Source organism: Arctopsyche grandis, chromosome 13, assembly GCF_051622035.1.
Source record: "Arctopsyche grandis isolate Sample6627 chromosome 13, ASM5162203v2, whole genome shotgun sequence".
Taxonomy (NCBI): Eukaryota; Metazoa; Arthropoda; class Insecta; order Trichoptera; family Hydropsychidae; genus Arctopsyche; species Arctopsyche grandis.
In genome coordinates, this window is record NC_135367.1 from 19,841,239 (window position 1) to 19,913,327 (window position 72,089).

At 34.1% G+C, this 72,089-nt stretch overlaps 1 protein-coding gene across 1 annotated transcript; it reads left to right on the forward strand.

Moving 5' to 3' along the window:
• Positions 1-256: 256 nt before the first annotated feature.
• On the forward strand, positions 257-50,405 carry Cog4 (conserved oligomeric Golgi complex subunit 4). Its single transcript, XM_077443853.1, has 13 exons — positions 257-429; positions 538-735; positions 811-1,106; positions 1,173-1,293; positions 1,372-1,797; positions 1,868-2,001; positions 3,796-3,909; positions 3,984-4,206; positions 4,275-4,407; positions 4,476-4,609; positions 4,691-4,876; positions 4,958-5,166; positions 50,047-50,405. The coding sequence occupies exons 1-13, from the start codon at positions 268-270 to the stop codon at positions 50,087-50,089; spliced, it is 2,379 nt and encodes a 792-aa protein (XP_077299979.1). The 5' UTR covers positions 257-267; the 3' UTR covers positions 50,090-50,405.
• The last annotated feature ends 21,684 nt before the right edge of the window (positions 50,406-72,089 follow it).

Consider the following 72,089-nt stretch of genomic DNA (forward strand, 5'->3'; position numbering starts at 1 on the left):
TATAAATACGGATCTTGATACGCGTGAAACTGTTAATAATATTGATAGTGTAGAATGCCCCATTCGCTTGTGTAATTATAAAGATTTGACAAAACTGCGATTGTACAATTTGATGTTAATTTCTTGCATGAATACAATTATAGTTTAAGATTTTGTACACTCAGTTTACATTACAATCTGGTGATGTAAATTTACATAAATTCGGGTACTTAAAATTTATTACGGTAATTGTATAAATGTGAAATAGGTTGCACAAAATACTCGCTTATGGCCAAAAGAAGCGGCTCGATTCGTTGGCCGTGTGACAGTGATGTGACGTTTGACGTTTTGTCGCCGGTGGAAATGTCAGATTTGATGTACGAGAGTCAAATAGATGTATCCAACGATGAGGGAATACGACAAGCTTGCGAAGAAATCGAAAAGGAAGAGGTAATTAATAATTGCACCGTCGTAGTTCATAATCGTACAATTTTATTCATAAATAGTTAGTTTGTGATTCCCATAGTGGTGACGTATTCATACTAATGTTTCTTTCAGGAGGAAGTGAATGCCGCGCTCGAGGCATTGCTATTGAGACAATGCCATTTAGGTGGGAAATTACGTTCCATCAGTCAGGCTTTACCAAACCTTCAAAATTTAAAGGGCGATGCTGTGCGCTTGGCTGATATGATTAAGTTCACTTCAGATCTTGCCGAAAACGTTAGTGCCAAAGTACGCCAATTGGATGAAGCTAGGGTATGTATATGTCTAAGATTACAACAATTCAACTTACGATGAAGCATTCTAAACTGATTTTCACAAAATCTTTAGAGTCGGGTGTCCGAGTGTCAGCAAAGGGTTCATGATCTCATTGATCTTCAACTGTGCAGTGAAGGAGTACAGACTGCATTAAAGAATGAAGATTATGAAAAAGGCGCAGCTCATGTTCATCGATTTCTTTCAATGGATCCTTCCATTCTGAGGCAGACCGCGGCTGATGTCTCCGATACGTCTGATAGTGAAGGAGGCAAAATTGAGAATAAAACAGTCAGTAGTAGTGCTGTGAATCAATCGTGTGTCACATTACACAATGCAGCAGATAAATTACGAACTGCTGTTACTAACAGGTATGTAATAAATGTTACGGGTATAAAATTGTTGCTAAGCAACATATTAATGAAAGTTCATTTTAGATTCAACGAAGCTGTAAAAAAAGAAGATTTGGCATCTGTTGAGAGATTTTTCAAAATATTTCCACTTTTAGGAATGCACGATGAAGGTTTACAAAAGTTTTCCGTTTATTTGTGCTCCAAGGTAAAGCATAATTTTATCATTAGTTACATTTCTCATTATTTTTTTAAAGCTTAATTATTTGTATTCATTCAATTCAAGATTCAAGAATCGTCTCACAAGATTATTCATACGGCGCTAGCAACTAGTTCCACTGATAAACGTGCGTCTATTATATTCGCCGACACATTCACACAATTGTTTGAAACAATCGCTCACACCATTGAAGTTCATCAACCTCTAATTGAGACGTATTACGGTCCTGGAAGGTTGCTTTCTGCCGTAGTTGTATTACAAAAGGAATGCGATCGGCAAGCAGCTAAAGTCATGACGGAATTCACGAAAGTCCGTCAATTCCACAAAATTTTATTCCAAATTAACGAGTACAACAAAAACGGAACTAGCAGTTCCGGATCATCATTGAAGGATAAACTAGACCCGAAAGCATTAGATGTTTTGATCGGTGAAATATCTGTTATGCATTCCAGAGTTGAATTGTTTTTTAAATTCATAAGACGGCGGATATTAGTGAGTAATCGTTAACATATATTTGGTATAGCTTATGAATTTATTAACTAATTTTTTAAATAATTTCTAGGGTGACATTGATGTTGGAGTAACCGATGCCGAGAAGAAGGCAGCTTTAAAAAATGAACTAGCTCTTTTTATTAGTAAATCCGATCTTAGTAGGACTGCCCAAAATTTATTAGGAGACTATTTACTATTGGAAAGGTATTTGCATTTAGATTTTTATTATAATTGTAACATATGGTACAAGGTGACCACAAGGAGCATTGTCATTTTTAAAAAAGCAAAACAACTGGGCAGAAGGAATGAAATGCACGTCGTTAAGAGGGCTGGACACCAGCGCCTTGTCCATACAAACGTATTAGACTTCTCCCTTCCTCAATTATGGATATCCACCATTGGGTTGCATCTATCGTTTTATTTTTTTGATTAGTTATTTTTTATAGGAGCTAGGAGCCGCCAAACATCAATAAAATCGCCTCTTTTTTACACCCACGAAAAGAGTCCAGCGTGCTTATTTAACGGTCGATTTAAAAAAAAATACCCACATAGTTGCACAGGAAATATCTTTCTCATACCGATGATGAAATTTTTTTAAAAATTGGTCCAGTTTCTGAGGAGAAAATAGGAGAATACGAAACCTCGATTTTATCAATTTAAAATACGTTTTATCTGGTCGAAGCGCAACTGTCGCATTCACTCAATATATATATATTGATATATATTGTCGCAATCACTCAATATATACATTCACTCAATATATATATCGAAGAAAGGAACGGCAACAAAATTAAGGTTTCGGGTGTACAGCCCTTTTAAATACGACGGCCGGGAGGCACAAACATGTTAGAATCGGTCTCAACTCGCAGGATGGTGAGCCAAACTCGACCATGTCGTAAAGCCCCTACAGTACTCACCCCCAAGTGATAACGATGCAAAAAATGTTACAATTTATAAATAAGAAGAAACAAAATGATATTATGTGGTTGTGGGCCATCCGCTGTGTGACGCTGCCCCAAATCTGGTGCCAAGTTCTGCTCGAGGTGGCCAGCAGTTTTGAAGGCGATGATGTTGCGCAACTCATGGACGTATGTTGCGGCCTGTGTAGCCTGTCCCAGTGAGACTAGGCTTGTGGGCGCGGGCTTTGGCATGAGTTGATGGTTGATGAGGGTGGTTCGTGATATGTAGCTGAATGGCCGTTCGGTATGTGGTGATGTCATGCATAACTTTGGTATGTGGTGATGTCATGCACTCGCGCCCCTACATTTTTTTCCTTTTTACAATGGTACTAGTTGTGATTGGCATCAGCATAGGTATAGGCAGATCGGTAGGTCTGTAGGTTGCTCGTTTTGTTATTGTAGCCCCTCGCGTCACGGGTCGGAAGTATGCCGCTTGATTGCTTGATCCCTCGATAAGGGCTATGACGTGGTGTATGCCGGAAAATTTTGTAGGCTATATACCTCAATTATCGTAGTCACCAGGTATGGGAGCGAAAGGAATGAATTGACAGTGTGGTTTAATGCACGCTGTTTGATACGACGGATAGGAAGGAAGTAAAGTGGATCCACCAACATGGTAGAATCGGTCTCAACGTTGAAGACCCAAACTCAAGCATGTTGTAGATTAATTTCTTAAATAATTTATTTAACTAATGTAACACATTTGAGGGGATATGCCATTTACGTCTGAAAAGTGACGCCCATCTTCCCCGATGCAGTTTTCAATCCTGGCCATCTATTCGCACCGTTTGTCGAGTGGCTGGTGATTTTTTCTTCATTATGTTACCCGTGGTTCGCAATTTTTCAACCCATTTTATAATGAACCACTGTTCCATTGCTACTGAATACAAAATGGCGATTCATTAGTGATTAGAAGGTCAATGGCTACACCCTCACCACTCCATGACTCTCCCTTCCAGAAGTAGCAACTCATCAAACATGACAATGTTCTTTGTGGTCACTCTGTATATGCAATTATTACGGTTCGATTTTTTTACAGGTATTTCATGGAAGAAAGTGCACAGAAGGCCATCTCAATTGATTCTTTGGAAGAAGGACAACTGACGACAAGTTTAATTGATGATGTATTTTTCATCATACGTAAATGTATTAGGTATTCAATTTTTTATTGCAATGACTATTATGTTATTGAATTCGAAATTTTTTAATGAAATTTCATAATTGTAGGAGAGCTTCTTCTACTGGTAGTATCGACGGAGTGTGCGCTGTTGTAAATATGTCAAGTGGCGTTTTAGAAGGAGCTGTGTGCGGAGCTTTGAAGAAGGCTCTGCGTCAGGGTTATCCTTGCGGCTATTTGGATTTAGCTCAAGCATATTCTGCAATTCATACAACAATACAACAGGGTCGGCTGCAACCTGGCGATACTGAAACACAAAAAGCAATGTTTTTGGTAGGTATTCAACATGTAACATTGAATATGTATAGGATTTTGAATTATATTTGTAAATATACTTTCAGGCTCATTTGAACAATAGTGATGTAAGTGTGGAATATGTGGAAACGTTATGTCAATCGATGATGGCGGAAATTGTTCAGCAGCATTCTTCAATGAGTGAAACGGAAAGAGCGAAAGTTGAAAGTTGTTTATCAGGTATGTATATTTTTTAAATAAAGAAATGTTTTTGAAACTCATTGTTTATTTGATTCATTGATTTTTAGGATTATCTGGTGTTACGGTAAATCTTAAAAGCGTCACTGAGTACGGTCTACGGTTATTACTTTCGAGTGCTGTAAAACCGAGATTGAATCCTTGGATTGATGCATTCAATCAATACAATCACCATCCTAATGAGGTTTTGATTTTAAAATTAGCATGAAGATAGTTTCAATATTTTAAAAATGCATTCATACAAGCATATTTTCTATTATTTTAGGACGATTTTGCAGCATATGAATCTGATGAAAATTTTGCACAAACTTTGGTAATGAACTTAGATAGTTTGCTAAGTTCGTTCAAAGATTCTTTGACACCGGCCAATTTCGACGCTCTATTGACTTCCATAACTGTTGATTGCAACCAGAGATGGGAGAAGTTGATATTGAAATCTACTTTCAATAGGGTAATGATTGATTGCATTTAATTGTAATATTATACATATATTTATGCAAATTCAAATCTTGTGAAAATATTTTTTATTTAGCTTGGTGGGTTGATCGTCGAACGAGAAGTGAGAACGCTTTGTTCGTATTTGGGTAACCTGTCTTCGTTTTCGGCTCGAGACCGCTTCGGACGATTGACACAAGCGGCAGCTCTTTTAGCCGTAGAAAGGCCAGCTGAGGCTGCCGAGTGGGCTGCTGGAGCTGCTTGGAGATTATCACCTCAAGAAGTTCGGCAAATACTTGCTTTACGGTATGTGAAATTTTAATCATTTGGTCACCACTGTGAGAAATCACTTGAATTTACAGATTTTATCCACTTAAAAGAAAAAAACATTAGTGAGAAAATTTGTGAGCTGATTTTGAAACACTCCGCTCTTTCGATTCCTTTGATATTTTACCGGCATACGGAAATTAGCTTTCGTTTAAGTAAGCAAATGTCTCCGACATAACCCTAGACGAATTTAATCATCAGAATCGTCTGTCAGATCAACGTGATGACAATCAGATATGCCTTCTCGCCTCCTCTATTTAATTTCACAGGTTATGTACGTACATAGTTGAACAGTTATAACTGCTACTTTTTATTAAATTCACACGGTTAGTTACATGAAATTCCTGCCCATCAGAAATTTGTGATCTGATTTGAAACCACTTCCACTCTTCAGATCGCTTCGGGGTAATTTACCGACATACGGCGGCTAGCTAACATTGAAGTAAGCTAATGTCTCCGATATGAAGCTAGAGGAGCTTAATCATTAAAAATTACATCGGAATCTTGTATCAGATCAAAATGATGACAGCTAACTATCCAAACGTGGCTTTTTACCGCTCCTTCGTAACTCACAGATCAAAAACAGTGGTAACAGCTACTTTTTTCACTTTCATCTCATAAATTTATTTTACACTATCCCATTAAAATATAACATAATGTATGTACGTATGCTGCGGCTTTTAACATTTTCCCCTATTTCATTCAGTATGAAAATAATATCTAACCACTGATTTTGAATGTGATTGTAACATGGCCCACGTACCTCTTGCTTATATATATGTGGGATTTAGTTTTATAACCTAAAATAATGCATGTATGAATGATTAAGTTGGCATGCCTGATTAATGATGAGTTTGGTAACGTGTAATGTGACAGACATTTCGTTGTGGCTCTCCCAGTTATAAACAATGTTTTAAACCGCCCAACGAGTCTCATGTCGTCTGACAATCAGATACTACATATATATTTTATATATCAGTATTGATATAGTATTTTTAAATATAGTAACACAATGTACATATTATATTGTATGTTCCCACTTTTATAATATGAAATAAATTGACCTTAGCACCGTTCTGGTCGGCTACATTTTTAATTGGGTCAGCCAATTGACTCAATAGTGTCTTTAGTCGCTTTCGTATGTTTTCATTGCGGTTAACTGGATCGCTTTTACTGCGCCCGAGAGCTTTTCGAATTGCGGTTGCGATATTACTTTAGTTTAGTGCTCGGTCAAGTGTCATTTTCCTCCCTTTTATAGTGTCGTTAATGACGCCAATAATGTCGACGACGTGAAACGTCTATGGAAATGGTCTTCGCTTCGATTTCCTTTCATTTCTTTTTTTTCCACCACCACCGCCGCCCCCACTTCCACCACCCTTATCTCATTTTCCAACTTCCACTTGCGATCCGTCCAACGGGAAAATCGCCGTATAAATTTAACTCACACACACACACATTATATTTAACTTATTCAAACACGGGACACTTTTATGGTTAATTAAATCGACACGTTTGTGATGAAGTGTCGATAAATTATCGTAATTGCTCACCCCTTTCCCAACCGGAAGCTGTATTTCAGCCTGTGTAGTTGGAAAATTCGCCACGGCCGACTTTGTACTAGGATGTATGTATGTGTTCACATTAGCGAATATACATATAGCGATCATTTTTGACCCGTCGCTCGTTAAATGCGTGATCGGAGCCTCTTAATGAGTAAACCGATTAGCGACAGAACTCCGTTATGAGTCGCCGATACCGTTCTAAACTGTCAATAATAAATTTATCGCGCGGAAGACGTGCACGTCGAAGAGTTTCTCTCGTGTAATTAATGCCGGTGAATTTCCCCTTCGCCTCCTTTTCGGATTTTATCTCACGGTGTGGCTTAGGTAGGTGTAAAGTTTCGTACGTATAATAAAGTTTTAATAAAACCGAATGGTGGACTTCTTTTAAAGAGACCGTGGAAATATCTTCGCATATTATGCATGTAAATCCGAGTCTGCATACATTTGCATGATGTTGTGCAGCGCGCCGGTCGAGTTCGTGCATAATATAGTGCCTCTCCTACTGCAATTTCATACGTTGGGAAAATGCCCGCTAAAATGTTTGTCGTTCGAAATCAGCTATCCACTGCTCGATAATTACTATACGTTTGCTTGGCGTAGTACTTATCGAAACTGCTTGTTTCGTTCAGTTCTGACTTTCAACTTTTAATTGAATTGATATCGGGGCATATGTTTGACTGCTTCTATCATTTATTTATTTATTTAACGTTTTTGACCATTGTGGCATTACAGGAAGAACCTAATGCGCCACAATGGCCTACATAATAAAATAAAATTAGAGAGGGAGAAAACAAAAAATAAAATAAAAAAATAATATGTAGATACAACAAAAAAAAGCAAAAAATTATAAAAAAAGAAAAGTAAAAAATAATACAGCATTTAACACAATCATAAAAAACTTTATAGTAATTAAAATTTAAAATAAGAAAAAATACAAACAAGGGAATGTCTTGCACCTGCAGCCTGTTCCGATAAATAAGAACAAGCTACAAATACAAAACATCCATGCGAGGCCCAAATGGAAGAGAGTAGATTAAGATTCCACACATACATCACATTAAAATTAAGAGAATAATGATGAGCGTAGGTTACCAGATAAATATGTTAAAATAATATCCGATAATGTACGCTCACTTAGGTGGAAAATATCGCATTCAGGCATGGTAGCAACGATTTAATTGAGAAGTCGAATAGTTCTTGGAATAGGAGCCATTCGAAAAAGAACTGTGCGAGCAGGCGGTACAACCATAAAATACGTTCTTTTTTTTCATATTAAACAATTAAATATAAATATATTTATATAGCCAGCAGTTTGGCTTAGTGATAGCGTATACATATATTTAGCATCACTGAGGTCATAGGTTCGTGTCCTCGCCACTGCTGGTTAGATTTGGGGGTTTTGTGACTCCAAATCGATCGTTTCTCTATCAGAGTTTGCCAATTTTATCTGATCATTGCTGAAACGGTTCCTGAAAATTGGTATTAAATCTAATTCTGTTGTCACAAAAATCTGCCTGTGTATAATTTGTATTAATTATACACAGTAATCTGAAATCCATAGATGTCACTATGATTATTATTTCTGATTAATTGTTATATTCTATATATTCTGATTGTATATGTATGTATTACTGTATTTCTGATTGTTTATGTATTTCATTAACGTACACCCGTCGCATTGGAGCAAATCTGTAATGGCGAGTGTGTATTGATTTGTGACAATAAAATAAAATAAAATATTTAAAAGGTGTTTGAAGAAAATTCGACCGCGTGTGGATCGAACCGACACATTTATTTTATTTATTTTTTATTTAATAACTTAATATACCAACACCCATGCGATGATATGTTATCAGGTACAATACTAGTTACATATATTTGGAGTGAGAGAAGCAACTTGGAGCTGAAGAGTGTCGTGGACACTAGACCAGACATTTGTGCGTTCAACTTGGGTAAATCGTTTCAAATCAGGAGACTGACTTTACGGAGACAACTCACTGAAAATTTTCACTGCATTTTTTCAATTTCTCACTGCAATTTATCGGGTGAAAAATTGCTTGCTCAATTTCGACTGATTTTTCGTCAAATGCAGTTTTGGAATCGTAAAAAACTATCCTTCGTCGTTTCAAATTACATATATGTATCTTCTTCTTCTTGTTGTGCCGTATCCGTGTTTGGAAGTAGGCGACTACCACGGGCAGACACTATAACAGCAACTCTTCCCTATCTTGGGTAATTTTCTTAAAGTCTGCCATTTTGAGCTGGGAAATTCTTCGCATCATTGCTACATTTAAGAAACGTCTAGGACACGGGGTCGTTTATAATTTTCTCTCCGTGGTAGATTTACTATGGAAAATTTACCGCAGTGGTTTTCCCCCTTGTCTTTTGCTCCGCAGTAATTCTCACGAATTTCTTTAATTGTCAATGTTAATGCCCATTGACAGGGATTCGAATTTGAAGCTGCCTTCTGACGATTATGTGGAGTTATATATAATACAAGCTCGAGCTGTGCTTTTGTTTCACTATTTTTATTCACTAAATAACATATATCTACGTTTTCACATTCCGGGGGTTGTTTGTGTTTATAAAAACGTTTGCGTGGACGTGAAAAGTGGTTTCCAGGATCGGAGAAAAAAACGCAGTGTTTTAAAAGTTTCCTTATTGGTATGCACCCGTCGGCCCGCCATCATCGAATGACCCACGGTACAAAAGCGCCCAATATTTATACTCGTTGAGTACTCAGATGATTGGTCGATGGCTCGCGAGACCCTATTGGTCGTTGTACTCGCCTCCTCTACACACTGAGGCCCTTTTGGCGCGAACACGAGATAAGGTAATCAGCGCTAGTAAACAAACCATTGGTCCACGAGCGCTACTCACCTAATAGATTACATTATAATATTATTAAATTATTTAAAATTGAAAATGTTTCAAATAGTTAAGTCAGGTGAATCTAGGTACTATATAGAATCTAGGTGAATATAGGTACATACATAGGTACATACTATCATTTATGTGAAAATTTTCCTGGATTGATTTAATAAAATATGAGACGTCTTACTCAACGAAACTATAACAACAATAAACTTTGGCAGTTACAAAGGTTGACGGAGTAGTTTTGAAACTTAATAGAAATAAATTTTGGCTTGTATTATAATAGTGTGCGTACTCACAACAAAATATAAATGCTTAATTTAATCGCGTTGTTAGTTTAGACTCGAAACTAACATTAAACTATGACAGTTATAATAGTTGAAGGAAGGGATATTAAGCTGTACTACAATTGTCAATTATATTTTAGAATCCTATTTTATTAATAATTTTGGGGGTTAAATTAAAATATTTATTTTTAATCTATACCAAGAAAGCCTAACAGGTAACCCCAATACGCCTTCCTGGCCAGAAACATTGTACATTTGATACAAGTATGTATTATACAAAGTAAATACATATCAATTAACACCCACAGAGACATCTATAGTCAAATTTGTAAATTTTCAGCATTTTTATACAGTTCAGCGAAATTCAGTTAACATTCACAGATATATTAATGGTCAGATTTGTAAATTTGCAGCATTTTATACAATTCGGTGAAATTCGAGATTGCTGAAAACACGAGATTTGCGAGAAAATGGGCAAGGTTGCCGATTTGTTGGAACTGTTTGAATGAAAATCTCGACCTGGAGTCACAAATCCAAGGTCTGGCCAGCAGAAGCCAGTGGGATTTCAATTCGTGACCGCTGTTTTCAAAGCATTATATGCTAACCACTATTATATTCTGCTGGTTATGAATAAATGATTTTTTAATTGGAAAGTGTGTTTTGATTCGGAACGTTTGAATTTTTCGTACTATTTAGTGCAATGTTCCCGAATCGTAATCGGCCTGATAATGTACGGGGATTGTTCGCGTTAGAAATAGCATTGGGACCGATTTTACAACAGCTACAATTTGATTGTCCGGCAATATTAACTTTTCGGTTTATTTCGCATTCGCGAAATCTTTTGAGCGGTCCACGGTCGTTCGGCCGTTTTTTTTCTCACTCTCTTTCGCGTAATTCGGATTTAATTAAATATTTAAAGAGGGTGGGAAGAGGTGGTGCGGAATCAGTGGGAGGGTCGGGAGGTGCTTTTGTCGGCAAATTAAATTCTAATATACTTTTATCGCGGCCGGTGTTGGGTTTCAGGAATAAAACGAGGAAACGAGGCGTTTTTCAGGAGGACAACATCTACCCACGATTACATACACTCGCGCGTTTCTCTTCCAACAAAGGCCGAATGACTGAATTTCACAATCGCCGTTAACACTGAAATTAATTTCGCCGTAGTTAGAGGACGAAAGGAACCTCTTTTTTATTTTTCAGCCCCCTCCCCTTGTGATTTCTCCCTCTGTCTCGGTGTGGGTCCCCGCGTTTCCCTTAATTACTTTTTTCTCGGGGCGCCTTTTTGTCTGCGCTGAAGTGCGCGCGTTTCGCTTTGAATTTTCGCAAATAAACCCTTAACTGGCGCCACGCCCGCGTAATTTATCGGCAAAAACGATTCCTTTCCTTATACGGTGTGGGGTATACTTCCGCCTCCTCCCCTCCCACTTCTGTGCGACTTTTCGTATTCGTCTCTAAGCGAACGTTACCGCAAGTTAGTAAGTCTATCGGTTCTTTTGTACTGTGTTTGTAATGATAGAAGGAAAATACCAGGACCTATAATGGTAGGTACATACATATATGGGCTGAATTTTCATTACTACGTAGAGGGTTGTTTTGAATAATAGTAGGCTGTTAGTGATTTGACTAAGTACCAAATGGTTGGTGGAATTTGTACGTATACACTTAACATTATAATAATAATGTTAAGTGCATACGTACAAATTTGTGGTGACACCTTGGGGCAAGACCCGTAATGGCAGCATATTAAATAAAGTCGATTCAGCTCGTTATATTATATATGAGGGTTAGTTGTATATAGTGAGGTTTTAAAATCAAGATTATGAAAAAATAATTAATTATAATTACATACAACATTTCGAATTATTGTTGATATTGTATGTTCGTATTTCTTTAAAAATAATTCAATTCAAATCGTTAATGAATCCTATTTCTGTATAATATACAAATATAACAATTAATAATATTTTATTTAGCACGAAATAGTAACATATTGTTGATTTATGTAAATCTTAGTACATTGTCTTTTGTTGATAAGTTAGATCATAAGTTATTATTTAAGGATTATACAATAAGAAATAGAGATATACATAGTTATTATACTGGAAATAAGAACAATTTAGTTGTAGGTAGAGTAAGAAAAAAAAAGAAGACAATTGGTGGTGTTTTTCACAGGGGTGTGCTCATGTACAATGCCCTCCCTGAGTGCGTCAGGTCTTCTAAGACCGTGGATGAATTCTTGCGAGGTGCGAGGAGATACCTCTGTGAAGGACAGTGCATATAAATTTATACATACAATTTTAGAGTTAAGTAATTAAGAATGAATTTTTTTAATTAGCTAGATAGCTTAAATTATATAAATCTATGTAGTTTTAAATTATATAAATCTATCTATGTAGTTTTCCCTTCTGTTTTTTTAAGTGTATGAATGCGTGTAACAGGCCACTACACCTGTACATATATAGAAAAAAAATGGAAAAATCCTACGTCGTGTCGATAAGAATTTCAGTAACCGATACTAAGTTTTGGTTCGATGGACTAACGGTGTTCAAAAAATCCCCAAAATACACAGACACACACACACATTTTTTCTAGATCATGAAAACGTGATCAGTAATTGATTCTGAGTTCGAATCGGTCAAAATCTCGAGTTAGAATTTTCGCATGATTACAAAACTTCATCTATTGTTACTACGTACATAGATAAAGTAAAAATCCAGAGACGGTATGGGCAGAATATAATATTATTTTTGCGAGTTTGATATCTTTCGTATAACAGATGTACTTATACATTTGGTTACGGCAGATCTTTCTAAACCTTTTATGTCAGATTTAAAATCTAACATAATATTGCTTCGGTCAAAAATTGTATTGTGATAATTGTCCTTTATAATTTTATATGTTGGTTCAAACGAACCAAAGGTAAATCGTCGAACACTGCCGTATAAAGTTCCTCGATTCGACGCAGAGTCACCTAGACAGAACTTTACTTACATGCGTCACATCTCGTCCTTCTTAACGCATTTAACTCGAAAATTTCAGCGACATCGAGTCAAAGTATGATTAATTAAACGCCGAGTTTCGGCGTTTGTGTGCTTTTGACGAGCGTTTTTCGCAATTAGCGCCACCGCACTCGTCGTCTTATTAATTACCGAGTGGCTGTGTAGCACTGAAGCCAGATTCGGTTTTAATTATGTTTCTCTGTTTCGTTGGCTCACTCGCGTCGTTAGTTCGTCGCAATTATTTGTCGTAGACGTCGTCGCACTTAAACGTTTTCGTCTCAACCGCACGGCATGGTCTCGAATGCGAGATGGTTCGGGGGAGGATACTGCTCCGTTTACATCAGGAGGGGTGGGTGGTGCACCGCAGGATTGCTGGGTAATGGATGCGGCAAGACAACGCCACTGACTCAAAGAACAACTTGGTCCTTGTAGCACCTCTATGCTCCTTCAGCCGAGACTAATACGTCTTAACACACACTAACTGCATCGTATGGACGTGATTCTGTATTTATGCACTCGATGTTTAGTTGTCGGATTCTAATTATGAAAACTTTCCCCTTAGTTGGATGAGGTGGTTTTGTGCTTTTGATGTCTGCGCTGTCGTATGCACTTATTATTAAAGCCCGGACCCAGAAGGTGCCGCGTATTGTTCAAATGTTGTAAATGCATTGTTAAAGGTTTGCTGAACCTTTTTTACAAAGGATTTACAACAATGGAACAATGAGCGGCCCCTTGGCTATCCTACCTCTACTTATTATATTATATACATATATCCAGTGGTGTAGTGCTAAATTAAAAATAACCAGGTCGGTGTTTAATTTTTATGACCCCCCGTCCCCCGCTTTTTTCTTTTCTAAAAAAAAAGGTTGTATCCTAATATTGGTAGTTGAAATATTTATAAAAAAAATCAAATAATAATTAACAAATATTCTTACTTGTTGAAATTATGATGTATTTTTTTTATATTTTATAAAAACTTCCACAATGCACCGCACCTTCTTCAACATCTTTGATTTTGCAAAACCTGTGTTTGTGTGTCAACAGCAACGTTTGCTTTTAGCAATGTTAAAACCATGTACATATGTACATACATAATCACATTCGAACATGTGAATTAAGAGATGACTATTCATTTAAGCTGAGTTCCCTCATTTTATCTATCCTCAAGTGCGTATGGTCAATAGTTCAAATAATGTTTTTTTTTTCGAAGTTTTAGGTGGTTTTAGATAAAAAATCCAATAAAGTTCATTACACATCTTTTAAGTTTTTAATGTGCTCAGATTGCTATTCGATTCTGGTCATCGAGTGTTAGAACGAGAGTCTGCTCACAATATTTGGAATAAAAAATTTTATATGAAATTTTAGTCATAATATGTTTTAATTGTACTCACAAAACAATGTTTATATCAATCAAAGTGCCAGGGCGGTGACCTGGTCCGACTACACCACTGCATATATCCATATTTGTTACATATATCCCAGGAAGGCTTTACAGGTAAACCCGAATGCGCCTTCCTGGCCAATTAATCGCAGCATTTTTATTATAAATACAAGTCGCTGTATTGCGAGACACTAAAACTCGCAAATTAACGAGACATTTATGAATTGTACATACATTTTATTGTACATTAATCATACTCAAATAATGGTGACATAGTAGGTAGGAAAGATTTTAGCCAATTTTAATCGGGAACCGTTTCAACAATGAAATCAGAAAAATTTGCAAACTCCGATAGGAAACGATCAACCTGGAGTCATAAATCCAGGTCTGACCAACAGCATACTCTGAAAAATACATTTTCATTCGAGGCCCGGGCCAGGTATCGAACCCCGGCGCCTCTCGACGCTAAACAGAAGCTTAACGATCGAGCTATGCTGCTGGCTAATATGTTTGATTGAAATAAAATAAAAGAAATATAGTACTTAACAATTAATATAGATGTATTTATGTTGATGACATATGGATGTGAAACTTGGACATTGAACGTCAAGATGCTACACAAAGTCCAATGCACTTAATGAAGTATGGAACGTTATATGCTTGGCATAACGAGGAAAGACAAGAACTGGAATACGTGGGTGAGAAATATGACAAGGGTAGTGGATATAGAGGATAGCGTGAAGATATTGAATTGGAAATGGTTGGGCCACGTGGCTAGAAGAATGGAAGAAAGTTGGACGAAAGGTAGACAAAAGAAGTGTAAGAATGATACCCGAGAGAATGCTAAAGGGCAAAAGGAAGACCGCAGGGAAGATGAGATGGATGAGAGTTGCGCAAAACAGAAACGAGTGAAAGCGTGCGAGAGAGGCCTTCATCCAGCGGTTAATGTACATATGTTGAATGGCAGTAGATGATGATGATGTACATATGTATGTATATAAGTTTTGGCGTATGTACAGAATTAATATGTGTAGAAGGTTTTTATAATATTTCACAAGCTTTTTATTAGTTTCACTTGGTTAGTTGGGTAAAAGCAATCAGCAACATAGCTCAATGGTCAGCTTATAATGTTAACAACTGATGGGTCACGTGTTCGAGCCTTGACCCAGTGCTGCTGGCCAGACTTTGGATCAGAGTTGGCCAATTTATCTGATTTCATTGTTGAAACCGTTCCTACCGAATTGGCTACCTATCCTTATTTGTCACCATTATTTAAATTTAATTTCATATTTGTAATATTATAAATTTATATTTACATACGTATCGCTTTGGGGCAATTCCTTTATGACGAGTCTTAACCATTTTTACTAACCTCTTATTATTTATTACATTTTTGTATTAGCATACATATATTTTTCCTCACCCTAGTTCACGTTAGTGTCTATTGACCATGGGTAAAGAACCTTTGGCCTAAATAAAAAATAGGCACATTAGTTATACACATGCAGGTATCTATACGATCGCAGATGTCAGTAATCATCGTTTTTCCCTCTTCTTTTTCCGTATTCTTTTCCCCACCTTTTGGGAGTAATTGTGAGGTTCTCATACTTTATTTAAGTCATATCTATTTCATATATGATAATCCTTGATTGATATATTTTATTAATTACCTAAAAATATTTTTTTAACTATCAGAGATCTTAATATAAAATACGAATTTGGAAAAGTTTCGTTATATGTATATATGCATTAAGCTATGAATAATAATGTATATTCTTGTCATAAATACGACGAGAATGTGTTTCGTACTACATACATTAATTGCATATCAATTCTATACGTCGTCGTTTGTTGCGATTGTAATGCTTTTGGTATTAAGCCAGTATTGACGATGGTCTTTTGGCTTTATTGCATCCATAAACCTACTCTTTCGCAATTCGATTCATATGTTTATGTAGAATTGATTTAATACCCATCGACTAAATTGCATACTTTGGCCGTATCTAAAAATAAAGGAAAAAGATAAACATTTGCACACGACGCAAACTCGATTTTTTTCCGTTCGTTTAAATGCAACAGCTTTTAGGATTCGGTCGAGCTTGCAATTCCCAAATCGAAGAATATATTATTTTGCCGATAAGTTGGGTTTTATTCGGGGTTTCGTGACTGTGCTTTCGTATCCCGTACAAATCCTTTTCATCTCGCAAACGCACAGATGTACATATGTACACATTGTATGTGGTATACGAAAATTGATTCATATTCAAACGCATTTTTTGTGGATTTTTTACTTTCTTGTACATATGTACTTACATAGATACGTACAATGTGGATGTTGTATGATGCGGTAAAAGTTCAATGTTGAGTCTTAGACTCGTTTGTATAACTGTGAGTTTATATGTAGCTAAGATTTGTATGGTTATATTGAATTGCTTCCTTTTTTTCGATTTTTCTTTCACTTTTTTTTTTGACTCTTTAAATGTGTTTTCTTCACCAAAAAATTCAAGAATAATTCTCGTATTAATTGTGATGATTTTTTTCCTCTTAGAAAAGTAAAAAAAATGTGACCACACGATTTTTTCCACACCACTGAACCTATCAAGCTGAAAATTTATATTTATATTTTTTATGTACTAACTTAGAGTTGATAAGGTTTTGGCTCGAATTCGTAAACCGGAAGTAGTAATTGTTTTTAAATCATTATTTCATTATTTTATTTTGACCTTTTAAATTGTTTCTACCTTCTTGATATTTTATGTTTATAATATTTATTGTGATATTAAGTAATAAAAATAAATTAAATAAAATCCGACATTCGGAAGTAGAACTTGGGTCTTGTGTAAGTTTCCCTACATTTGCGCTCAATTTGTATTGAAAATGCTCTCATGGCCGGTATGTATGCACATATATATGTTTGTTCCATTATCGAATTTTGTTTTGTATACTTCTTATATTCCTCAAATACATAGATAAAGTCACATCCGATTTTTTTATATACATACATTTATTATCCTTTTCGTATTTTTTTCAAAGTGTCGGAAGTGTCGAAGTTTTACCACTTTTTTCTTGTTTTTATATTTATTTATTTATTAATTTATGCAATCAATCATGTACACTCGTTTAACAGATTGCTACAACGCAACGAGTGTGCTATACAGATTAAGAATTATTTATGAGTTACTTAAACAGGCATGAATTCATTTATTAACCACGACATCTATTGGTCAAACGATAAACAGCCACAAATATGTACATCTTTGAATACATTTTTGCAGCATTTTATAATCAGTGAAAATCGAGATGCTGAATAGCTTGAGTTTTCGCAAAAGGGATGGGACAGGGTTTGCCAATTTGTTTAAACTGTTTCAGTAAAATTCTCAAATGTTGTTGCACAAAATAAAGATTTTTTAAATTTATTATAATATATACATATGTACATATTTTAAATTTGCTACAATTCTATGCATCCCCAGTTAAGAAACACTCATCTGAAATATAAGTTCGTTGAACTTATGAAAAATTCACAACTCATACTAGTAGGTACTTGTACAACATCTGCCGTTGCACCTTGAATATTTCAGTTCTTCCTTAGGTTGCTCGCAGTAGTCTCATGCACCGAATCTTTTCCATTTATTATTACAGCTCCCAAATGAAGGGAGACCTTCGTACAATTTTCCTTTGTTGTTCGCAGAGCTCGCAGCGTGGAAAACCCTTTTTTCCCTTTTCGCTTTGCCGCCTCTTGCCCATCAGTGTCTCGGACGGACCGCCGCCCGTTTATTTACAAGTCATATCTTATACCTTATTTTTCTTCGGAAAAGTGTGGATTTGTTTTATTTATTTACGCTTACACACGTACGCTTGCATGTATACGTACACGTTTAAGAGTTAGGTCTCCGTCTAGGCCCGTTTCCCACATATATCACTCCGTAATGCCCGTCGTATATTTTGGTTCTGGCGCGTTTTGCAACGTGTGCTGAGATACATTTTTCAAATAAGCCCAAAATAGGGTTTTCGCCGTATGTGCACATTTTCGATTATGCACTACCTAGCCTAGCCACCTTTCCGAATTTATAATATAGGTTTGCTAACTATAAATTCCTTTTGAGCGTACTGGGAACGGTGTGTGTATACTGAATGTTACGTCGTAAATACATATGAAATATCAACATTGGATTTTTGCTTGATATCGGTCGTATATTTTATTTTGGAATTTTAAATTTTATTTTATTATACATACATTTCTACCATATGTGCGATGGTAGAAATGTATGTATTATGACAGGTTGTAAACCTGAAGGTACTAAAGGAACTTGTTAGTTGTTAGCATATTATGCTTTCGAGTGGAGTGGTCACGGGTTCGAGTCCCGTTAGAGTCCCGCTGCTGGCCAGACCTTGGTTTGTGACTCCAGGTCGATCGTTTCTTATCAGAGTTTGTCAATACTCTGATTTTCATTGAAACGGTTCCTGTAAAATTCCTTTCCAATCTCTCTTGCTAATGTCAAGTTATTCAGCGTCTTGAGGTTCGCCAATTTGATTATAAAATGCTGCAAAAATTTCGTCATAGATGTCACTGTGGATGTTTTTATGAATTCGTATTGTATAAAATGATTGATAGTATTGTATCTGTATAAATGCTCGTCGCTTTGGAACGATCTGTAAAGGCGAATGTTCATGTTCTATGAAATAAAATAAAATAAGTACATTCTGTAACTTAGAGATTAGGTAATTGGTGCTCGTCTACCACTGGCTTACTAGCACTGGTCACTTGATCTCGAATTTGCGCCAAAATAAACTCGCTGTATGAAACAACAACCAATAAGGTCTCGCGATCCATCGACCAATCATCGTACCCGCTGTGTATAAATATTCCACTGACCTGTTATTTGCATTCGTTGGGAGCTGGCTGGCTGATGGATCAACAACAATAAATTATCTCTACTACTCGTAACTAACTATTATGTAACTAAACACTACAATACAGTTATTATATGTAGAGTACGATAGCATCCATGGACAAACTGGTTCAATCAACAAATTTAATAAACTATAAATTTGCAAGAAACATTTTATACATATGTATCTACAATGTAGGTAAGCATTTTTTAATATCCACAAATTCAATATACGACGAATTTGCGAGAAACTGAAAAACTGATAATCATTGAACACTAATACAGTCTTAGTATATGTAATTTTTTCCTATATATGCACATATTTTTGAAACTTGCTCAATATATGTACCTTATATGTACATAATATATAAAATGAATCTTCGATTTACATATAATGTATGTACATATACATAATGAACACGCTACAAAATTAAAATTTGATCTTTACTCTGATACATGTACATATGTATACTTATTTAAGATTTGCTAATAAATGAATTAAATGTTTATAAGATTTACTAATAAATAAATTGAATTAGTTTTTTTCTGTTAATGAGACCCTGTAGAAACTTTATTTGGCCAACCCCCTAGTCAAAAAACATCACCACACCATTTGCTATGGAGGATGCTTTACTACATTTTGTGCTATATATTTTTCCAACTTTTCTTGGAATATACGGAAAACCATCGGAGCTAAAGAGGTTAAACTTCGACTCATTTGAAAATATTATTCGTCCCCAATCTGATGAACCCCAATTTTCACCCATTCCAATCGAGTTTTCGTAATTTTTTTGTGTTAGTAATGGTTTTCTCGCTGGTTTCCATCCACAAAGTCCGGCTTTCCCGAGTTGTATTCTCACATTTTTGTCATGTAATATTGGTTATCTCAGCAGTTTTAAATCGCTACTGTAGAGATAATCCGGTTTCTAGGGGATCTCGTCTCTTGGATGTGCATATTTTCAGTCCAGTCCCCTTTTTACGAGCAGAAATTCCAGACTTCTTCTATTTTTTCAATATTCTTGATACAGTAAATATGGAACATTTGTGTATAAATTGATCACAAAGATAATCCCGAGTTTGCCAAAGTCACATTTTCCTAAAATGATAATATTGAATATTGATAATATTATTTTAAACGATTTTAATCCTTAGACCTTAATAGCTCACATGAAATTGAACTTAATTATTAGAACACAATTGTTTTTAAAATATGCGATCGCTAAAAATCCTATACATAAATAAAGGAATATTTTATTGCCCAAAAATCACAAGAGTGACATACATACATATTTATGATATGCCCAATACGTATTGTCAGCTACAAGTAAACAGATAATAAAATTTTAATATATTTCCCAAAGCCTTTTGTGTTGAAACTCGAAACTTGAAATGTTGAATTTTCTTTCACGCGATTTTTACGGTCAGAGCGCATCTCGGAAAAGCGGATGTGTTGCATTTCCCGTTTACCTCTCGTACGAGAAATTCGCGTGTATTATTTGTTAAAAACCAACTTTTCCTCAACGTTGAAGATATCGAACGCTCATATAGCGAGCTGAAAGCTCGTATACTTCTAAGATAATGTGGTTGCTTATTATCCCGCAGGACTTTTGCTTCTTAGATGGCAGACTTCGAGACGAAAGTTCTTGATAAGCCGTAAAAATTTATAATGTGCATCCTCGGAAAAAGTTTCGCTCGAATTTCGAGCCAAACTTCCGTACCGAATTGCACTTTGTAGTGTTCGATCGTTGTTGTGCGAATTACCATTGCGGGTGTCCTATTTTTGCTTTCTGTTCTGTAGACATCGTTAAAAATACGACGGTTGAGTGATATTCTTCTCAAATACTGGGCGATGCAGTCTTATCATTTATTTTATAAAATTCTTTGAGAGGATGAATTTATGTAGGAGTATTATGATGTGATTTGTGTCTGAGCCTCGTTCTTTTGTGTTTGAACTCCGGGTTTCGTTTCTTCATCGGCATTGTAGACAAAACGTCAAAACCATTAAAACCGTATCATGCACTCCTTTGTCTGCAAAATGCATTTTATATCTTCCTCTAAAAATGCGATGGATATTTTTGAATATAAGCTTGGTGGTAGCCGATATAGTAAAAGTGATCATATAAATTGAAGCCTTATTCGACACCGTGTTGACTTACATTAGGTGCTCATGATAATTCGTGAAACGTTCCGTATTGGATATCTCGAGGAAATTGAAAAGCGTTTGCTCGATCTCGTATGTCTTAAAAAAAAAAGAGGAAAATGTATTAAAAAAGCTGAACGCACGATATCGATGTCTCGTTTGCTAGACTTTACGACACTACTGCGACAACATGTTCGTATACTTTTTCGCAAAAGCGAGTGTATGTAGTATGTATGTATGTATGTGTATTTCTTTGTACCTTTTCGTGAAAATGTGTAGACGTGTTAATAAAAAAAAGGACGATGAAGACGACGAGAGGGCGGACGAAATCGTAAAGAACAAAAAACAACAAACAAACGAAGAACTTTGATGATGAAAAAACCCGAAACGTCTGTCTGTCGCGACGGCTTCTTATTCTGGTATTAATTTTTGCTGAATTTTCATCTGTTTTAATTGAACGACTGTCTTCTTAGATTAAAAATAAAGTGCCAACTTCTGACGAATCGCTTTCGTTTGAATAAATTTAAAATTCTAGACGACGTTTGATTGCTTTTATAGTCAAGACAGTTCGTATTCGTAAGTATAAATTCAGTGTATTTTTGATATCGATTTCAATTCCCAGAAAATATATTTCAATTTTTTTTCCTCATTTCAAACTCATCAGTTTATATATACATACATATGTACATAATTGTAAATTATTCTGTCCAAACTCAAATTACATTTTATTTATTCATTAGTAATTTTATACCGTTGTAATTTCAATGTCAATTTACATTCATACATACAAATATATACTAAAGCAATTCGTTTGATTGAATTCTTGATGGAATTTCATTTTACATTATGTCTAAATACATTTTAGTTAAAATAAATGGTGGCTCAAAACATTGAAATTCTTCAAGGCTGTTGAATTTTTAATTCACTTATTATTTATTTCTTCTCAAAGTGTTGTGCAAACCAATGTTGCCTTTCCGCTTTTTTGACAAGCATTATCAATATAATTTACGGGTATAATTATTCGTTTACGACTTCTTTATACATTTGTAGTGATCTCTAAAATTTGAAGTCTTGTATAAAATATGTTTTATATGTCATGGAGTATATTCAATTATCACATTTTATATGAAACATTCTCAAAACTGACAACGGATTACTTATCTGAAATTAAATCAAATCAAAATTTTGCTATGCATATTACACGAAGTCTAAAATGTTATAGTTGATCTTTTTAGTAACTTTATTTTTTTAAAATATGATATATTATAGTGGCTTAACTGTTCAATATATTTTTTTTATTTACTTATTAAAAACAGAAATATACAATCATAATATATAACGATAAAAACATAAATATATAATTATACATAATATGTACATATGTACATACATATATAAAATTGGCACCAAAAAAGTTTCTACATATCTATTGATCCATTATATGTATATTAATCCTGATCATGGGTGCCACTACCAGTTGCCCAAGGTAAGACCTATGATCAAACTTTTGTAAATATGGATGTATGTATAATATGTATGTACATATGTAGAGATTTCAAAAATACAAATTTTAGAATACCAGGAGTATACGTTATGCATAGGGATGTAGTGTGACGACCGATCGTGTCGAGCAGACACGGCGAAGCGGGGAAGTGGGGGGGTGCGTTTGATATGTGCTCCTGATATTGAGCACTTGCGTTGAAACGGGTGACGTCAGCGTCAGATGCGCTGCGTGGAGGCGTACACACATATACACACCCACAAAGGCACACACATTCATTTATCATTTCGAACAGGTGAACGGCGCATTAATACGCTCGCACGCCTATAAATGACCACACACTATATTTCTATATAACATATAATTTTATTTTCATTCGTGTATCGATTCCTTTCTGAAGCCACCAGTTGAAATCAACGGGCACAATACTAGTTAACACATAATGATTATAGACAAAATATGAGTTGAAAACACTGCGCGTCAACCCCTGCCACTCAACTCTTCCTCTGCGGAAGCCACTATAGCAACTCCCATAATATGTAGACGTTCCTCTTTCCAATTCATCGAGCAAAACTAAAGAGTTGATTGCAGTGTGTCTCCATATTGTTGCCGCTCCACTCAATTCAACCAGAAAGGTCGACTGTTTCGACATTACATTGCTAATACTGTTCAGTTTCATCGTATAATAAGAATAGCCTTGTAAAAACGGGCTTGAGGTGCTGCAGCACCGCAATCTCTATGTACCATCCGTGCTTGGTTATATGTACTTATACTGGACAGATATTATAAATGTCTTTGTATTACACATATACTTTTTGCTATAAATGGCACTTTTTTTTTCGTTTTCTCCCCGATACTGTTCGACTGCTTCCTGCGCTTCTCATACATAAATCGAATAACTTCGGAAAGCGAAACGGACTCTTACAAAGCGAATTGAAACTAAAGCTCGTTTCTCTTAATTTCCGCATAGGTCCTCCGGCGATCTAGCAGCCTCGCTCTCTCCGTCTCTCTTTCGCTATCCTCCATCTATCTGTGTCGGTATCTGGTTCGGGGATGGCGGCCTGGAGCCAAAGGACGAGGGTTATCAGTCGAGGGGTGAATTTAGGGCTTCCTGTTCCTGCGGGGTTGGCTCACCAATAACTCGTGGCCAACGGGGGTTGTTTTTCCTGGCGGCGCACTTAAAACTTGGCAGCGAAAGCGCACTTCCGTTGACGTACTACCACAAGTCGTCTACCAGAGCCAAACCACACGAATAAATACGCTTATTTCACCGGCGAATTATACCGTTGTGCTATTTTATTTTATTAATTAGCACCGTTCTATTCTGTGTGTGTGAACTTTTGACGAACGCTGAGTTATCTCTGCCCGACTGTAGGGGATGAAATACATATGTATGTAATATATTTATTCCAACTGGCGTTTTATGTAGGTCATTCATATTCGAATACAATTCAACTAGTAAATTATATATCTACAAGCGCAAATATACTTCCAACAATGTGCGCCAGTTGTAAAATAACAGTTGAGTTTTGACAGCTCTGATGTTTTTACGAATGCTTTAGAATTCAATAATGCGTTAATATTTGTTAGGTATTACGAATAAGGGTAATGAGTATCGTATTACGATAACTCTAAGAATGTGTTCAAAACAAAAATGTAATATTCCAACTCAATTTACAAGTCGAGGGACGTTTTCACGAAAACATCTAACCTGATACCAACATATGTATAGTTGAACTGTATTTTCAGTTGTGATATATTTTGACCAGTTGGAATGTAAATAATTCGCCATATGAACTTACGTGGGTTAGACGGAATATATTCCAACTAGTCAAAAAATATTATAACTGCAAATACACTTCAACTGTAACATACATACCTACATACATACGTATACATATGTATACTGATCAGGTCAAACTATTAAAAAAATCTACTACATACGTAAGTAGATTTTTGCTATAGGTAAATTTATATCGAAGTTTAATTTTGTGTATGTACATACATACATATGTATGCAATGATTTCAAGCAGTTCTCAATTATTATCAAAAATTAAAAAATATATATTATGAATAAGAAGTTGTTCTAGTTTCGTTTAATTTTTTTTTTGCGATTACTTTACCTTAGTTGTGACGAACCTTTTTGAACCCTTGTGCCCAGAAATCTAAATTTCAATTTGGAAAAGGTGTAGCTTTTTTTAAATCTCCTTATTAAGCCCAACTCGACTTTTAATGGCCAATTTTGAAATGTGAGCATTTTCAAAGGCCGTATAATTTTTCCGATTGAAGAATGTTGTTTTATTTTTTTAAGTGACTTTTTATAAGTCTTTTTTATGTAGTTTTTTTTCAAAATTAAAATGCGTTGTAGGAGTTTACTTAGTTATCTTAATTAAAATTGCTGTCTTTTTTATTTATGTCTATCATGGTGTCACAATGGATTTTACCCCAAGGCGACACATATGGCCAAATTTTTATATACATATGTACTTTGTATAAATGTTATTATAAATTTAAATAAATTATTATTATAAATTTTGAAATTATATTCTAATAATGATGATTACTAATGAGGGTAGTTTGCCGATTTGCTTGAAACCATTTCAACAGTGAAATCAGATGAATTGAAAAACTCTGATAGGAAACCATCTACCTGAAATCACATATGTATATCCAAGGCCTGGCCAGCAACGCCAGGCTAGGGATTGAACCCATAACCCCATCAGTTGGATAGCATTGTAAATATGCTTACCTCCGATTTGTTTGTTTATTATTTGTGTATTTTTTGCTATGATTACACTGTTTGACGAATGATGATTTTTTTTGGTTCAGAGACGAGATATAACTTTTCTTATAGATCTATGCCCAGTGAACACGAATCTAGTAATAAAAAATGTTGATTGGCTCGAGATTCGTAGATATATGTATGTGTATTTTAAATCGCGCGATTTTTCTATATCTTGGTGTTGTTCGGTCGATGTCTCAAAATCTGACAATTTCCTGCTCAAAGTGAACATTGAAATCTATAGTCGGGTATTTTATCTTTCATTTTTAGTACTTTTCAGCTTTCAAATCTCTCCAAGTAGTCGTCCAGTTCAAATCAAGGTCAAAAGTACGTATTTTCACTTGTGATTTTTTCCCACTGTTAATACGATTTTATATTGTGTATTTTCTATTGAAACATGTTTATTGGGATAGTGCTTTGGCCACACTATTTTTTGTTTTCGTTTAAAAGGGTTAATTGGAAGTGTGCACACAACACAAAACCGTGCTTCACGTGTACGAGTTTTTAGCTTGAAATTTTACCGATTTAAAATTCAGTACACTTCCAATTAACCCTTTTAAACGAAAACAAAAAATAGTGTGGCCAGAACACTATCCCAATAAACACGTTTCAATAGAAAATACTTTTTTTCGTATCGAACAGTGTTATTATTCGATCTCGTTCAATATTTTTCAAATTGTTTCATTAATTGACTTAACGAGCGATATTTTTTTTCACATTTTTTTCTAAAAAAGTAGTAGATGAAATTATTTTTAAAGTAAACTTATTTTTCACGCATATTTTAAAAATAAATATGAAAGTTATTTCATAAATTGTTTTCTCAGTGGATATATGTATCTTTTAAATTCTATTTCATTTACTCTTTAGAGTGCACCGCTTGCGAATTTTTTTTTAGATAGAACCCATTATACGTTTTTATCAGTCGTTGAAAAATATTTATGTAATAGCTAGCCACTGCTGTTCTAGATATTTCCATTTTCGTCCTAGTTTCCGGCAAAAATATATGGCCATCCTAATGAGTTATCATATCACTCAGAAGGGCGTGTGTAGAAGCAACGACTCGAGCGTCCTTCGATTAAATAGCCAAAAATTTGTCCCAAAAGGGCCGATCCTCATTTATCACGCGGTGCGATCGAGAGATAGAGAAAGGGGGAGGAACTGGGAGGGGTTCGCGTTTCGAAGTCATCGCGGAAAGAGGGTCAAATCTTCCAAATTATATCGGAGACACGTGACGAGGGAGGGTAGAAGGAGCATCGGACGAAGGTCGTACGAAACGAATAAATCTAATGTAAATCTTTGCCCGCACGATATTTCCAAACCAGAATTTATACATATAAAATAAATCGAAAAGCTTCGTCGAAGGGGATGTTTAAATTCGAAATGTGATACTTTCATATCCCGTGTTAAAAATACGTGTTGATTTTGCGGGCAACTATTTATCCAGGTTCAACCGAACGGCCGTTTGGTTTAAATTGGAACTCGAATCGCAGTTTCGTCTATTTTGCAGGACATTCGATCGACGCTTCAAATTAACTGTCAAAACCAGCGGTCAATTAAAAACATGTCAAATGGTCATTGACGATCGTCTCCTGTGTGAACTGTTTTTTTTTAATTTCCTCATTCGTGATATCTTTATACGTATGTAGTTTCAATTTATTTCCATATTTAGAGCGAAAACTAATATGCGGGGAGAGGCGCCGTGTGTTATTAAACGTCGGGCCGTTATAAAATTACAAAAGTTTGGCTGCTCGACGATAAAAATGCTTTTTCGTCGTAAAAGCTTTGCTCGGAAAAAAGTGTATTTATGCGAATAGTTGTATGCTGTATGAAATTTGTTGCTCGGGGAAAAATTGTTATTGTACGTTGTAAAAAAAGCCATCTTTGGCGGGCTTTGGTCAGGTGAACTAGGTGGAATTTTAATTTGAAACCTGGAATATTTTCTATTGAAACACATTACGGTGTATATTTGGTCATTATTTAAGGCCTTTTGAACACTTTTGAATCTCAGCCATCTCACCTCGTACATTTTTCTAATTTCATCCAACCATCTCCTTTCTAGCCTTCCGTGCACACTTTTACATATCATTTGAGAACTTTTTTGTACACCATTCTTTTAGCTACATGATCTGGCAATTTCCATTTCAATCGCTTAACTTGTCATATGTCATACTTCTCACTAACGTATTCCGTTTTCTGTCTCTCCTTATTATTTTTATATATTATATATTAATACATAATATAATATGTTAAGATGGGGTATCAGAGACTATTTCCGAGTCCAGCTTAAATTATGTATATTAGATTGCATTTCTTTCTATTGATGATATTTCAATTTTGTTGAAATACCTCTTATCGTTGATAAATCATATTCATAATACGTCGAAGTATATTACAACTACTTCTGATATAGTGACCATTCTTTAATTTATAATTTTTATTGTTAGTATAAATAAATTTATTTTATTTGATTATTAGATAGCATTATAGGAAAAAAATATATTATAAGATATTGTTACGTACGCCGCGGATTGAGCGAATTGCACTTAGACCAACGGATATCTGTTATCGGATTAACTAAGTGCTTGCACTTACTTCCAAGGATTATATCTGGACTCTAAGTGCATTTAGGCTAAACAATGACCGTTATTAGTTATTTCTCAGAATCGGTACGGGGAGACCCAATGTCGTGGAAATACATATCCGAATACGTGACTATGCAACAGGTAAACAGATTAGACGTCCTGAGAGATCTACCCTTTATAAGGCGGTACGTAGGTGATATCATGTCATTCTGGACTTAGCACTGCCAGTGCGTGTATCTCCTTAATCATCAATAAATGCTGTGAAACGATTGTTGGCCTTTTACTTGGATCCTCCACCCACCCCTACGCAACAATATATAGAAGATTCAAATAGTGCATACATATATAATTCAAATAGTGCTGTTATACGCTACAACCGATATATGTACATCGGTTGAATGTGTGTTTTGAACTTCAAAAATTGATGGTTTTATATGTTTATATAACGAAAACTGTTGCATGCACAGCTTGGCAAAATAGACGTGAATTATCGATGATCGGTGAATTAATTACCGATGAATTATTATTGTATACCTCGTTTGAGGATCACTGATCTAGAAGATTCTTAGTTGTTTATTGTTTTATTATAATCTAACATTATTCTTAAGCTCTTAAAATTTCGCCTGTATTACTCGTATGGTAAAATTAAAGTTTTCCACTAATTTTCTGAAAAGCTAGCGCTACTTTTAATGCCCTACATTTCAAGCTTCGCTTTTCCCCTTTTATTATCACTTTTACTATACGTCTTAGTGAAGTTTTATAGTATTATATAATACTTCAGCTCTTTTTGTGGAATGAATAATAGAATTTCATAAAAGAACAGGAATAATGTGTAAAAGTTAGTTAGCCCATAAAAATTAATCTTAGATATACATACATACATATGTATGTATGTAGCACGTTCAGATTGGATTCCAGAACTGCTGATTTTAGTTTTTACTGAGATATTCTCATCCCACCCAAGCCAATATCTAACCAATAAGCACTAAGTAAAATTCACTTATAAATAAGTCTTAAAAAAAGTACCACACTTCATTCAATGATATGTATTTATTCATTCAAATACTATGTATTTATTTATTTATATGGGAAAAAAATGACCATGCATGTATGTATGTACATATACATGTGTATTTCAATAGTTTTCAATTTTTCTAGTGAGTAAATTATGAACACTTTTTTATTAGTCATTTAATACAACTCTGTCCACATTATTGTGCTTTGCATACATGCACCTATAAAAAAATATTAATATTTATAAAAAAAATAGTAATATCTTAATTTTCACGATGATATATGTATAGGTACATATTAACATAGTTCAAGGAATTTCATGTATTAAAAAATTATCAGATAAATGTAAACATTAAGATTTATTTTTGTCTAATATTATTATTTTTTTTACTTACATATGTATGTAGTAAAAAAACTCCTATGTACATATGTATATACAATTTTTTTGTTTGTGTATCTATTTATTTTTGCCTTTGCAAATCTACAGTATTTAATTTTGAATTGCCGAATTTGGTATACAAGAATATCTCAAGCCTCAGCGTAGCTCACTCAAAAAACTATTGACCATTAGAGAGGTCATGGGTTCGAGTCCAGGCCAAATTCGCTGCTGGCGATATGTTGGTTATTGAAACGCAGATCGGCGGCTCCTACTAGAATTTTCAGATTTGTCTAGCTTAATTGTTGTTTTGGGTCCAATAAATCGGTGTACCACCCCCCCACCCCCCAGTTTCTCCCAAATTCAAGTTTCTAGCATTTCGAATTTGTTGATAAATATGCTATTTCTCGCAAATTTTCTGGGTATCAAAAATTTGTTGATTTTACCTTAGATTATTGTCTATAGTATCTATTGCATTATATATATATATATATATATATATATATATATATATATATATATATATATATATATATATATATATATATATATATATAGGTATATATATGTAATTGTACTGCAATATTTGAAATTGTTAGTACAAAATAATCTAACCTTATGTGTGTCGCCTTGGGATTATTGCTGTCATGGCGTCTTTGATAGAAATATGTTATAAAATTAATGAAAATCTCACAATACTGAAATCGTATAATACAAACGTATTTTTCTAACTTTGATCCTCTCATTTGGGTAAGGCCTGGTAATTCGGTTATATTATATACTTATCAAAACTAACAATCGATCAAATTTTCCATTTTTGATTGGTTCGATATAGTTTTCACGTGCATTGCTGCAGGTAAATACATATATAATAGATAGCTACGTAATTTTCAGGCAAGTGAAATATCTCCGTTTATATGTATTTACGTTACCGGGGGGATTCTTTCGAGGATGTTCCAGGTATATATTTAATATTCGTCGTTGAGCCTGGGGCTGAAATGTCGGTAAACAAGCGCGTATGATGAAAGTATACAAAAGGATAGTGATTCGCGTGGGAGCATCAGTCAATATTGAGGGGGAATTTCAATCGACTTCGCGTATGTGTGTCGCGCCCGGAAAAATAACAAAGTTTTCCGCATTTTCCGCGAAACGAAATGCGCTCGCGTTCTTTTTCCTACATACCACACTCGTGTACTAAACGCGTGTGTGTGTTTTTTTTTATTTTTTTTCTCCATCTACCCTTCATTTTCCTTCCAGGCACATCCAGCATTATGGCTTTCACGGACCTGAAATATTCAAGGCACACTTAGTATTGCCATACTTTTCTTTCATATTAATATTTGAAAAGTAGACATTCACACGAATCACACAATGTTCAAGCCCTAGAAAAAAGTGCCCTTTTTTGGCCACGTATAAATTTTTACCATAGTTTTCATTACAGCATTATCTGCTCTGGCTATAAAAATAAAATCCATTCGATTGATATTTAAAAAAATTGTTTCGCCCAATGGAATCAACCGTATATGATTCTATGTAAATTTGACCTTGTGATTTTGATTGATTTGTATCAATTAACCAGAAACATATATTAGTGGTTAGCAAGTAATGCTTTCGAATGTGTGGTTACGGGTTCTATCCCAGGCTTTGTTGCTGGCTACACCTTGGATATGTGACTCCAAGGTCGATCGTTTCCTTTCAGAGTTTGCCAATATATCCGATTTCATTGGAAACTGTTTCAACAAATTGGCAATCCTGTCATATTTGTCGTAAAATTTGATTTTAAAACATAATTTGTTGATATTTAAAATGCTGCCAGTTTTTTTTCCATAGATTGATCGATATTTGTAATTGGCTTTGAATAATACATATGTACAATGTTGACCAAAGATGTGTTAGTAAAATGGGTATGTACCTGTATTAATGAATAAATAAGTATCTATGTAGTATCGATATCTTATAACGTGTAAATAGTACTGCACGGAAAAGACTAGTTCTGTTCATACCCCTCGTTTTTGGCATAGTCATGCGCTTTTCATAGTCAAGGCAAAATCGCCTTGCATGTACATTATGACGATTCAGAAAATATTAACATGCGCGTGGAAGCACTCGGGTGCACTCGCCACCATGAAGTTACGTCATGCGTGAATATTTCCACAGTGCCCAAAGAAAACCGATTAGGCTTGATATATTTCGGTGTCATGTACTGCTGTATAATATGAATAAATCGTGTCGGTTGCTGCTGTTTCAGATACGTCACATACACATTACGAACCGTATGAATGTGTCCTGCAGCATAGATCGATCGTTAAGCTTCTACTTAGGGTCGAGAGGCGCCGGGTTCGATCCCATGAGCTGACCTCGATTGAAAAGAATTTTTCTGAGTATATCTGTAGTGCTGCTGGTCAGACCTGGATATTGTGACTCCTGGTCGATCGTTTCCTATCAGAGTTTGCCAATTTTCTTTGATTTCATTGTCGAAACGGTTCCCGGTAAAATTGGCTAAAATATCCTTCCTACCTACTATGTCACCACTATTTGAGATTGATTAGTGTACAATAAAATTTATGTACAATTCATAGATGTCTCGTTAATTTGCGAGTTTTTCAGTGTCTCTTAATTCAGCGACTTGTATAATAAAAAAAAATGCTGCAATGTTTGTAATTGCCCAGGAAGGCGCATTGAGGTTACCTGTAAGGCCTTCCTGGTATATATGTAAAAAATAAATAATAATGTATGATGTAATGTACTAAAGAATATTTTTCGAACTGCTGTTTACGTGCAGTTGCCGGCTTGAGCTTTGCTGGTATAAACGAACCTTTATACATATGTGGCTTAACTCTACGTCAAAAAACGTTCAAATACTAATCATTCAAATTTTTAAAATTGGATTTCACATGCTAGGGAGTGCTATTTTTAGGCACTGAAAAAAACTCGTCCAACAATATTAATCCACAACTCCACATAATCGCATAATACCCCTCCTCGGTAAAATGCAAATTATTTCGCACGGAGCGAAGCCTCGCAAAGCCGATCGCCGCCTCAAGTGGATCGTGGCCAAGTTTATTTTGGTCTTTATTCGGTGTTAATGAGACTCGTGAGTTGGGTCTTTGCGATATCGACTTACCGTTGCCGCCTTTCATAAGGCCAATCGCACTCAATTAACGAAACCTCTTACGCTATTTATAACATTATTTCATTGACTCACTATACGCGTACATACTTTGTCTACTTATTGTATTATATTATAGTATATATGTACATATGTACGTGCGCCCTGATTGTACATTATGTCGTGTATGATTTTACAACGTGTAATACCCTTTGGAGTATCAGGTGCGTTACGCTTCGCCTGACTTAGGTAATCGTACGCGTGTCTCATTATAACCCAAGATACCTTCTGAATATCTTATTATACCGTGAAATATTCAATATGTGTGTATACATATGTATATGTATATACATATGCTACCGGCAATATGTGCAATTTATGTGTTTTGTAAATATTTTTTTCGATACAATATATATATATATATATATATATATATATATATATATATATATATATATATATATATATATATATATATATATATATATATATATATATATATATATATATATATATATATATATATATATATATATATATATATATATATATATATATATATATATATATATATATATATATATATATATATATATATATATATATATATATATATATATATATATATATATATATATATATATATATATATATATATATATATATATATATATATATATATATATATATATATATATTAAAAGTGAGCTTTGATGGTGTTGTATACATGTGCATATGTATTTAATTTTATTCATGTTTTAAAATGTATTGCGTATTATACATATACATATACCCGGAAGGCCTTACAGATAATCCCAATGCGCCTTCCTGGCCAATTACAAACAATGCAGCATTTTTATTATACAAGTCGCTGAATTACGAGACACTGAAAAACTCGCAAATTTACGAGACGTCTATGAATTGTATATATATTTTATTGTACATTAATCATACTCAATTAGTGTTGACATAGTAGGTAGAAAGGATTTTAAGCCAATTTTAATCGGGAACCGTTTCAACAATGAAATCAGAAAAATTCTCAAACTCTGATAGGAAACGATCGACCTGGAGTCACAAATATCCAAGTCTATCGACCAGCAGCACTACAGATATACTCTACAGATTATTTTCAATCGAGGTCAGCTCATGGGATTGAACCCGGTGCCTCTCGGTGTTAAGCAGAAGCTTAACGAACGAGCTATGCTGCTGGCGTATTGGATGATAAGATATGTTAAGAGAGGAGTGAAAGACGCATAGCAGTTTATTATTCGTTGGCTATTGACTCATACGCCGTTAAATCCTGATCGCTGATTGGTCGATGAGTGACGGTCATCCATTGGTCGATGAGCACTTATTGTCCCTATATTAAATTACAGTCGATTTATGTATGTATTATTGATTAGTTCATTACATGAATTTTAATATCAAATAAATCAACGTACATTTAATTTATAGCACTGGTGTGCAGCGTCTTTATCTCACGTAGGCGTGATTTATCTCACGATTCTTACGAAAATTAATAACACTATAATTATTACATCATCATTATCTACAGCCTTTCGCCATCCACTGCTAGATGAAGGCCTCTTGAACACGCTTCCACTCGTCTCTGTTTTGCGCAATTCTCATATATCTTACATCACACATTTTCCTAATTCATTCTACTTATCATCCCTGTGGTGTTTCATTTACCCTTTTGCATTCTCTCGGGTACCATTCTAGTCCATTCTTCTAGCTACGTGTCCCACCCATTGCCATTTCAATGTCTTTAATCTGTCCACTATATCCACTCATATTTCATAAATATTTCAGAAAAATGACAATCCTTGTCATATTTCTCACCCACGTATTTCGTTTCCTCGTTATGCCAAGCACGCAACATTCCATTTTTCTGTGAGTGCATTGGATTTTTTGTAGCAACTTGGCGTTCAATTTCCAAGTTTCTCATCCATACGACATCACTTTTAAAACATATTGATCGGAGATATTTTTCTTCAGACAAAGTGCTACCTTTGATTAAAAACCGCATTAATTTGAAATATGTGTAATATATTTCAAATGTGCTCAATTAATTAATTTTTTCATTACAATATCAATTTCGACATTTGAAATTACTATTAGAATGATTTATTTCATATTTTTGTTAGGGTCTTGACTATGATGACGTTTTCTGCCATTCCATATATTATATGAAAGTACATACGTACATGTGTATGTACATATGTATATAGATATAGTATTATTTTTTTCCAAAATATGAACACTATGCTTTCTTGGTAAGTTTTTGTATGTGATATTTATCTACATATGTATATGTATAGTTGTACTTTGTATTATTGATGTGTTTATTTAAGGCATTATTTGGATTGAATCGGATTCTTAAATTCGTCTAGGGTTGTATTGTGTATGTGAAAGAATGCTGATATTATTCTAGGCGCATTGCCCGTAACAAATACGTATTTGAATAATACGAAGTGGAGAATTTTTATTGAATTTGTAGTCGAACGAATTGTGTTCAATTGAAATAACATTATTTTCCGAGTGGAGTTTTAGATTTTTGTTTCGTTTCGGTAGAGTCGGAAAGATTGCGTATGTTTTTTTTGTTATTTCTTTTTTTTAATATTTTATCTTGAACAAAATCTGTCTCAGCTCAGACTGTTCAGCTGTGCGTTTTTTCCCCTTTGTTTTTAATTTTCACATCCACAACCGGTTGATTTTTCTTTTCGCAACGCAGAAGACTTAAGCAAGGAGAAGACCCTCGTCGGTGAAGGCTTAAGCGGATTAAAAAGTTTCCCTTCGCCATTATTTCCTCCGACGGTTCTCAGTTAACTTTTAAACCACCTCCCGAGAACAATAATACATTTAACGCGTTTCCCCGTAATTCGGGGTACCGGATTTATTTCCCGCCCCCTCCTTCGTCCATTCCGTCTTTCTTTTTTTTGTGCTTTGTTTCTTTCCTCTATTCTTGTTGTTCGTCTGTGTTCTTCGGCGGTCGACCTTAACAATCGTCTGGGCGGATATAAAAGAAACCCTTCAGTTCCCATGGGTACTCTCTAGTGTTCATTATGCGATATTGCCAGTGGACCGACAACGGTGAGGTGTTTGCATCGATTTTTTTAGCCACCCTCTACAGTAATAATGTTCATTTTCAACTATCGTTTTATAGGGGCCAATGTCGTAATAGGACCAATTTAAAAATACTTATTTTTTGCATTAAGAGCTTTTATTGCTTTTATGTAAATCTTTTGAAAAATACACAGAAAAAAACATACTTTCTGTATTATATTGTTTATGTGTATTCAGCCATATGTTACATACAACGTATGAAATTGCTAATTAAACGTATATATGTAACTGTCAAAAAATGTCTACATGGTTCATGGAATCTTTCTACCTCTCCCTTCCAACCAAGCGCATTAATTTGTAAAACACGCCACTCGTATTATATAAATAAACATATGCTTGTTTGTCGCTATGCAAATCCACAGTTTTCAATTAAGAATACTAAATTTAATACTATATTTTGTCTAGGAAGAGACTTACATGCGGAAAATGTACATGCCATCTCCCTCACCGCCTCTCGACCAATAGCATTCCATGCAGACAGTAAAACATTGTATGCGCGAAATTCATTGGTCGAAATGGGGTGAAAGAGACATGATATGCGTTTTACATAGGCAGTTATTTATTGAATATTCAAATGCTTTCGATACGATATTTTATTCGAAAACTAAATCATTTGATGTTTTCTTATATTTCCAATGGATGCCAAGCCGTATCTATTAAAGCCCATACATATGTACATATCTCGTCCTACAAGAATTTACCGTTGGGAGTACCTCAAAATTCTCATTTAGGTCCTGTGCTATTTCTTATTTATATTAACGATATCGGTTTTTACTTCTTGAAATAATCTTTTCTGTTATTTGCTGATGACATAATAAATTTAAAAAATAATTCTTTCATTGAATATTGACTTTTAAAAATACTTTTTCACTAACTGCTGTCTTAATTACTAGTTATTTATCAATCTTACCGAACGTTTGAATTTAAGTGGCTATGTATGAAGTATGATACTAATTTTAGGTTTAAGTTAAATAAGAAAAGTAGTCTGTACGTTAATCGTAAACTAAAAAGTACAACTGTCTATCGGTCTTCGACAGACGCTGGGCAAACTTGTAATTTTTGAAATGGGTCCAATGTAAATGACTGGCTGCCAGTGTTTTCCAAACTAGTTATCGGGGGGATCGGAGGGAAGGGTGGTGGGTGGAGGGGGTTGTTCAACTTCGAAGCGAAACCGATTTTGGGCGCAAAACAAAGTACACGGGATAGGACGGGATCCATCCTTAATTTGATCCTTCGAAAATCAACCGTCTGAAAGTTTAAACAGTTTTTATCTCGTGTTCGTTCGCCTAATTCACCGCTAGATTATTATTTCAACTTTTTTCACCCCCTCTCTGAGAACCTCGTTCTCTATAGGTACTCTGTGCAAATTTGAATTTGAATTTAAAGCCTTTCAGTTTTATTTATTTTAAATTAAAGTTCGGTATGGGCGCTATATTATTTTTTTTATTAGTCGTTTTCTCGCTGTGGCGAATATTTCGTCGCTTTATAACCGACCGGAGGATTTTTGGCGGATAATCGCGAAAAGTTATATGGTTGAAGTTTTGTTTTACGACCCCCCCGTTCGCCTTGAAAAATAAATGCCCTACCCTGAACCTTTTTTACGTTGTCATTTCTGAACACCTCTCTCTTTTTTATTTTTTACGTTCGTCTCGCTTATACTCTGCGGGCAAGACTTCAATTGCAGGCGTCTTAGATTCGACGTTTTGTATAAGAAGCTTTTGTGCAACTTTGCCCCAAATCCGAATTTTTATACGAACAGATATTACGTGGATGGCTTTCGTTGCAGACTTGAATATTAAAATATAGATTTTATTTTATTTATTCAATCGAACATATACACTCGCATTAATAGATCGAGCAAAAGCCACGAGTGCACTAATACAGACTAAGAAACACAAGTTTATATGTAACTACATAATTATTAATATATATTTTTACATTATCTATATTTTATTTATATACATATTTATACCAGGAAGGCCTAACAGGTAAACCCAAATTCGCCTTCCTGGTTGATTACGAAAACAAAGTAATAATAATTGAATAAATGAGAAAAAAATACATAAATACATATGCACATGCACATAAACACAAACGCATCTGTGTCAAACAATATACGACATCTATGGTGAAACAATGCAAATTAGCATTGATAGAATTTATATAATACGATCAATACAATCAATATAAGCATTTTTAAAATGCGAATTCATACAACATCATCTATATATTTGGAGAAATTTTTGCAGCATTTATTAACAAATCGGCGAACCTCAAGACGCTGAATAGCTTCAGATTTATAAGAGAAAGAGACCAAAGAAGATGTCAATTTTACAGGAACCGTTTCAATGAAAATCAGAAACATTGGTTAACTCTGACTAACAAACTAAGGTCTGGCCAGCAGCCACTAGTGGGACTTAAACCGCGACTACTATGCTCGAAAACATAATATGCTAACCTCTAGTCTACGCTGCTGGTTTATATAGCCCATTCAAAATTAATTTCGCGCCGACGTTGAAAATCAATCTTTTTTATTCGTACTATTGAAAGCAATTGACTCAAGTTTGAAGTTTTGATTGAATCACCAGTAGAATGTTATGCGAAAAGTTGCCGATACAGCAGCAGTAGTCGATTCAAGAGTCGTTCACGACGAAATTGTTGAAATTTTGTTTTATTGTACTTCGACAGCTTCCATTGATTACAGATTCGATATAAAAAGCATATCGAAATTTTCTCTCAAATGTGCACTGGGAATATTGGTAAAGCTCAGAGCGTAAATCCCAATACGATTTGCACTATCAATTCAATGTTAGTATTAAATTCTCGCAGTGTATACATATGTAGTTGCTGTTTTCCGTGTATAGTGTAATAGTTTGTGTTGGAAAAGCTTAAGGGCTTTTAGCGTAGATTGCCTCTGGTACCTTAGTGTCAGTTTGCGAGGCTGTGAGGTCTGTCCTAAAGCAAAGTTTCATTTATATTATTAATGTTATTACGTTTCGGTAGTTATAGAGTCTTTTCTCTAAACGCGTCTTCTCGTTTCACGATTTCCCTTTTGTATGCATTGAACCTGGCGGACTTAGTCTCTTTTGTTTTCGTTTTTGCTAGTGAGAGCCTTTTCAGATTTCACCGGCGGGTGTCTATTACCTCCTATAATCCTTTTACTTTTTCTTAATTTTCTCCGTTTCCTTTACTGGGCGACTGTTCGAGTGCAAAGCCTCTCACAATGCAGGAACTGTTCAACCGAGGATAATTTTTACCTTTAATTTTCTCATTCGAGACCCATCCAAAGCCATACTCGAGACTCCTTCATTCGCAGATGCAATTATTCTACTCACTATTACATTTAAAATAAAGATTTTTTAATTTTATTTTCTTTAAATGATTTTTTAAATTTCATCTTTTCACTTTTATAACGAGTTTCATCTTGATGTTTGTCATAATTAGACATTGGATGGTTATCAGGGCAATGAAAAATAACAATACACCGTTCCAACAGTGTTCTCAACAAGTAAGAGAGCAAAAAAGTTTTATTATTTAGTTAATAACAGCAAAACCCCGTTGTCCTAATTATCCTCTTATTTATAGTCCAAATCATTTTTGAGGTAAATCGATATGTGAAATTCCTGAAACCGAAGTAGATTGCTATGCGTTAGTCTCAATTCAAGTCTATGTATTTTACTATCACGGGTACTGTATGTATGTATAGATGTATGTAGTTCTTCGTCAAAAATAAGTTATTTTATTTTTGTAATAAAATATTTTTTTCTCCGATGCAATGCTATAATTGTATGCTTTATATATATGTTTACATTGTATGCTTTATATATATACATTGTATGCTTTATATAGTTCTATGCATATCTTTTAAATGCTTTTTTCCAACTTTTACTTGCCCGAGCAACGCCTGGCTACGCCAGGCTACGCCAGGCTACGCCAGAAATGCACTCTAATGACATATAAAGCGAATCACTGTCCTTTCCGACGTATTAATTCAGATTTATCTGTGTCCAAAATTAAATTGTGTTTTATTCATCGTACACGACCCGAGCCGTACACGAGAATACACTTTAAGTGTTGGCGCATTTAGTATGTGCGTTTTTGTGAAAATCTCATGAGTTTTTCATCGGGCGCGTGACGAAATAAAACGCTCGCGCTCGACACGGTTTTCTTTTTAGCGGGACCGCTCGCGATTTTCCGACCCGAGGCTGGACGCGGATGCCAGCGTCATCTGCGGCACTTCCGGTCGAGATAATATTTCCCAGAGGCGTCCTACGCCTAGATCGACCCTCTAGATTTATACGCCGGACTTAGAGACGCGTCACGCTTTCCCTCTCCATATATTTTCCAGCGGATTTTTCCCGAGACTCGCACCATCCTGGCCATAATTCGTTTTCCCAGCTGGCGAGACGTATGAACTGGCACGCATTTTCAGCGAGATTTTCGAGCATCGATCCTCTCTGCTCTAGATGCTGATGTGTGAGCATACAGGGTGTGTTAATGTCATAAGTATTATCCTTTGTTTAATTGTCGCCATTTTAGAAGGGAAGTAAAGGCCAAGCGCTTGATTTATATGTACATTAGCTTACCTAAATTGTAATGACAGTTTACTGAGATATATGTAAGGAGTACTAATTTGTTCTAATATTCGTGTTTTCAATGCTTGTCTGTTAAGAAATTTGATTTAACCAACAACATAGCTCAGCGGCTAGCGTATAATGCCATCAACTGAGGTGTCATGGGTTCAATCCCTGGCCAGACTTAGGATATGACTCCAGTTCAATCGTTCCCTATCAAAGTTTGACAATATAACTGATATCATTATTGAAACGACTCCAAATAAATTGGCAATCTATCCTCATTTGTCACTATTATTTGAATACAATTTAAAATTCATAATAACAATGTTATAAAAGTACATATGTATAAATCGCATTGGGGTAAAAAGCCGTTATGACACCATAGTAAATATAAATTTAATAAATTAAATTAAATTCAACCAATTAGTTACCATTCGTGAAATATTTGATCTTTACCAGCAATTTTTAAAAACATAAAATCCTGAAAGATTTATTTATTTTTGTAACCAAGTTTGTTTTAATATGTATGTATGTATGATGAATTAAATATTATGCAAGGTCTTCATATTTTATGTATTTCTCATTAAAACCTTTATGATTCGAATTATGTCATTACGAAAAAAAAAAATGATCAATATTAACACAAATAATTATTTTCGCGGGAAGCCCATTGTACAAATGCCTCACAGTTGCGAAAAAGAGGGGGAATTTAGTACCCGCCGCGCTCAACGGTCAGTGTTAGAATGATATCCGCTTTAAATGACGCCTCTGCTTCAACTGTTATTTTTTTTCCGTTCTTGCACTTATTTTATATAATTCGGTGTTTAATACACAATAAAATAATTTTATAGCTAATTATAATAATTAAACTCGCAGATTTTGCATGATTTAAACTGAAAACACACATTTTTGACTGGACGCTTGGCGTCCATCACAATGGCTAGCGGATATTTAGCACAGTAAGGCAAGTGTTGAATATTTTATTGTATTGCGTTGTAAGATAAATCGACGTGTCTCATCCGTGAGACGCTGGCGTACAGATGAGTAAAGGTGCGACTCGCGGATGAGTCGTTGGTGTACAAAGGAAATTTATTCATAACCAACCGTCAGATCGACGTGATGACAGCTTATATAGATACATATGTATGTACGTATGTTAGTGAAATTTAATAAACCTGCAATAATTGACCATTTTGAATCCAACGTACGTATTATACGAGTGTATAATGGCGAAATTTATAATTTTAATGAGGCTGTTTATGCAATTGTCGGTAATGGTTTTTATCGTGGTCGTTGTACGGAAAACGGTTTTCAGTTTGCGATTTTGCACCGTTACTTGCGCTTGTAATGGTGTCGTTTCTCGTTACGTGAAAATGTTACCTACCCTAGCGCTGGAAATGCGAACACTCGACGAGATCCCTAAACGGATTTCCACGTTTAATTTTCTTTTCAATTTCCACTCACCCTCCATCTTGCTCAACATGCATTATTTCGATGACCACAACATACATCGCTTCCTTCATACTAATTATTTTATTTTTACATAGATATATATATATATATATATATATATATATATATATATATATATATATATATATATATATATATATATATATATATATATATATATATATATATATATGTATATATATATATATATATATATATATATATATATATATATATATATATATATATATACATATATATCTATATATACCAAAGAGGCCTAACAGTTAAACCCCAATGCGCCTTCCTAGCCAATTACAAACATTCCAGCATTGTTTATACGAAATTAATTAATTAATGAATTAATCCATAGACATATGTGGATTTAGACTTATACATACATTTTTATATATTGTAAATAAATCAAATTCAGATGCTGTGGATATACAATATATGTACAGTGGGTAGGATGGGTTTTGCTAATTTGATGGAGGAACCTTTTCAACAATAAAATCAGATAAATTGACAAACTTTGATAGTATATCTAAGTTTGATAATGATAATCCAAGTCTGACCAGCAGCATTAAAGATTAGCACGGGATTGAACCCAGTAACCTCTCGGTGCTTATTATTAACGCAACCACCGATCCATACTGCTGGCTAATATTTAATTAATGTTTCTTTTACATTATATTTATATCGTGCGTAATGTTTATGTATAATATTTATGTTTGTTATTAACAGCCCAGCCAGCAGTATCTGTACTCGTCGAGTTCGAATGGCGGTGTGTTTGCACTCTAGAGAAAGAGAGATAGAGTACCATTCGCACTAAATTCTCTCGAATTATTTCATTGTCCCTGTTTACCAGACAAAGGGCTAGCGATAACCTAAGTTTTCGTCGGTTATCATTGTCTGGAGCGCACGGGGTCCTCCACCGATAAAAGCCTGTGTATTTTCTTTTGTTTGCATCGCGTTTTCGCACACTCACAAAATGCTCATTCTTTCGTCGCGAAAATGGCCCGACGATTCCTCACAAAACGATATTCAATTACGCCCCTCTCCTACCCTCCGCGTCTGCCTCTCTTTCTTTTGCTAATGTTGTTTTCATATCTGGAGGTAGTATTGCAATATATACATATATTCGAAACGGTAGTGCTTCTCAAAGGTTTCTGTATATTTATCGTCCATTTTAATGAAGTGCAGCCAAGAGTAAACATTTGAAGTGACTCACCAATTGGATACATTCCTTTTTTATGAATGCTAAATAATGCTTGAACATTGTGGAAACCTTTGATTTTTCCTCACAATTTTTTACAAGGCTCTTCTATATTTCATTTCGCTAATTGGTCTGACAACTAGAGTTTCTGAAAACCTGGGTTTTCAAAACCCGACGGATCCGGGTCCAATATTTTGAAAATCCGACGGATCATGGTGCAATATCAAAATAAAAAACTTTTTCAAATTTTCTTTATTTTTTATTTTGTTTCATTATACAATTCCGAAAAAATATTATAGAACATGTAATAAACAAATACAAATACAATGTATAATACACAGTGGTGTTTGTAGTGCTAAATAAAAAAGTACCAGCCGGTGTTTAATTTTTACGAACCCCCCCTACGCTTTTTCGTTACTTAAAAAACATGTATCCTAATATTGGTAGTACAAATATTTATAAAAAATCAAATGTTAATTAACTTGAAAAGTCAATCAAAGTGGTGTGAATAAGGTTTATTATTTTTACAAACCTCCTATATTTGCAATATATATGTAATATACAGTTCTGAAAATTTTGTTAGATGATTCGATTTCGGCATTCGGCAAATATATAGGCAAAATAATATAGGCAAACAATAAATTTAAAATTTTATTTTGTTTTCCTAATTTTAGCATAATAATATTTTCGAAATACTAAAGCATTGAGAGACCTATCCCCCAATGCCAATCTCATGTTAGCGCAAAATTTTTTTGATACCGAAAATGTTCTCTCGTTATCCGTAGATGTAGGTTTAACGGTACAAAGAGCATTATAAAGTTTATCAAGATTGACGGTACGCTTTTGCGTGTTTTTAAAAAGAGAAAAATCTTGCTTTAAATTCCCCAAATGATTAGTTTTATTTGTATTGGGGTTTTCTACGTTTTTCAGAATTCAATTTAATTCCTCCGCCATTGTTATTGTTTCATCATCAATTAATATAGATTTGTAGCGGCTCTACGACATGTTCGAGTTTCGGTCACCATCCTGCGATGGTGCTCGCCACTGATACTCGCCATGTTGCTCGCCACTGATCTACTTCCTTCCCAACCGTCATAATAAACAGTCGTGTAACACTCCGTCGTTTCATTCCTTTACGCCCCCATTTGATTCTTGAAAATTGTCTGTGAAATTGGTTTGATATGTACACTGTACACATATTGGTGAAATTCTAAATTTAGCCAAATTTCAGTACGCCGTATCGTTTTCGGTATTTATTTTCAGTATTTGAAAAATCCGTTCCATTGTTCGCAGTTTTTTCAGAACTCACAAGTCGTAAAATCTAGTTCTCGAACAAATAAGGTCATATATGATTCACGCACACGCAGAATCTATAAATAAAACATACATATTTGGATATTTTCAATGTATCGACTGAAAATCATTTTGAATTTTTACATTCATACTGGAAATTTCAAATGCTCCGGCGGGCTTAAAGGTACTTCTGCAATCACCAGTCGAGACTTTGTATGTAAGTGTTTTTGGTTGGGAATCGAAAACAAGTCAAAGTTTCTATGACGATGATTCGATTGGTTGAATATTATTTTTTTTCGATTCATATAAATTATATAAAAAAAAACAAATGAATATTTACTATTAGATTTGCCATGTTTACGCTGTTTATATTACAAATACTGAGCGAAGCTGGGTAAAACAACTAGTGGTATTATATTTAAAGTTCAATTTTAATTTTATACGTTTGTGGAACGTTTCCACAGTTGAGCGTTTGGAAAACTTTGATTTGTACAGATTAAATGTATCGTACATACATATCACATACACATATTACAAATATACTCATGTATGTATGTATTATATACATGCATACCTATATATGTATGTAAGTTACATGCTTCAATATCGAACGTTGCGTAGTTTCGCGTATAATCTAATTTTAATTACGTCGCAACGCATCAACGTATTTCGAATTTGGGCCGATTTAGTGGGTAGGTATTACACACGTAGGTAGGTATTACGTAGTCGATGTTGTTGAGAAGTTGGTTGTTTTCGTTTGGGTAGGTACCTACTGTTGAAAATTATGCTCGGTAAAACTCGTTAACTATTATAATACACCGTGTTGGAATTTCTAGTTTATATTATACGGTAGTTTTCGAGTGAAATTGATTTGTAATAAATTATAACGTGTATTAATACACAAACTTTATTCATTTATTATTATTATTGTGAATATATTCATCTAATATATAATTTCGAAAGAGACTGCATATATGTATATATGTATGTATGTATGTATGCATATATGTATGTAACATTGGTTGGTTGGTTCGTAAGCAACACTTTCGATTCATAGGCGCCGATTCGATTTTTTTTCGAATCAAAGGATTCGAAAGTCCCGGGGGCGAAGTCCCGAGGAACGCCAGGGGTGAAGGCGCTGAGGGCAAAGTCTCCGGGGGCGCAGTCCTGAGGGCGAAGGCGCCGGATTCTGGTAAACATATAATTTCGAAAGAGACTTAGTATAATATATACATACATATGTTTGTTTGTTCATGACAGTCAATTTAATAAAAAAAAAACAAATGAATATTTAAATAAATTTATATAAAATAAAACTATTCAAATAAATTAAAAAAAATGTTAACTATTAGATTACACTATTGTTTACAAATACCGAGCGAAGCAGGGGAAAACCACTAGTTATTTATAAGTACATGTTTTGCATGCATGCATATTTTGTTTATGTGATTTTTCAATCTTTGATACATTCATTTCAGAATAAGTTATGTATATATTATAGTGAAACTGCTATTGTCAGTGAAATTATAATTTCACTAGTGAGATTATAATTTCACTGACTCAAGCAGTTAGTACGGATATAACTAGTCTCCGGTGGTGAAGCGTGCTTTCGGAATAAAAAATGAGAGTTTGGGGCTATTTTCATGCATATGTGATAGCGCTATCTGTGTGTGTGTGTGTGAGAAGTTAATGTTCGAAAATCATACGTCAAATAACAAAATAACTGGCCATTTATTAGAATTACTTACCAATCGATATACCTACATATGTACGTACTGACTGAATGTACTTACCGCTTATTTTATTTACTGAATATTTTTAATAAATACTTACCGAAAAATCTTAATACTACAGACCAGTTAAAGACGTGTCTGTTTTTTATGAATGCTAATTAGCTAGAAGATATTATGAAAATCATTGATTTTTCCATATATTTTTTTTATATAAAAAAATATTTTTACCATAATATCATTACCAAAATGCCCCAAGGTGACACATATGCCCAACATACATATATGTAAACAAATTATATAATATTTGAAATTTGAAATTAAATTCAAATAATGGTTAATTTGAATTTAATTTAGTTTATTTTGTGGCCAATTTGGTAGGAATCGTTTCAACAATCAAATCAGATAAATTGAAAAACTCTGATGGGAAACGATCGACTGTATATACAATATTCTAGGTCTGGCCAGCAACACTGGATCAGGGCTCGAACATTATACGCTAACCACTGAGTTGCTGGTTATGCAACTTACATACATATATCCATATTTAAAACAGGTATCTGTGTAATATGGAAAATTTTCCATTCATAATTTTACCCAATTTTGTATAGTATAATATATACTTTTTATATTACAAGGTTTTACTTAGTTTCACTTAGCACATTTTTTTGAACAAGTCTCCAAGAACTCTTCCGACCGCTTTGAAACTTTGCCATTTTGCGAGGTTTGGCCCCCGATAGAGATCTAAATTGTTTCCGCTTAGTGGATAGTGAATTATAATATTCATAGACATATTTAAAAAGTCTAAAATTTTTGACAAGGACTAAAATTCTCGACAGTTTGTCGCGTTTACTATGAACACTATTAGACATTGGTATGAACAGCGACACTTCTGCGACTTTGTCGCAGCGACATTGTCGAGACTATGAACTAGGCCTTAGACTTTGCCAAGGGCCGGTAGCCTTGTGTGCTTGACTTTCAGCCCCTTTATGTCAGATTTTAATTTGCATTATAGGTTCTCATTATCTCTCATATATATATTTTTACTTCACTTATAGATTATATAATGCATTATAAAATGTTTATATTATAATGCTGTAAAACATGTGTGTTACGACTAAATGCAGCCTCTAGATTTTGACGTCCCTCGACGCCAACTGGTCTATCTTTGTTTTCAACTTTTATCGAAAGGTTGGAAAAGGTACCACTTCCGATTGTCAAATCCATCTGATATTTCGCAAACTTAGATATGTATTTTTGCCTCAGATTCCACTTGACATTGATATTTTGGATGTCGCGGTGGAAAAATACCATCTTAGTAACCCGTAGAAACGTTTGAAAGTCATCGGCGAATATATGTACATATGTATAACCTCATATTTACATGCTGCGTTACACCAGAATATTTACATGCTGCGTTGTCCCAGAAATTAGTTTTAGTATTTTTAGTATCAAGCTAAAAAACTGTAGTAAAAACAAGTTTTTATGTTATTCGTATAACATTGTAAAATATTTTAGACATATTTAATAGACTGTACAAGAAGCTATCATTTGACTGAAGCTATCATTTATATGCATATATATGTACATATACATATTTTTTGAATTGGCAATACTTAAACTGCCATAATTTGTTTTCACGTCAATAATTCTGAGTACTTACAAATAAAAAGATTCTCCATTGTGAGACCTTTTTTTTCATAAATCTTCGCTTTTGAATATTAAAAAATTCACGTCTGACATCCACCAATCAGTAGCTTTAGAAAAACCGTCTAACGAAAGGGACTTTTATCGTTATTTATTTCTTTTCGTTATGGAATGGGGGGGTGGGGGGGTTGGGGTGTTGACCTCGTCGTTAAATCGCTCGCTTTTGTCTCGCGCATTTAAATATCAACGTCGCTTTTGTTTCGTCGTCTCGAAATGTTTTATTTCGCGGCTTATCCCTCGTCAATTTTACGATTATTGTCTCCCTTTGTGTTGCTTTGCTCCAGTCCGACGTCTTCTTGGTCGTGCTAGTCCTGTATTTCTACGGTGACTTCGCCTTTTGCGCCTTTGTGTTGTGGCCCTTAGCCCCTTCGCACACGCTGCCCTTCAGAAATATCATCCCTCATGTTTATTAATGTCGCATAAATCGGTAATGCTGCGAAAAACAAAACAGTGGGCTTCCGTTCGGCGTCCGTCGTTACGTTTGCTCAGCGAAACCTAACGGGTCTTTGATGAGGTGAAGCCCTAGTGTGGCAAGTTTTATTGTTTTTTTTCCTTTCTTACTCGTCCCTTCTAGATATTTTTTGTATGTTTCGCGAAAATGTATTATAGATAAATTTATGCCCCTTTCTGACGTTCGACCGATAAAAAATGCAGAAAGATATTTCCGAAGGTTTTTTGTTGCCGACTCAAAGTGCTATCGTTCGATGATTCGAATGCTCAAATATGTACGTATGTATACATAATATGTATTATATGAACTTTTCAGGAACCAATTCGACATAGTTCATAATGACAATATTAAATATAGGGTTCATTACAAGACGGTTCATTGCTGGACGATTCATCATTGCTGCTGTGCCTAAATGTGATATTTTCTGTGAGTGCAGGTTATCAGGGAGTATTTTCAGCTATTTTTATGGTAGCCTGCGCTCATCATTATTTTCATAATTGGATTTGATGTATGAGTGAATCTTCTCTCTTCTATATACATAGGCCTCATGGAGATGTTTCGTATTCACGACTGGTACTTGGAGATGTTTGGTACTTGTTCATACATATGTATGTATATATATGCACATATATACATATGTACATATGCACATATATTGGTACATACTTTGATGCAAGACATTCTCAATTTGTATCCTTAAATTTTAATATGATTATGTATATATTTTGTGACTGAACTCTATTGCTATTGCTTTTTTTATGAATTGTATGTATAAATGTGTATTTTATTTCTGTATAATTAAAATATTTTTTGTTTCTTGTGTTGTATTTTCAATAACTGTGGCGAATTAAGAACTCCTGTTATGCCATAATGGTCCAAACTTTAAATAAATAAATCAGAGTACAGTTCATCCACACGCTATTCATCATGGAGCATTCATCAGAAGGACGATTCATCTAAGACAAATCTATTCATCTAAGGGAAGATTCGTCAAAAAAAAAAATTAAAATTCAAAATATGTTATTGCCAGTTGAATATATCTCAATCATTTCACTATCAAGTGCAATGTGAATTAACTATTTGATAATAATCTGTCTTCCGAAAGTGTCACCTCACTCTTGATATAATGTACGTTGCATTTGAGTAATGGATCTTTATTAATTTGAATATTATGATATTTAAATGTCGAGTAAATATTATATTATGAGTATGACATTAATTACATCACAGTTGACGTTCCAAAATTTACATATATTTTTTGCATTTAATTATTTTCATTGGTGTTTATGTTAGATGAATAGGTCCTGGGTGAATTGTCGGCTAGATGAATTGTCTTTTGATGAATGGTCCAGGCCAAACAGTCCGTAAATGAACTATCCTGTGATGATCAGTTCGTGTATAGACAATATTATAGTACCTCCATATTTTTGAGTATGGATTTTGGTATTATAAAAATTATTTATATTCGCTGTGTTACTTTGTACTTTACGGTTTATGTCTTAGATCCTTGTTTTCCTGACTTTTTATTTTAATTATCAATTTTTTTTACATTGAAAGAGGGTGTGTACATATTGAACAATCTTAATTTAGCCGTTATTGATTTTAATTTTTCCGTTCGAAGTCGAGCGTCAGGTTCAATTAAAAAGTTTTCTCGATATTTTCCCTTCTCCTTCTTCATCTTCATCTTCTTCGGAGAAAGCTTTTTAAATTCAACGAGATCGATGACTTTTTTCATATTCTCGTCTCCTTTATTTTATTTTTTCCCTCTCACAAACAATGCTAACTTTTTGACGTTTTCCTGTTTCAGGAGCGATTTTCGGCTCGAGGACATAAAGCGGCTGAAATTGTGAATCCTGCTGGTGATCTTCAATAAATCCACTATTCCACAACTTCAAAGGTGAAGATATCCGACTTGTGTACAAGGAGATTCACCGATTCGCCGCTGTTGTTCCATTATAATAATAAATAAGGATTCTGAGTATATATTTTTATATATTATGGAAAGAATTTTGTCGATTCTACAGTATAATTGTAAATGAGTATTTTATATTGTTGACACGTATTATTATTTATTCACAAACTCACAGTTTATGTAGTTATTGTTTTTTTTTTGCAATTGTATTGTATTATAAGAGACATTTTATATTAAAAATGATGAAAATCTTTCTTTTTTTTATTTTCTTGTGGTTTTGGACATCGGTATAAAGCCTATTCATGATATTAATCAAAAGCAATACGCTCTATGTCCAATGCTCGCGAAGACCCAACGGAAAAAGGAACACAAGTCGCAATTTGGCACTGGAAAACTTCGCCTCGTTTCGCGATGTTTGGTGTTGCGACAATTCAATTTTATTTTTTTCTTCCCTTTTTCTTACGAAACAGGACCTTTTTTAAGACTTTTTCACACAATAAAAGTGAGTCGCTATCGTTCGCGACTTCGCATAAATGTTATTCATAAAATCCGCCGTTCTCCAGTTGCACGACTCGCCATTATGGCATCGTAACGATGCACTTATTTCGCTTAAGAAAAAATAATAAAAAAAGCACTTTTCAAATATAAGCTCTTTATGGCTTGCAAGCGTTGTTTTTAGTGCGGCGATAATTTCCCTTTGAGTTAAAAAACCCGGAAAAATCGGGCGAAAACGTGATGGAAATAAAACTTTATTGTCTACATTTTTTTGTTCACGTTTTGGATTACCAATTTTTTTTATTTTAATTTTAATTTATTAATAATAATAATTTGACATTTTAATATGGCATCAACAAGTTCTTTATGTTTTTAATTTTAATTTTAAAAGCGAATACATATTTGTAGCTGTACCTGAAATACGATCACATGGATAACCAAAGTAAGTATAAACATCACCTACTTTATCCCCATCCCACACTGCAGATGCCTTTCTTTCAATTATGGCGTCACAAATAATTTTCTGTTATCTTATTCCGAATTGATCATCAGCTGACATATATTCACTACACGAGAGACGTATATATGTATGTACATAACGTGACGTAGAGATAATAGTGCTTGTGGACCTCTGGCTTCCTAGCGCTGATCATTTGATCTTGCTTTCGCGCCAAAAAAGGCGTTGACGTATGAACAAGCTGTATACAACAGCCAATAAGGTCTCACGATTCATCGACCAATGATTTCTCTGTGTTGAGAGTATACGTTGGGTATAAATATTAGGCGGTTTTGTTCCGTGCTTCATTCGAGGCTGGCAAACCGATGGATAAATACAACAAACTACCTCTAATACAACTGCTGCGCCTGTCACTCCGATCTCGGAATTCCCCTATATGTCTACTATACAATATGTATTGTCACGTTCCAGGGGTTGGTTTTATTTTCAAAAAGTTTATTAGGATTTTATTACATTTTTGTTATGTTACAAGTTATAATGATAAAAGAGATTCTTTTAACCATGAATCTTTTCTTTTTCACTAGGCACACTTTTACTATTTCTAGTATGTATTGTTATGTACCTCGCTTATCAACGTAGTCGACTAACCTTTAGAGATAAGACACACTATTGATTTGTGGCACACCTAATTTAATAAGTAGCACCATTGATTTGTGGCACACCTAATTTAATAAGTAACACCATTGATTTATAGCACACCTAACCTAACCTAACCAAAATTGCATGACATGTGTCTTCAACACTTCATTATTTTAAAGAAAAGTATATAAACTCATTACTGTTAGAATTTAAGTTAGTAATCACCATCGACTCTGCAAGTGGCAGACAGTCATCACCATCGGGACAGGTAGTCATTACCATCGACTCCGAGATTCATCACAATCAAGACACCGAGAGTAGCAGTCAACACATCAGCAGCAGAATCTCCGAGAATGCTAGTCATTACTATCGGCCCCGCAAGTGACGGTCAGCACAGCAGCAGAACAAGGCTAAATAGTGAAGCAAAGTTAAAGTGAAACAGTTCTACGTATCCCATTTAAATTTTCCGTTCCATAATTAAATTCTACCAATAAGATAAATGTAACGATATAATAATAATAAAGAAATTTTGGTTAGTTAACCAAGTAGTTTTAAAAAAGAAAAATTATTTGATATTTAATTGGCACGTGACAGTATGTATAATCGTAAAGCATTTTTAAACTTAATCTTGGAACGATGAACTTGGAGAGACGCGTAGTTGGTATGTACATAGATCGATGTATTATCTGATGTTCTGACTATACTGTATTAACTGTTGCATTGAAGGTACGGTTTGTATTATCGATTCTTATCGACTTATTATAATCAATGTTTGGCATTTCTGTCTAATCCCAAATATCTTAATGCAAATATGATGGTTTTATTATTCCCACGTATGACCTGCGGACAGTGAAAGTAGAGTATTGGAACATGGAAAGATAAGCGAGGTACTTAACAACATGTACAATGTGACTTAAATATGATTTTATTTTTAAAAACTTTTCATCGTGTTCACAATACGTCTCAGATCTGTTCTAATTATCATTATCTAAATCATATCTTACATATTTAAAACCTATTTATATACATTATAGTCATTTAGAGTCGGCAATCTAAAAAAGTAGATGCAGATAATTTTATATAATCTCCGAGACCTTTCAATAATCTGATATTGTTGTTATTGGTGATACTGTCATAGAATTTGCCTAGAATTTGCATATAATTTACTTGAGGTGTGCGTGCATTTGCACGGCACATTTCAAGTATTATTTCCTAACGCATGCGCGCTTTATGTGTTCATGCGTTGTTGTTTATTTTGTACTTGGTTATGTACACTGTGGTTTTTTTATTAGAACAGTGATGTGCGGTTGTTCTTGTGCGATATTCATGAACAACCGTCTCGTTCTCCGACGAAAGGGTTTCTTAGACTGTATTCGTTGGGGGGGGGGGGGGTGGTGGCCTCATGTTGAGGGCTTTAAGGGTCAAATTCCTTGACCTTTAAAGCGGGCTTAGAATAGAATAGAATTTGCCACTGACATATACACATTTTACAATACGAATTTAATTCTGAGAGTGCAAACTATTTTAATTAATTTAATGGGATATATGAAATATATGAAAGCTTTTTTTAAGGCTCTTAAGCTCAAAAAAACTCTTTATAATAAATTCTACTGATATTACTCAGCTTTTGCACTGCTCATTTGTATGTATATTATAATATAAATTTAAACTCAAGTTGTTGCTGAAAAATATGAAAATTGCACAGCAATTTTTCCACAAATATCACGCCCCAAAGGCATGGAAACTTTCAAACGAGTCCTGAAGGGTAACCCTTCAAAAAAAAAAAGCCACAGCTACGTATTATACATAGGTGTGCAATTTTGGCCGTAACTCGCGGGGAGGGTTAACCAGCTCCTTCAAATGAACCGTAAAAGGGCGTAGCGAGCGATGAAAATTTTAAGCGAGATTTATCCGACAGCTCTACGCTAAATGAATATTTTACGCGTAGCACGACATCTCACATAATGCGGATGCAAATTCTACGACACGTCTACGTAGCGTGGCCGCATTCGAATATTTCCCGCTCCCCGACGCACGCAAGTAATACGATTATTTAGACGTAGAGCTTCTACGAGGCACGTTTGATGCCTAATAAATTGTATTGTTTTTGTTTTCAAATCGAAAACAAACGAAACAAATCAAAATGGCGGACACGTTTACTCAAAATTCTGCAGTGCCTTCAATGGTTTGTTTGATTGCATTTTTTATTTAACAGGTAACCCCAGGAAGGCGTCCTGGCCAGAAACATTGTACATTTGATACAAGTATTATTAGTGTTACGTACGCCGCGGATTGAGCGAATTGCACTTAGACCAACGGATATCTGTTATCGGGTTAACTAATTGCATGCACTTACTTCCAAGGATTATATCTGGACTCTAAGTGCATTTAGGCTAAACAATGACCGTTATTAGTTATTTCTCAGAATCGGTACGGGGAGACCCAATGTCGTGGAAATACATATCCGAATACGTGACTATACAACAGGTAAACAGATTAGGCGTCCTGAGAGATCTACCCTTTATAAGGCGGTACGTAGGCGATATCATGTCATTCTGGACTGAACACTAGCAATACGTGTATCTCCTGAATCATCAATAAATGCTGTGAGACGACTGTTGGCCTTTTACTTGGATCCTCCACCCACCCCTACGCAACATTAGTATTATATAAAGTAAATACATATCAATTAACATCCACAGAGACATCTGTGGTCAAGTTTGTAAATTTGCAGTATTCTTAAACAATTTAGCGAAATTCAGTAAATACCGGTCTCCGTGACGAGACAGAATGTTAAATTACAGATAACGCAAAGATCGAAAATCGAAAGATCTTAAGTCGAAATATCAAAAAAAAAAAATGGTGCATGGTAAACGGTACATACTCACTTAATTTGCGCGAGCAGGATACAACAGGAACAAGAGGAACAGGCTTTTCCTCCTGTATTAATGTGCGCGCGCAGAATACGGGAGGAAAAGCATGTTCCTCTTGTTCCTGTTGTATCCTGCTCGCGCAAATTAAGTGAGTATGTACCGTTTACCATGCACCATTTTTTTTTGATCTTTCGACTTAAGATCTTTCGATTTTCGATCTTTGCCTTCCGATATTTGTGTTTTCTGTAATTTAAAATTCTGTCTCGTCACGTAGATCCAGTAAATACATTTCAATTAACATCCACAGATACAAATAATCTTGTCGGCGGCATTTTTTCATATGTCGGGAATACATATACGTAGTACATAAAAAAATGTTCCGAATTAAGAGCACGTCAATCGAATTTTTGCGTTCGACATTTTAAATTTGCAATCTCCCCCCCCACTCGCCCTCCCTTAAACTTTCGTAAGCTGAAAAAATCAATTATTCCAGTCGACGAAACCGTAATCTTGCGGATTATATTGCTTTGAGGGCGAAAAACGAGACGTCGAGTAATTTGACGCGTCGAAATGGATATAGTGGTACAGGGTGTACCATCTCGCTGCAGGGTGTCCCATGAGATGCGAAAACGCTCTCGGGGAATAATTACCGTCGGTGGTGCAACGTAATAAGGAAGTGGCAATAACTCGTTTAGTGCAAATTGCAACCGAGATCTCATTCTACCGCATTCTGTTGCAAGAATTAATATTTCGGAACGTGGCAGTAATTCGTTACAACAGAATATTTATACACATACGCGTATTTGTGGCATTACAGGAATCAATAATGCGCCACAATGGTCGAAAATACACATTCACATACACACATAGTCAAAAAACTTATAGTAACGGTAAAATATAATGAGAAAAATCGGGAATGTCCTGTATCAACAGTCAGTACTAATATACATATGTATGCATGTACAAGAACCAGCTGCAAATACAAAACATTCCCGTGAGGCCCAACTGAAAGAGAGAATATCAAAATTCCACTCATACATCACGTACAATTATAAAATTTTTATTAAATATAGAGTGAAAATGAAAAAGTTATAGGCGTTTAAACAATTAAAATCTGACATAGCGAGATGGTGGCGAAAAGGAAAAAAACGATGGGAACAGTGTGGACAAATGCGACAATGTGGACGATAGGCGTCAACGAGAAAGTTGATGGAGTATTCTCAAACGTGTCTATTACGATTATTTTTCACCATCGTAATGGCGGAAGTCATTTCCACATATATTGATGACCAAACCGAGCAAAATGGCAAAGTTTGAAAACGATCATGTAAGAACCCAAATTTCGTCAGACGATAAAATCGATAGTGAAGTATGGAGAGGCTAGTAAAAATAATGATGGGCGCAGGCTACCAGACATCTACATAAATAAATTAAAATAATCTCCAATGACTTATGCTCACTGAGGTGGAAAATATCATATTCAGGCACAGCAGCAACGATTTCACTGAAAAGTTGGGTAGTTCTTGGAATAGGAGCCATCCGATAAAGAACTGTACGGGCGGTACAACCACCAAATGATGATGTCTACCACGGACATAATTATTAGGCACATCAATTCCCAACTGTTAATGCGGAGAAGCTGGAGAACAAAACAAATTAATGAGAAGTTTGTCCGAAGCACAAAAGAATTATACCCAAGGATGCCCAAAAGGAAGGAGTATGGTAGAGATACTTGTATTTAATTTAATTTATATTTTAAAACAATTTTTGCCACAGTGTCTTTCCAGTTGCCGAAAACGACACTGCGACCAAACATTAAAACAACAAAAAATTCACATGAAAAAGAAAAAATACACAAATTAGAGAGTAATTTGCTTCATGCGGGTTCCACACAATTGCATTATACTTCAATTTGCTTCTCACAATATATATTATAAAAATTTGATATGACAAAGAAGTTGTCTATTCTCGCTTATTGCCAGTGACATTTGTTCCTTAACTTGAAAGGAAAAATACAGGTTATATTTATTAATCTAATATTTTTATATGTATGTGCTTTATATTCATGAACACATCTTTATTGCTACTTTATAGATTACATCAAAGAATAAATTTCATTTTGAAAACGTGTTCAGTGTAAATATAATATTTTAACTACTTACTTTAGTTCAATGCACATAATAAATATGAGTATACCATGAAAAGTAATGTATATAAATTTAACATATAAATTGAAGATATAAATGAAAATTAGTTAGGTTGCTCACTTACAACGAAAAGACATGTTTTGTTTTTTAATATTATGCTTATTATATATGTACGATCTCCCAAACCGTACTAAACTTTAAGAGAGAAAATTTATAAGATAAAGGGAACACGGTGGAAAATAAATACATGGTTATTATTATGTAAATGATTTTATTCATATATGTACATAGATCATAGGTGTATTGAAGAAAGCAGTGAAATTTTTCAAGGTTGTATATTAATTACTAAGCAAAGAAAATGTAATATTTATTTTATTATTTCTTTATTAGGTTTTTCTAAAGGATATTATTGCCAATGTAATATATGATATATGAGTCAATATGATATGCATAATTTTTTTTAGATAAATCTGTTATTGATATACACTTTGTACTATGTATGTACAAACATACATATATAATATTAAACCTTTTCATAACAAATATTTCAAACAAAGGAATTTTTCTCACAAAAATGTTATTTGAGTATTTAGTAATTTTTCGGGGATTACAGTTTGTATATGTTACAGTCCAAATGTACATTTTCTTCGTTCATTATCATACTAGTTTCTTCATACACGAACTAATCTGGCCAGTTATAGTGTACCTACACAATAAAACAAATCAACAAACGAACTAGTTTTTTCTTGCAAAAACTATTAGGCATACATATGTAAATTCATGGATTCTCAATTGTTTGTCCCATTCTCTATGCGAATATGTAATATAAACGAAAACGGGAATTATGACATTTTAATGTGGTCTAGTGTGGTTTAATGTGAATTATGACGTGTTTAAATTTATTTAACCAGCAGCGTGGTCTAGTGGTGAGTGTTGTATTCTTTCGTGCAAGGTGTCACGGGTTCAATTCCCACTAGAGTCTCGTTGTTGGCCAGACCTTGTAAAATTGGCTTTTCCTATCCAATTTTCTATTGCAAACCTTGAGTTATTGTTATATTTCAGGTTTCGCCAGATTTCTCTCCATAGATGTCTCTGTGGATGATTATTGAATATAAAAATTCGTATTGTTACAAGAAAAATGTTATTGATCTTATTGTTTACGATGTTTGTAATGTCTGACCATAGATGCCAGGTGTTGTTTCGATTTACATGTGTATGTATTTAATTTATGTAATATCTAATTTCTCAAGTCTTAATCTGTTTAGCACACTCACCGCTTTGGTGCAATCTGTTAGGCGAGCGTGCATGATTTATTGACATAAAAAAATACTTGACATTTTGACAGCTAAAAGTTTCATGCGACACCTAGTGAGTCTATTTGAAGATAGATTTCGACTGTTAGCACTCAAACTAAATCCAATAATAGTTCGTGTATGAACAAACTAGTATTTTCATGAACAAGTTGGAATGAATAATTGGATTGCAACATATACTGGAACTTACAACACAAAAATGTTTGATTAGAGCTAAATGTCACTCATAAGTTTTAATGGCAAATATATCAAAGAAAAATCACATATAAAATGCGATGGTTATTTTGAATGCAATAAGTGAGACGTCAAGCTTGAATGCGACATAAAATGAATTCGCATAAAGCGTTTAAATTGGACGGGTATATATGGACTGTATGTTTCTTTGGCAAACCATTAATCGTCGTTATATGTCCGACAGTTTACATGGCGAAAAATGCTACGTGTTGAAGGAAAACGGCGGAAAAATAGAAAATGAGTTGTCCCTTTGAAGATTGGCAAAAAGTAAAGCCCCGTTGAATGAAAATCCTCTGAGCTAGCGAACTGTATGGCTGTATTTTATCTATGGGCTTAAGGTATCTACACGTGCGAGTATTATATACATATTTGACGTTTATATAATCGTTCGGTTATGATTAATTGGGAATGAGTGCCCGGACGTTTATCGGGAATATGTTCCCTCTTTTGAAAGCCCGATTTGTGCACTCGTTGCGTCAAAATTGGATTTTTCGATTAGGACCTGTCACTCGCCGGCGGGGAAAATGAACGAGAAGACGCAGAATAAGATTTCTCGAAAACTTTGAGGTGTTTAGAGTCACTACATATGCGTACTATGTATGTATAAAACTTATTTTTTGAATTAATTTAAAATACATAAAATAAACCTTCTGCACTTTATCTATGTCCTTATAAAAAAATACGCTACATATTTTTTTGTCGAATAAGGTATTGTGCAAATAGCAAGCATTTGAAATTTATTGATACATAGAGGTTTAAATGTCATTAAAATAAGCTTATTAAAAAAAAGTTTTATAAAAACAATCAAAAAAAGACCAACCTTTGCCTCCCCCCCTGGAAAAATCTGAAACGATGTGGTAACTAGCAGTTTTATTTAAAATGTATGCGCATACGTCAAATATCATGCACTTAGATTTATAAAATTTTGAAATTTAGTATCATGATTGAATACTTTTCAGTTTGGAAATTGATGAATAAATATGATATAATTTTGTTAAAAACTTAGTTGGCAAAAGTTGTAGTTTCATCTTTACCTTATGCTGTTGAAAAACAATATTTTACTTGCTTCCTCTTCACTTTCCGAATCATAATTATTAATTTATTCAAAAAGATTATTCATTTTATATATTTAATCTATGATATAATATGAATTAATCAATTAATCCATTCGCTTACCAGATCACTAATATATACATATATAGTAACGTTCAGTTGGACAAATAAAAAAGAAGGTTATGGATACAAACGTACTTTTTTGGGAATATAACGTTTGCCTGTAATTGAAATAGTAGCTGTAAAAAAGTGCAAATAAATAATTTCTAGTTTTTATCTGCAATTTATTTGTTTGATGTTGGAATAATTTATTTAATGTTGAATACATTGAATTAAAGTTGAATAATTTGTTTTTCGTGCGATATATTATTCATGAGTGTACATTATTATTATGAAAATGAATACAATCAAAATTGAAGTTCAATTAATTAGCATCCATTCTTAACCACTTTGTCGCCGTGCGACAGCCGGTGGGTACTTGAGATAGGTTAAAATTGCAACACGCCCGCCCTTCGGCCCATAGTCTACTTTAAGTGGAGCTAAATTATGTTATTTCGTTTTCTTTACAACGACATCTATTGATAGTTTTTAATACTAATAAAGTTGGAGAGAATATCTTATTTTTATTTATTTATATAATTTTGGCTATCTAGCTAATTTCGTATATTTTTGTAATTTTTCAATAGAGGTGCCGCGATGAAGTGTTTAAGGAGAAAGAGGCTAATTTTTTCAGGTTTTCACTTTTTCAGTTTCACTTAAAAAATATAATGAATTTTGCTTCAAAAATCAATGTTAAGGTATGGACACTTCCACTTTATAACTAACGTTATACATATGTACAATATAAAACTATCGTAAAGTTAGGCAGAAACGTACAGGAACGTTATTGTATTACGTCGACGAGAGACGCGACGTCTGAGGATTAAATTTAAGCGACGTTTAAAGTTTTCCGGTTTGCAGAATCCGACCACATCCTCTCGTATAATACAATAATGGCATTTTCCTCCAAATGAAATTGCGCTCGAACGCCGTGTCTGGTTGCATTTAAGGTGACACGACATTGCACTTTATATGCATCCTTGCTTATCCATTTCCATATTTATATGCATCCTTGCTTATTGCACGTATAATACTATATATTACACATTGGGATGTAAATCTATATTTAGAGTGGATATTTCTCATTTTGATGCTCGATTTGTTGTTCGAGTTGCTTTTTTATTCGAAGATATTCTGTTATGTGTACATACATAAATTCGCATTGTATGGAAAAGCCTATTTTCAATCAGATTACGCTATTATTCCGCTTGACTAAAAAGGTGAGCTCGGTTAATGCATGGGAATAATAAGGTCAGGTCGTCTCTTTGGTTACAGGGGGTAAGGGCTCACCCCTATCTATTTATCATAAGCATATATCCTTTCTTTATGAGAGGACGTTCCACTCTTCTTTAGTGACGTTTGACCTTGTTTTGGGAATTATTTCAGCGTTTTCCAGCTATCGTATGTATATTATATTTTCTGCACGCGTTTCAGATTTTACATTTCCACTTCTATGCATATGAAATTTTCTGGTTTCATTTTTATCCCGTTTATTGAGATATCAGAATTAGTCGATATTTATTTTATTTTATTTTACAAAATACATATAACAGGAAAACATAACAGGAAAACCCGATGCGCTTTTCCTGGCCAAATTACAAAATTTATAAAGTAATTTTATAAAGCATCTTTGAGGTATCTATGGATAAATTTTGCGGTCTTCCTCACGGGACCGAAAGTGCAAAGATCGAAAATCGAAAGATCAAAAAAAAAAAGTGTGCATGGTAAACGGTACTATGTACATTTATATAATATGTATGAGTGGCATGCAGTGAAATTATCTCTCTTTTTGTCATACAGCCTTGTTTAATGTGCGCGCGCAGAATACGGGAGGAAAAGTCTGTTCCTCTTGTTCCTGTTGTATCCTGTTCGCGCAAATTAAGTGAGTATGTTCGACGGGGGGAGAGACCCTTTTTTATCTTTCGACTTAAGATCTTTTGATTTTCCATCTTTGCCTTCCGATATTTGCGTTTTAGGGCGTTTCACTTTCGGTCCCGTGAGGTAGACCCCATCTATGGATAAATTTTGATACATATGAATTTTTTTCCCGGAGAACCAGAATATTCTTCAAAAGATTATTCGCCGAGAATTTTCTTTTTACTTGGTTATAAAACATCTCTAGATAGTTTATTAGCTTTTTAGATGATACTAGGATATTTTCAGAACCTAATAGTAGTATAGGACTAGAATGTCTGAGAGCATTTTGATTGACATTTTTTCATTTGAACGTTTTCCGCGAAATTCTCACAGGAATGCAATGCTTATTAACGCTGAAAGCAATAAAGTATTCATATTTTTATTGATTTGGTGAATATCCAATGAAATTGCTCTAACTTTCTGATTTAATCATTCTTTTAAACTTGAAAATATTTTATTCATTTTTTCCCTCATATTCAACATTACACATTACATAGTATGAAATCGTAAATGTAAAAGTTTAGAAACGATGAAAATTGGTAAATAAACAATGCGAGTTACCATAAACACTAAAATGTCAGTTGGTTTTTTTTTGCTTCCAGATCTATAAATAAGTTGCTTTGAGTTTTTCTCCGAAATCGTTAAATCTTTTAACACAAACTATGTACATAATAGGCGTAAAATTTCTGTTATATTTCGCCAACTGCTCAAAAGTCACATTTTCTCACCCTCTCTCCGTACATATGAAATGTAAAATGTTAAAAATTATTATTAATTATGTTTTTGCATTAGTTAATTAATTTTATTCGTGTCCTCCCTCATATTACAGTTCACATGAATTTATCCATTTTTTGAAATTGCAACAGAATAGTATAAAATCCCTCCAGATGCTCTAAAAATGAATATTCTCGAAAATTCTCGGCTTGGAGAATATTCCCGAGAATATTCTCCAAAAGATTATTACCGAGAATTTACAACATTATGTACATACATATGCAAATTGAGAGTGATAATGAATGAATGCACATGATAGTACAATAAAAATACATGATATATGTACGTATAAAAAATGAAATGATAATTCTATTGAAAAAAAAAAAATAGTAAAAACACATTTTTTTTAGACCCAGACTAGAGATTTATATGAAAAATATTGTAATTCACCAGCCACCGTTGCAAGATTTTTTTTAATTCCATTTTGAAAACGTGCTTTTCCATTCGCAAACGAACGTTTACGTCGCTTTGACAGATTTGTTTTATTTACGATTTGCATCGCGTATCATTGCATTTAGAGTGCGTTTTGTATTAATGTATTCCCGATATTGAATGAAACGGACACTCGCCATGTAAAATCCCATGATAAAATCCAGCATCGAATATGCACAGGTATTCGTTCGTATGCCTGAAAGCTGCGAACGCTACAGCTTTCAATATCCGCTAAAAAAACATAAAAAAATAAAACATTGTCAATACAAGCATCCACTATCGGGTAACATAAACGCTTAACTACCTACCATACAAGGTTGTAAAAATGAAAAGATTAAACATTTTGTTTTCGCTCTTCGAACTTTATTATAGTCTAGGATGCGACGTCGTTACGTGACGCGTTACGGATATTGGAAATGTATTTTTTTTTGTGAACGATATTTTACGGCAGTGTAAAGGTTAGGAGATAAATGCGAGGTGATCGCGTAAATCAGATTACGCACATTTTTCATGTTGAAATATATATAACATGTATGTTATATAATATATAGGGAATGGTTCAAAAGTCACATTCTGACTTTCAATCGTTATGATTATTAAACTTTCCAATGTATTATAATAATAAATAATATATAATGGTTTCAATATTTATTTTTTATATAATTCTTTTAAAGTTTATAGCTTAGTGTGCGAAGAACGAAGCCTTTTATGTGTGTAGTAAATGTTGATTCAACAGTTAAATTCATTCTACGATTTTCCGATAATTCTAAGTTTATTATCCGGATTTACGACATCTGAAGCCACATATAATATAGTAATAGGTCATAATGAAAGGTCGTAAACAAGTACAATTGAATTAACAGGAAGCAAATCTTCTGCCGAATGGGAAATTTTCATTCGAAAATTTCCTTTATCATAATATATGTACATATGTTAGGCAGCATATTTAACTTAATTTAAAATCATTTTCTGTTCGAATTAGTACGCTTAAATAACAAAAAAAAAATCAAATCCGTGTCAACGCAGTGAAATTAAAAAAAACAGGCCAAACAAGCGCATAATAGCATGGAAAATGGTATCTAGAATTTTAAAATTAATTATATTATTAATTACTAATTGTTTTACCCAGCTTCACTCATTATTTGTAATAAAATAGCGGAAACATGGTGAATCTAATAGTTAATATTAATTTGTTTTTTTATTAAATTTATTTGAATCGAAAAAATATAATATTCAACCAATTGAATTGTCGTCATAGAAACTTTGTTTTGTTTACGAAGTTCTCAACCAAAGATATAAACATACAAAGTCGCTTTCGAAATTATAAATTCGCTTGTGAGAAGTAAGCTAGAGTATAATGCGATTGTGTGGAATCCGCATGAAGCAAATTACTCTCTGATGATTGAGAAAGTGCAAAAAGCATTTCTTCGTTTCCTATATAGGAAAGAATATGGGTATTACCCATATCTCTACCCCACTCCTTTCCTTTTGGGCATGCTTGGGTATAATTCCCTTGAACTTCGGAGAAACGTCTCATTAATTCGTTTCGTTCTCCTGCTCTTACGTGGTAATACGTCATGCCCGTTGTTGCTGGAGCAGTTGGGACTTTATGTTCCTAATCATTATGTGCGTGGTAGACATCATCATTTGCTGGCTTTACCTCCTGCCCGCACAGTCCTTTTTCGAATGGTTCCTATTCCAAGAGCTATTCGACTTCTTAATGAAATCGTTGCTGCCGAGACTGAATGTGATATTTTCCACCTTAGTGAGCGTAAATTGTCGGAAATTACTCTAACCCATTTATCTGGTAGTCTGCGCTCATAATTGTTTTCATGATTGATTGTGATTTATGAGTGAAATTTTGATTAACTCTCTTCCATTTGGGCCTTACAGGGATGTTTTGTATTTGTAGTTGTTTCTTACATATTTATTGAAACTGCCTGTAGGTGCAAGGCATTCCTTATGCTATATATATTTTTATTTGATATTTTTACTTTATCTGTTATTATTAAATGCTGTTTTTTATGTCATGTATGGATGTATTTATGTTTATGTTCAAATGTATTTTTTTTATGTATAATTGATGGGTGTATTATTTTCGTTGTGTATTGATTTGTGTTTAATTGTTATTTTGTTTTTTTTGTGTTATGTTTTTGACCATTGTGGCGCTTTAGGAATTCCTGTTATGCCACAATGGTCTGTTTAGAATAAAATAAATAAATATATTAGATAAATACATAATGTAGGAATTTCGGACCATTGTAAAGTGTAGAATTCAGAGTTTGTAGAGAGTACCAAGTTCTTAAGAAATAAGGTTTATGGAGAATGCCAGGACTGTTCAGACTGCATGTTGAACACTCGGCTACCTGCATTTAAAGGGAAGGACACACGGTTGACTGTTGTATACAGCGTATTCATACGCCGAGGCCTTTTTGGTGCGAACGAGCGAACAGATCATCAGTGCTAGTAAACCAGTATCAAACTTCTTATCTCTTAGTTATAATATGTTCAGAGATTTAAGGATTAAGAAACAGGAATCGGAACTGAAACAGGAATCGGGAATCGGAACTGAAAAAAGAATTGAGAACTGGAACTGAAAAAGGAATTGAAATCGATGTACAATAATAATAATTATGTAATAATACATACATATACTCGTATATAAAAATTTAATACATCGCGTCCGTTTTTATATATATGTATATACATATATCTAAGTGGTAAGGCTGATGAAATATCATCGCATAGGTTATGCCAATTAAATTATGCAATAAAAAAAAATTATAAAACTTGAAGTCAAAATCGGAGTAGAAAATCGGATAATATGAAAAAAGGAATGAACAGAAATGAAAACAGACCATTGTGGCATAACAGGAATTCCTAAAGCGCCACAATGGTCAAAAAATATAACACAAAAAAATAAATAAATAACAATTAAACATAAACATAAATACATCCATACATAAACATAAAAAATAGCATTTAATAATAACAGATAAAGTAAAAATATCAAATAAAATATAGCATAAGGAATGCCTTGCACCTACAGCCAGTTTCAATAAATATGTAAGAAACAACTACAAATACAAAACATCCCTGTAAGGCCCAAATGGAAGAGAGTTAATCAAAATTTCACTCATAAATCACAATCAATCATGAAAACAATGATGAGCGCAGACTACCAGATAAATGGGTTAGAGTAATTTCCGACAATTTACGCTCACTAAGGTGGAAAATATCACATTCAGTCTCGGCAGCAACTATTTCATTAAGAAGTCGAATAGCTCTTGGAATAGGAGCCATTCGAAAAAGGACTGTGCGGGCAGGAGGTACAGCCAGCAAATGATGATGTCTACCACATAGTGATTAGGGACATAAAGTCCCAACTGCTCCAGCAACAACGGGCATGACGTATTACCACGTAAGAGCAGGAGAACGAAACGAATTAAAGAGAAGTTTCTCCGAAGTTCAAGGGAATTATACCCAAGCATGCCCAAAAGGAAAGGAGTGGGGTAGAGATATGGGTAATACCCATATTCTTTCCTATATAGGATACGAAGAAATGCTTTTTGCACTTTCTCAATCATCAGAGAGTAATTTGCTTCATGCGGATTCCACACAATCGCATTATACTCTAGCTTACTTCTCACAAGTGAATTGAAAAGCAAGCGAGAAGACAAAGGATTGGAGAATAATCTTGCATATCTCAAAACAAATCCAAGTCGACGAAAGGAAACGTCAGCGACTTTCTTGATATAGTTGTGAATATATATATATATATATATATATATATATATATATATATATATATATATATATATATATATATATATATATATATATATATATATATATATATATATATATATATGTATATTTGCACGTACACGTGCACTCTGGCTGACTCGTATAGAGGCCTTCTCTCCACACCCGGTCGACCCCCGCGGCCCACGCGTCCAATTGTCTATTTGTGTCAAGTTAATGGTTTTAATCATACCCCTACCTGTATATATGCATTATATACAGTGAGACGGGCGAGTTTGTAAAATGTAGAGCTTCGCAGGTCGTTTGGGAAGTTTTCGCATGAATCATAATTTTTCACACGCGGCCATTTTGCAGCTATGGACTGGTTGCACGCTGTCGTCGCACACCGTTAGGTCGCTCGTCGGAGACCCGAGCCAAGAGTTAGACGTTGAAAATTACCACCTACACGTTTCCATTGTTTGGGTGGCAAACGAATGTCTTTGTCAGCCACCGGCTGCTACGGTTCTATCTGCGATCTCGCCGAGACAAAAGGCACCTCGAGTCCTTTTGAGTCCTTGGCTCCGACTCGGACCGTTTATCATCGCACCCCCGTAGCTCGGAATAGCATATTTCTTGAAACTATTTTATAATTGAGCGGTGCAAATTTATAGACAAACGCCCTCGCGTTATTTATCGTTCGATTATTACTATCTATCATCGGGGATAGTTTCGGATATCCCGCATCGCCTTGAAATTCTAGTGGGTACTTTAGTTAGTGGGGCTTCGTGTAATTGATCACGCTTGACGTAATGCGTGCAATGCTATTGAAATTTTAAACTAAATCGTTAACTTTCTCCAACAGTGATCATTTTTAGTTTTCGGAAATACTATTTCGGAATACTAAATACTGTGTGTCATCCCACTTCATCTCAATAAGTCATTCTGAGACTATTTACGAAAGAGTGTCGCAATTGCCTCTTTGCTGAAAATCACCCACAAGAAAAACAAAGAAAAATAAATAAGATACCATCAATTCCAGTCTTAAGGCAATGGATTATGATCGTTTAGAAGACAAGTGACATATGTATTGAGAAACTTTGGAACAATAATATACATAGATGGAAGGGAGGATGACATTAAAAACAAGGGCTAAATTTTATATTTAAAATCCTATTTATAAATTTTATAAATGTTCATAATACATATAATGCATAATATATTTATTATTTGCGATTAGCATTGTTTATTTTTTTAAAACAGAAACATTAAGACGTATAAATAGGTACATAGTATAGCATTGATATCAAAAATGTTTCTAAAAATAAATCATAGCAATAAAATAAAATAAAAACAAAGAAGGAAGCATTAAATAGTGGTACATATATGGCATATATATGTATGTATGTAATTCAAAGCATTTTATAGAAAAGGAACAACAAAATGGATCAACACGAGAGGAAATGTTGTTAAGAGAAGATCAAATCTACATATGTTATGTATATAAAAAAAAATACATTTGCGGGTCGTAGTTAAGGACCTCGTAGTTAATACAAACTGTAAATACGTATGTATGTATATTAAAATAGGTATTGATAATATGATGTTAAATTCATTTTATAAACGACTGAAGACATTCATAAAAAATAATTGAGATAAATAATTCTTTTATTAAAATGTTAAATCATGTGTACACTACTTACGAGACATATTAAAATCTTACGAGATATAAAGTGTTTTTATGAGCTTTCAATAAAAATCTCTACATAATTTTCATTTTAATGGATATCCAGATCAACAATACACATGTCTATTTTTCAATTTTCTTTTTTTAATTACATATTATGCGTACATATAATTAAATTTGGTAGAAATTTGAGATTTTTTCTATATAAGAAATAATGTATACCTTTCCAAATTAGGCACATAGGTACCTACATATTGTGTCTTAGTATGAAATTTTTGAACTCATACTTGTTGCCACTACTATAAAAGTACATATAGATGTCGAAATATACGAATTACATCTTTGAACACAATGTATCTGCTGAGGACGGATTGAAGAGTTAAAAAATAATCTTGTATTTACCGTAAATTTTAAAAATATCAACAACACGCCAGTTGCATTTGAAATGCTTCGACATACCGAACAGTGGATAAATTGACAATAATTTCTATGGAGTTTCATGCAGTCACTTTGGATAGAGTTTTCAAAGAATATACACATCGTGAGCATTTTAGAATCGTCTCGAACGAGTCTTTTCTGAAAAATTGCTATACCGATGGATTTTCTTTGGCGACAAAATAGAGCAATTTCCTCGGGCCGCATCTGATATACACGTATTCTTATCAAAATACAAATAACACCGAGAGGGTTCGGCACTTTTTTTTTATCACTTTATTCTTTTTTGTAGTTCACTCACTCGGAGTAAATCGCTTCGGTATTTGCGATACGGTATTGCAAAGATATGCGCACTTCGACGATAACTCACAACCCCCAGCCGCGATGACAAATGTGTCTGTGGACGTATGAAATATCACTTTTCCTGGGAAAACCGGGATAAGTGTGTACGTAGCATCTGCATTTACATGAAATAAATTCGTCGACAACACGAAAAAAATCTAAATAGAACCTGCAGTAAAATATGCAGCGTATTCTCGAGGTACTATTATACTACAGGAGCCCTCAAACTAGAATGTACACACATACATAGACTTATGAGAAAATACTCCTTCCACTAGCGTAATTTGTGAAACTAAGCAATTTGTGACCAAAAATGTGGGAAACGCGTGTTTATTTTAACAGGTAGATCGAATAGCTATTCACATATTGTGGTGGAAAAAACCGAAATTTTGGAATTAAAAACCGAAATTTTGAGGATGTAAGAAACAAACACTCAGTTCACGGTCAGTTTTTTAATTTTTACAAACATCTTAAATATTAATTGTAAATTAATATTATTGAGTATTTATTGTTTTTACGTTCGCCTCTAATTTTTTTTTTAATTTTTCAACATAAAATTAATTTTTTGAAATGCCTACAAATGGAACCATTTCAAATGTGAAAAAGTGGCCATCAAAACGCTTATTGGTGAAAAAATAATGTTTCCCACCCTTCAGTGTCAAATATTGCACAATTGGTGCGATCGTTTGTTTCTCCACCTCTATCTACCCTACGCGGCAATTGTATATTTTATTTATTTATTATTATTAAATAGCAAATTTCTAATAAATTATTACACAATTAAAAAAATTAACAAAACTATAGTTAGTAATCCTAAAATAATATAATTTAATTCAAACATAGTATTTTATTAAACATACATACATATATGATTACGTCATTTTCCACAGAGGTATCCATTAACAGCCCTCAAGAAAGCACCAATATTACTAGCACCTTTAATGCTTTCAGGAAGGACATTGTATATTTGAACACCTCTGTGGAAAACACCCCCTGGAGTTTTTCCTTTTTTAACTTTACCTATAGTTAATTTATTCGTATTTCTAGTTTTATAATTATGTATATCTCTATTCCTAACTAAATGATTATTAAAATAGATTCTTATCTAGCTTATATACAAATTTTAAAGTGCTCAATTTAAGACTATTTTTTATATACAACCATTTCAATTCATCCAACATATTATACTTCTAACATTCTTACGTTTCCTCACACTCAAAATTGCACGCACTGATCTATTCTGCACTTTCTGCAGTTTATCAATAGACAATCCACTAAATAGATTGAGCAATGTAGCGCAATATACAGTATGTGGCCGTACAATACAGTTATATATTAATATTTTACTTTTTTTATACTTAATAAATTTCTTAACCTACAAAGTATACCAACTTTTTTTTGCAATTGTGAGATAAAAAGAAAACCCACCCCGCGAATGGATCGAAAAACTGTCACTACGATTTTGGAGAATCGTCAGGTGCCTAATAAAGGTTTTATGACTATTCTAAATGACTTGATTAAATGACTTGTGGGTTCGTGTTCGTGGGTGAGCGCTTTGCGTGTTCATGTTCGTCCCCTGGGCAACTAATCTGGACGCGGCTTTACAAAGTACATGTTTGTAGGGTTTAGTAATAAAAACACATTCAGAAACACTACTATTATAATAGAATCTGCAGTTACTCGCGTTTATGATCCAGTTCGTTGCATATTTAAACGTTTTTATTTTCCCATGAATAAGATTTGCCCCGTTTCGTTTTCGAGTTCAATACAATCAGTTACAAAACCGCGTTTTAATTCGGTTACCGAACTCGATTGCATCTACTATCGAATTCGATTAAAACATTTCGTATGAATTTCCATCACCGCTGCAATAAATTTGCTAATTGATTGTTAGAAGTGGTCTGGATTTATTCCCTGGTGGTTTCGCAAAACATACGATCGCGGATCTGCGCTGTGTCAATTCGAATCGAATTGCATAGTTAACATTACGATTTATGTACATATTTAATTCGCGTTTTAAATTGAAATTTAAGTACATATTTTATCAAAATGTAACTTCTTAGTTTAGGGCGCTTTTAACAATGTAATTAAAACGACTTTTTAATTAATGAAAGTTATCTTGTCTGCGGTAGATTTGTACTTTTTTTTAATTGTGTTGTGAAATTTTTAATTTTGTTGTGGCCGAGAAAAGTTTCAAGATAATTTTCGCTATAAATCAACGACAATTTAATTATAAATTCTAATAATTTAATTAAAACGAAATTTTTCTAATGAGTTTGACCACATTGCTTTTCTGGCCTGAGAAATTTAATATAACACAAGCATAGCTTGTAAATATGTATACAAACGTGTCTTTTACATACATATAATCCAATCGCACTCAATTCATATGTAAAATGAAAAAAGGATTTACGAATTTTAAAATAAACGTTTTTTTATACCAGTACAGCTCGAGCCTGTAGTTGCACGTAAGCAGCAATACGAACAATTATTTTTATAAACAATTCATATATTCCGTAATGTATACGTGGCGTATGTGAAACAGCAGCAACCGATACGATTTATTCATATACGAAACCAGCAGCGTGGACTAGTCGATAGCATATAGGATTTCGAACATAGTCGTCACGGGTTCGAGTCGCACTGGTTGCTGCTGGCCAAACCTATCAGAGTTTGTCAATTTATCTGATTTTAATTGAAACTGTTCCAACAAATCTGTATAGCACGCAGAGTAATCAGTTTAGACGAGTGTGCAGGATTGATTAAATAAAAACAAAATAAAGTGTAGTTATTAATTTAACTGTACATGAAAGGTTTTTTCAAAATAGCATACTGAATTCAGAGAGTTGTGTATACTCATATCGCAATATTATTTAATTTAATCATAGACGAGATAAAATATACGATTTTGTTCATACATACATATGTATGTTACTTCTTATAAATATGATACAATGCGTATAGAAAGATAGCCAGTATACAAGGGTGAAATGGAAGTTGAGAAAAATTTCGCACTTTTTCCGCATAAGACATAATAAAAAACTTAATTTACCCGCGGCAATTTTTCTTTCGTACGTACGAAAAAAGCCTCAAATATAAAAAGAAGTTATTTTTTCAGGGGCTCAGCTCCCTTCATCCCGCTCGTAAGTCACTTTGATTTAAACGTACCTATGTACCTACCACTGCCAGCTTCCGTTTGGACTTTCATCTTACCGGTCCAAAAAACCCTTCCACCAGATTGTATATTGTATCCCAATGTTGCACGTCACTCCACAATTACGTAATGTGTGTAATTTCACC

Excerpts from the sequence above, each read along its gene's own strand:
- Cog4 (XM_077443853.1), top strand. The coding sequence starts at position 268 with ATGGCCAAAAGAAGCGGCTCGATTCGTTGGCCGTGTGACAGTGATGTG. Across the intron at positions 1,294-1,371 it reads CCGTTTATTTGTGCTCCAAG|ATTCAAGAATCGTCTCACAA; the intron begins GTAAAGCATAAT and ends ATTCAATTCAAG. Across the intron at positions 1,798-1,867 it reads TCATAAGACGGCGGATATTA|GGTGACATTGATGTTGGAGT; the intron begins GTGAGTAATCGT and ends AATAATTTCTAG.